Raw genomic sequence first — 72,089 nt, forward strand, 5'->3', positions numbered from 1 at the left:
TCAGTTATCTGTAATAAGAGATTTCTCTAACTCCCATGCTTGTCATTTGCTAAGCACTAAGCCTTGCTTTTAAGACACACAAAAATCAGCATGTGGAGTGTTTTGGACAGAGCATAGTCTTATGGGGCAGCTGGATAGAAGTTCAAATTTCCAACCCATGACTCTCAACCTTCTCTTCATTTTTTTAATAATTAGATTTCTTTATTTATTAAGGTATCACATATTTGTCCTCATCACCCCATTCCCATCCCCCACCCCTCCCCACGCATGCCCCCACACCCCTGTTGTCCTTGACCATTGGTTAGGCTCATATGTATGCACACAAGTCCTTTGGTTGATCTCTCCCCTTTATCCCCACCCTCCCCTATACTCCCTCTGAGGTCTGACAGTTTGATCCATACCTTCATGTCTCTGGGTCTGTTCTTGTTGACTACCCTTCTCTTCATTTGGTTAATACATACTTTACATACCTCTTACAAAGACTAATTTTTCCAGCTTTATTGAGATGGTTATACAATACCGTAATTTTAAAGTATACATTGTGATGATTGGTACACATATATATATACTATAAAATGATTATAAAAATAAGGTTAATTAACTAACTTAATTATAAACTCCTTTGGATGCCAATTAAGAATTTGTCTTTACATGTGTGACGTTAGCACTCATCACTGTATGTGTCTGCCACATAATGATAATAAAGGTTTGTTGAATGAATAAAAAAAATAAGGTTAATTAACACATGCATCACCTTACTTAGCTTTTTCCCCTGTGGTAAGAACTCCTTTTTTTAAAATCATCATTGAGGATGTTGTAATTATTTATTTAATTATATCTTTATTAATTTCAGAGTGGGAGGGAGAGACAGAAACATCGATGATAATGAGAGACAATCATAGATCCACTGGTTTCTGCACACCCCCTACTGGGGATTGAGCCCACAACCCAGGCATGTGCCCTTGACTAGAAACAAGCCTTAGGTCTGAAGGCTGACACTCCTATCCACAAGTCCAAACCAGCTAGGACTGAGGATGTTTTTATTGATTTTAGGGAGCAAAGGGCGGGGAGAGATCAATTGCCTACTGTACCCAACCCAAAACCTGTATATGTGCCTTGACCAGGAACCTGCATATAGGATGACGTTCTAACCAACTGAGCCACACTGACCAGGACAAGATTTTCTATCTTGTAACATTTATTTATTTATTTAGGTATTATATGTGTACATATTTTATCATTGCCCCCCCACCCACCACTATTGTAACTTTTAAGCATACAATACAATATTGTTAATGTAGGCACCATGCTGTATTCATCTTATAACTGAAAATTTATATCCTTTGACCAACATCTCCCCATTTTTCTTACCAAACCCCAGGCAACCACCATTTTATTTTCTGTTTCTATGAGTGAGTTCTGCTTTTTAAATTCCACATACAAGTGAGATTATAGAGTATTAGGAAGATAAAATAGTTTTGAAAAACATGTAATATTTTGCTTGGTTGAGTAATTACTAATCAAATATCTAGCAGCTCTTAATATCATAACCCTTTATATCCTCAGTGCTTCATATAAGGCATTGAATAAGTATTTTCAGATGATGAAGTACTTAATGACAAAATACGGCCAAGCAGATTGAGTAAAGTAAAAGGATTACTATTGTTGGTTAGGATTCCTATTGGATCCTATTGGTCCAAGATCTAGACATTGTGGAGGAGTTATCCAAAATGTTCTATTCGGGTGGTTTGATGGCCATAAACACAACAGGTTGCTATGTTAGTATAAAAAGCATGGAACCCAGCCGGTGTGGTTCAGTGGTTGAGTATCTACTTATGAACCAGGAGGTCACTATTCAATTCCCAGTCAGTTGGCATATTCCTGGGTTTTGGGCTTCATCCCAAGAGGGGGGCATGCAGAAGGCAGCTGATCAATGATTCCCTCTCATCATTGATGTTTCTATCTCTCCCTCTCCCTTCCTCTCTGAAATCAATTTAAAAAATATATTTAAAAACCATGGAATTTTGAATATCAAAATGAACATTTGAGTCCCAAGTTTGTCATTTTATTGGATATGTGGTATTGGATAAGACCTTTATTCTTTTTATTTTTTTATTTTCATTAATTTCAGAGAAGAAGGAAGAGTGAGAGAGACAGAAACACCAATGATGAGAGGGGATCACTGATCAGCCGCCTCCTGCATGCCCCCCATTGGGAATCAAGCTCTCCACCCAGGCAAGGGGCTCTTGACCAGAATCAAACCCATGATCTTGCGGTCTGTAGACCAATGCTCTATCCACTGAGCCAAAACAGCTAGGGCCTTTAAAAAAAATATATATGTTATTGTTTTCTTACAGGGAAGAGGGGAGAGGGATAGAGAGGTAGAAACATCCCTGAGAAAGAAACATCAATCAGCTGCCTCCTGCACACTCCCCATTGGGTATGTGCCTTCCTTGACTGGAATCAAACCTGGGACCCTTGAGCCCGTAGGCCAACAGTCTAACCACTGAGCCAAACCAGTTAGGGCAAGTCATTTATTCTTGAATCTGTTATCTTATTTGTAATATGAGAAAAAAAATATTTGGTACCTATCTGCATAAATTGGGTTGTTAAGAAATAAATGAGAACTTGTAAGGTAAAATTACAAAGAATCTTACAAAATTTTAAATTACTACTACTTTGGTTTTCTTCTTTTCTCAGTTAATCTTCCTCAAATGAATGAACAATTCAAAGGTTGCCCAAAACCAATCCTTCCCTTGCCGACCAAATTGCCATCATTTAATAGAGTACGTCGCGAAACTTTGCAGAACTGGTGCCAACAACTGAATTTGAGTACCGATGGTAAGGTGAGTACATTGGTGAGAATTTCTGCTGCTCAGAGCAAATATTCAAAGTCTTGCTAACTTTGCTTTTTCTCTCCTTAATTTCCTTAGAAAATAGAGGTTTATCTGAGGCTCAGGGAACATGCTTATTTTGAAAAAAAGCGAGTGAATGGGAAGCATGGATGCAGTGTAAATGTGAGTTCTGACTGTGAATTGTTCCTCCTCTCCCAGCATCTCTTCATATGTTGTACCTCTAACATAGGGGTGAGGAATGTCCAGCCATCTAAGGCACACGAAATCATTTCATCTGGCCATGGCAAGACAACTGCAGGTTGTCTAGAAGCTTGTTTCATAGCAACATGAATTTATATTAAGTGAATTATATTAAGCAAATGATGTTACAAATATTCAAATGGTCACTGGTAAAAAAAAAAAAAAGGTTCCTCAACCTTGCTTGCTCTAAAGCAAGATTTCTCAACCAAGATTATTGACATTTTGAGCCAAATAAGTTCTATTTGTTTGGAGGCTGTCCTGTGTATTTTAGGATGTTTAGCAGACTAAACATCCCTGGCCTCTGTCCACTTGATGTTAGTAGCAATGCTTCCTCCCTCACAGTTTTAGCAATCAGTGATTTCTTCCATTTGAGAAACACTACTCTAAAGGAACTAAACCTTTTCCATGCTGACCTACTTGGTTAAATGTATAAAGAATGATAAAATTGACATAGAAGTCATTATGGTAGTAGCATTTCACAGAATACTCATCATGAATCCCATTTGCAGAGTGATGCTGAAACACCAGAAGAGGACACATTGCAGTCATGTTCGGGGAAATTGACCAAGAGAGCAAGGAGTAAGAAAAGTCCTCAGATGAGTAAAAGAGAGGAAGAGACTCAAGCAGTTGAAATGATCAGTACAATTGAAGTGGCCAATACAGTTGAAGTGGCCAGTACAGTTGAAGTGGCCAGTACTGTTGAAGTGGCCAATGCAGTTGAAGTGACCAATACAGTTGAAGTGACAACTTCAGCTCGTGAGGCCATGTTGGCAGCATGGTCAAGAATTGCTGCAAGAGGCTCGCTGTCTAAGGCTGCAAATTCATATAAAATTCCTATTTCTGTGGAGAATTTTCTGCTGCAAACATCTGGTAAGATCAACTTTAAATAGTAAGCGCCATACAAGAGGAAGAAGGTTAACTTTCAATAGTCCAATACTGAAAGGTGGTAGAAGGAAAAGAGTTAAAATATCTGTAGATTGGGTATTAGATTCATAGAAAACTTATCTTTTGATTGATAGTCAAGTTTTTCTGGATGAATTTCTAAGCCAGGTGATAAAGTGTTGACCCTTTCTGATCACAAAGCAAAAGTACAAGGTAGAGGGGGGGAAAAGCATAATCTGATAATGCGGTCAGCCACAGCCTGAGGTCTTCTATTTTTTAAACATATTTTTATTGATTTCAGTGAGGAAAGGAAAGGGAGAGAAACATCAATGATGAGAGAGAATCATTGATCCATTGCTTCCTGCATGCCCCCCACTGGGGATCCCAGGCATGTGCCCTTGGCCAGAATCAGACCCAGGACCCTTCAACTCAGGTCCATGCTCTGTCCACTGAGCCAAACCAGCTAGGGCCAACCTAAGGTCTTTTTCTCTCCTTCTCCTCAAGGCTTTCTTCATAGCATAATGTGGTGATTTGAACAGCCTTGGTTCAGATTTTTTTTTTTTTATAAGATATTTTTATTTATTTCAGAAGTGAAGGAAGGGAAAGAGAGAGAAACATCAGTGATGAGTGAAAATCATTGGTCCGCTGCCTTTTGCATGGGCCCACCCTGGGGGATCAAGCCCAAAACCTGGGCATGTGTCCTGACTGAATCAAACCTATCACCTCCTGGTTCTTAGGTCAATGCTCAACCACTGAGCTATGCCAGTTAGACAAGATTTTTTTTTTTTTTTTGTAAGAGAACAATTATTGGGTAAATTACAGAGGTAGAAAAATAATTTCTAGAAGAATTGGGCTTTAGAAACAAGTTAGAGGTAAAGGAAGGGCCTTTGGAGCTTGGGAGTGAGGGAGCTAATGGTAATATGCCTGGGGGGAGATGGGGGAGACAGAGCGGAAAGGTAAAGAAAAAGACACAGGCATGATCCCAGGAGGGAGAGCGCCCAGGCCAGATTCTTGTTTTATGACTTTTTTGGTATGTCGCTTTGGCAAGTTAGCACAAGCCCTGGTATCAACTATTGTATTTCATAGAATGATTGTGAGACTTATGAGATATAACTTGGCACATTAAAAAGCAGGCAATAAGAAAAGTTTGGGGTCTCTGTCCTCTTAAGAAATCTTGAGAATAACTTAGCCCTGCCTTTCTCTCTCCTTGATAGTTTTGTTTTCTTCTCTAGCTGAACCTACCTCAGGTCAGCTAAAATCCCTCTATTCTTTTTTGCTTGAGTTCTTTTTCTCTCCACATCGTTTCCAAAAGTGTTCTGGCTCCTCTTATCCAGGGCTGACTTGAAAGACATGTTGCTCATTACACAAGAAACCCAACCAAAAGGAAGCCAGACAGAAACTGAAATTGACCTACTGTCTGCTCTCCAAGTCACACTCCCTCCTATGAAAAGAAATGAGCATCATTTTGCTAATTTCCAAAAGCACTGCCCATTAACATAGCTGTCTCTGAAGGACTGCTTACCCAGCAATGACACCTTTCTAATTTTCATTAATGTGCCACATGACCTAGTAGCATTGCACACTTATTCATCCTTTTAGTATCTCCCTATTTAAAAAAAATATATATATTATTGATTTTTTACAGAGAGGAAGAGAGAGGGATAGAGAGCTAGAAACATCAGTGAGAGAGAATCATCAATCAGCTGCCTCTTGCACACCCCCCACTGGGGATGTGCCCGCAACCAAGGTACATGCCCTTGACCAGAATCAAACCTGGGAACTTTCAGTCCACAGGCTCTATCCACTGAGCCAAACCAGTTTTGACATTATCTATTTTCAAAATACATATATACATATATACATATATTATTGATTTCAGAAAGGAAGGGAGAGGGAGAGATAGAAACATCTGCAGGCCGATGCTCTATCCACTGAGCCAAACCAGCTAGGGCAGTAGTACCTCTCTATTTAGCAGTTATTAAACATCTACTATGATCCAAGAGTGTCCCTAATCACTGGGTATATAGTGCTAAACATAATCTCTATTATTTTACAGTCTGACTAAGGAGTTTTTTATGAATATTTGAGCTCATGGTGACTGCTTTTTTTCTCAATTTCAAACACTTGATATCTTACCTTGTTTTGTCTTAAATATTCCTCTCCCCAATTAGATTGTTCCTTAGGCTCTCAACAGAGATCTTTTTGCCTGTTTTTTTTGTTTTGTTTTGTTTTGTTTTTAAGTATATTTTATTGATTTTGTACAGAAGAGGAAGGGAGAGAGATATAGAGCTAGAAACATCGATGAGAGAGAGCCATCCATCAACTACCTCTTGCACACCCCCTACTGGGGATATGCCTGCAACCAAGGTACATGCCCTTGACCGGAATCGAACCCGGGTCCCTTCAGTCCCCAAGCCGACGCTCTATCCATTGAGCCAAACCAGTTTCGGCTTGCCTGTTTTTTTTATATTTGAAGCAGTAGAATGACGTAGTAAGACAAATGGGTTGTAAATCAATACCTGGATCCATGGCTTGGTTCTGAGAAAATTATAATATTTAACACTGCAAGCTTCAGTTACTTCATTTTAAATAAGAAAAGTGAATAGAAGATAAATATAAATGTTCTTAATAAATTTATGAATACATGCAGACCACGTAGCAAGCATTTAAAAATGTAACTGTTATCCCTCATGCTATATAATCTGTGACGTTAGAGTATAATGTCTTTTGGTCTACATTTTTTTTCGTGCTTCTCATTCAATTGATCCATCAACAGAAAATAAGAGCCAAGTCAAGAGCGAATTGCTGAGAGGTTGGATTGGGGTGCCATTACTTGCTCTTCACTGTTTACATTTGCTTCTCTTTCCTCCCCAGGTGTCAGGTGGTGTGTGGTCCATGGCAAACAACTCCTGGCAGACAAGAAGGGCTGGGTTCGCCTGCAGTTCCATGCAGGTCAGACCTGGGTGCCTGACACCCCCACGAAGATGGTTTCTCTCTTACTTTTACCGGCCTGTTCTTTCCCATCCCCAGACCTAGAGGATAACATGTTATGCCCTGATTGTGTTAAGAGGTAACTCTTAAATATTTTTTTCTGTATATCTAACTGGTATGAGAAAGCAAATGGTCAAACATACTGTTTTCTTAATTTGCCTAATAGATCAGGCGAACCTAGGAAGGAAAAAGAACTTGATAGTGGATTAGAACTCAGATAAGTGTGGCTTCTTAGCAATCTTAAAGTATGTGACAAGTTAGAATATAAATTTCCTCAAGTTTAAAGATCTATTTTAAGAAATAAAGTTCTTAATATGTCAGGTATTTAGCCGAAACCGGTTTGGCTCAGTGGATAGAGCGTCGGTCTGCGGACTGAAAGGTCCCAGGTTCAATTCCGGTCAAGGGCATGTACCTTGGTTGCGGGCACATCCCCGGTAGGGGGTGTGCAAGAGGCAGCTGATCGATGATTCTCTCTCATCTATGTTTCTAACTCTCTATCCCTCTCTCTTCCTCTGTAAAAAATCAATAAAATATATATTTTTAAAAATATGTCAGCTATTTAGCTGGGGTTAAAAAAATTAGTCAGGCAAAACCCATGTAGCATGGGGGAAAAGGGAGACTTGTATAATACTTTAAACAATAGAAAATTTAAATTAAAAAAGAGAGAGAGATGCTGCGGAATAAATGGAGTAACTTAGGGAAACTTCAGAAAGGATTACATGCACTGAGGAAGATCTTATCAGTTGGGAAATAATAATTTGGGCATTTGATAGTGGAAACAGCCCATACAAATAACTGGAAGCAAAAGAACATGACATACTTAGAAATAGCAGATAGGTCAATATGATTGAAGCTATTTTGACAAATAAGTCTGGAAAGGGAGGGGTAGACCACTGATGGGTTTCTTTCTGTAATGATGGCCTCAGTATCTAGTGGGTTATAATTTCTCAGTCACTTTGGGACATGCAGTCCTTTGAGAATATTATGATAATTATAAAACCACTGTTCAGGAAAATATGCATTAGGCATACACAAGCACTGGTTTAGATTTTCTATAGTCTATAGAACTGTTTTTTGGTTGTTTATATTTTTAGACTATAGAACTCTTAATGTTCACCCATTAGTAACAGCTTTTAGTGATAGTTTGGGTGGAGGCGATGTAAGATGGGTGTCAAGGGAAGCCAAGGCTTTTTTAAGGACGTGGATTGTAATCTTGCAACAAAAACTAGGTTGGAGGGTGAGCAAGAGATGAATAATTCTGAAAAGATAACAATTTATAAATTTGGCAAAAAATTTAAAGAGGAATGGGATAAATTTAAGAGATAAAGGAGTTAAAAGGAAGGGTGCTAGCTTACTCAGTTCAGTGGTGAAGAATATGACATTTGGGACACGCTTGACATAGGCCTAGAGGCCTGAGATCAGGATGATTTTATAGAGAAACATTTTGGGGAGCCATTAGCATTTAAATTATACATAAGAGTATGAAGGAATTAAAGGGGACATAGGAAAGAACCTTAAAGAGAATCAGTATTTTGATGGTAGGTGAATAATAGAGATTGTAGAAGGACTGTTATAGGTTGGGAAACAAATTAAAAAAAAAAAAAAAAAAGCAATGGGCAGAGTTTCTGAAGAATATGGTCGGCAGTGAGATGGCCATCTAAGATTATGAATAATGCAGTGCTGGTTTTTTGTTTGCTTGCTTTTTTAATTGATGTCAGAGGAAGGGAGGGAAAGAGAGAGAGAGAGAGAGAAACATTGATTGGTTGCCTCCTGCACATGCCCGGACCTGGGATGGAACTGCAACCTGGATATGTTCCCCTACTGGGAATCAAACCCTTTGGTGCATGGGACAATGTTCCAACCAATTGTGCCACATAGGCCACAGCCACAGTACTGTTGAGAATGTCAGTTTAGGATATAATTGGTGCCTTTTTCTGAGAGTAGGTTAAGAGGGTCAGTATATATATGCAGAAATGTGATATGACAAGTTAGAGCATGTGGCATACTGATAATCTGTACCACCTGAGTGAGGAGATAGCAGTTAGCTGAAATAATAAGATCAACTGTGCTTCCTAACTTTTTTTTTTTTTTTAATATATTTTATTGATTTTGTACAGAGAGGAAGGGAGAGAGATAGTTAGAAACATCGATGAGAGAGAGTCATCGATCAGCTGCCTCTTGCACACCCCCTACTGGGGATATGCCCGCAACCAAGGTACATGCCCTTGACAGGAATCGAACCCGGGACCCTTCAGTCCCCAAGCCAATGCTCTATCCATTGAGCCAAACCGGTCCCGGCCGCTTCCTTCCTTTCTTCCTACATTTCTTCTTTCCTTTCTTTTTTGTATTTTCTAATGTGAAAATCATGAGCATGTGCAAACAGAGAGGGGATGTGAAAGAAACTGGGGAAGGAAGGGACAGTATAAAGATAAAGAAAATGGAACCAATTGTAGTATACAGAATGTGAGGCTTGATATTAAATGGTCAATCTTGTTTCTTTAAGACAGAATTCTTTCATCTACCATTTTTAGGTGAAGATGCAGGTGCTAACTACTTAGGAACTCCAGAAGTAGATTCCTTATTTTATTGCTCATTTCCAAGGAATTGGTATGGAATGGTTATCTTATTCTAAGTTTTTGAAAATTCTTTTCTCACTTGTTTTCTAGGAATAAAAAGATGATGGAGAAATTAGGTAAAATGAGGAGAAGGTAACCTGCTTTGAACACTCCCAATACAGAAGACATGCTGGAGAGCTCACAACTAAGTTAACTTGTGTCCCATTGATTGTGTGCTCTGCCTTGGACACCCTCAGCATTCCTGATGCCTTGAGAATGGATGTGAATGTTTGGATTCTGTATTGGAGGTTTACCAAAAAATGACTGTCACTGCTGCTTCAGGTGTTCAGCTATGTAAAATATAGTTTTGTTTTAATTAATAGAATTTTAAAGCAGTTTTAAGGTGTTTGGAAAAATTGAGCAGAAAGAGTTCCCAAATTCTGTTGTGTCACCTTCCCCCACCCAATTTCCCAACTACTATTCAACACCCTGCACCAGAAGGGTAATTTTTTAAAAATAAATCTTTATTGTTCATATTATTACAAATGTTCCTCATTTTTTCCCCCTCCATTGCTCCCCTCCACCAGGTTCCCATCCCACCCTCTGCCCTTTCCCCACCCCCCACTGTCCTCATCCATAGGTGCACAGTTTTTGTTTAGTCTCTTCCCACACCCCCCCTCCCCTTTTTCCCCGAGAATAGTCAGTCCACTCCCCTTCCATACCTCTGATTCTATTATATTCACCAGTTAATATTGTTCATCAGGTTTTTTAATCCCCTTGGCTTTTAGTTTCACTTGTTGGTAGTTATGTATTTGTTGATCATAATTTTTATCTTTATCTTCTTCCTCTTCCTAAAGAACCCCTTTTAGCAATTCATATAATTCTGGTTTGGTGGTGATGAACTCCTTTAGCTTTTTTTTATTTGGGAAGCTCTTTATCTGGCCTTTGATTCTGAGTGATAGCTTTGCTGGGTAGAGTATTTTTGGCTGTAGGTTCTTGCTATTCATCACCTTGAATATTTCTTGCCATTCCCATCTGGCCTGCATGGTTTCTGTTGAGAAATCAGCTGACAATTGTATGGGTGCTCCTTTATAGGTAACTACCTGCTTTGCTCTTGCTGCTTTTAATATTCTCTCTTTGTCTTTTGCTCTTGGGATTTTAATTATGATTTGTCTTGGTGTGGTCCTCTTTGGGTTCCTTTTTTTGGGGTTCTGTGCACTTCCTGGACTTGTAAGTCTATTTCTTTCCCCAGGTGGGGGAAGTTTTCTGTCACTATTTCTTCCAGTATTCTTTTGATATCTTGCTCTCTCTCATCTTCTGGGACCCCCATTATTCTGATGTTGGTTCTTTTGAAATTGTCCCAGAGGTTTCTTACACTATCTTCAACTTTCTGGATTCTCATATCTTCTTGCTTCTGTGGAGGAGTGTCCTCTGGCTTTTTGTGTTCCAAATCTTTGACTTGATTCTTGCGATCTTCCATTCTGTTTTTAGGACTCTGTATAATATTTTTTTTTTTATTTCAGACAATGTATTCTTTATTTCTAGTTGATCCCTTTTCATATCCTCATAGGTCTCATTTATTTTATCGGCTTTTTCTAGGAAATTCTTGAAAAACCTTTTAAGCGTGGTTTTGAACTCTATATCCACTCGCTTCTTTTCCTCCATTTCTTTTGTTTGTGATCTGTTTCCTTGTCTCGGCATTTTCACAGCTTGCCTGAGTTGATAGGGTGGCTTTGTGTGCTAAGGTGTCCTATATGGTTCAGTGAGTCAGTCTCCCAGTTACCTGAGGTGGACAGTCTTGGTGTAGCCCTTTGTGGGTTGTGTGTGCAGTCTTGTTGTTAAGTCTTTTTTTAAAAAAATATATTTTATTGATTTTACACAGAGAGCAATTGAGAGGGATAGAGAGTTAGAAATGTCGATGAGAGAGAAACATCGACCAGCTGCCTCTTGCACAACCCCCACTGGGGATGTGCCCGAAACCAATGTACATGCCCTTGACCGGAATCCAACCTGGGACCTTTCGGTCCCCAGGCCGACGCTCTTCCACTGAGCCAAACCAGCTTCGGCTTGTTGTTAAGTCTTAATTGTTGTTGGTATCACTGGGAAGCGTTGATCTCCAAGCCAATTGGCTATGAGGGTCAGAAGTGTCTCAGCTAGAAGGGTTTCTGTATTCCACTTGAATGGGGAGGAGTTTCGGGGTGGCACAGACAAGCTTTGTTGAATCCCACACAATTGGTTGCAGGTGTGCACACCTCTTTGGTATAGGCACAGACAAGCTTTAGATGCCCTAGGAGAGTCCCATTCACTGCGAAAGAGAAAGCTAGCCACTAGAAGGGCTTCTGTGCTCCACTTGAATGGGGCAGAGTCTCAGGTGGTGCAGACAAGCTTTATTCAGCTCCTCCCTATGAGGGTCTGTTTTCTGAGTCCCACAGTAATGGCCTCTGGCTTCACCTCAGAATGATCTCTACCCACTGCCTGACAGTCTGGCCTCTCCCTGTCTGGGGCCGTCTATCAGCGCAATAGGGTGGTTCTGTTTTCCTCCTGAACAAGAAAGCCAGCCACGCATTAGCTATCCTCCCACTCCGCGCGCAGGGAGTAAGCCGGTAGTGAACTCAGCCCGCCCTCTCTGTGCTCCGCAAGCAAGCCGGCAGCGACGTCGGGCGGCCGCCTTTTCGCGCGCACAGTTCTCTACCTTCACAGTTCCTGAGGTTCAGCGAGCCTTCTCTCTCCTTCCCAGATGGTAGAGCCTCCTCTCAGCCAGGCGTCTGGTGCTTCAGGGCGATGTTTCCCCTTTTTTTCAGTTCTAAATTCAAATTTGTTGTGGTAGGCTGCATTTGGGTGTCTACCCTGTGCCTCCATCTTGGTTTCTCCCCCACAGAATGGTAAATTTTTTGAACTTATATTGACCCATCATTATCAATGAAAGCCCATAATTGACATTTGGGTTCACTCTTTGTGTTTTATATTCTATGAGTTTTGACAGATGTATAGAGATGTACACACTTTTTTTTTTTTTTTTAAATATATATATTTTATTGATTTTTTACAGAGAGGAAGAGAGAGGGATAGAGAGCTAGAAACATTGATGAGAGAGATATATCGGTCAGCTGCCTCCTGCACATCCCCTACTAGGGATGTGCCCGCAACCATGCTACATGCCCTTGACCGGAATCGAACCTGGGACCTTTCAGTCCCCAGGCCGACGCTCTGTCCACTGAGCCAAACTGGTTTTGGCGAGATGTACACACTATTATAAAATCATACAAAAATAGTTTCACTGCCCTAAAAATTCTGTACTCCTATTTGACTTTTCTGTTCCCTATCCCTGACCACCTGATATTTTTACTGTATCCATACCTTTGCCTTTTCCAAAATGTCATACAGTTGGAATCATACAGTAGCCTTTTCATAGTCAATTCTTTCACAACAATATGCATTTAAGGTTTCTCCGTGTCTTTTCACAGCTTGATAGCCCACTCCTTTTTGGCACTAAATATTCAATTGTTTGGGTGTACCATGTGTTTATCCATTCACATATTGAAGGTCATCTTGGTTGCTTCCAAATTTTGGTTATTATGGATAAAACTGCTGTGAACATTTGTGTTCAGGTTTTTGTGGACATACATATTCAACTTATTTGGGTAAATACCAAGGAGCATGATTTTTAGATCTTATGTTAAGAGGATTTATGTGGGATCCCTTAACACGACCCTCGTGGTTCCCCTGCAGGTTTAGCTTCATGAGAAACTGCCAAACTTTCTTTCAAAATAGCTGTACCGTTCTGAATTGCCACCAATGATGAATTAGAGTTAGTGATTTGGATTTTAGCCATTCTAATAGGTGTGTAATGGTGTCTTATTGTTATAATTTGCAGTTTGCTAATTATATATTATGTGGTCCAGCTTTTAATATGCTTTGTCATCTGTATATCTTTGGTGAAGTGTCAATTCAGGTCTTTTGCCCACTTGTTTTTAACCTGGCTATTCACTTATTTTATTTTTTATTTTTGAAGATTAGTAATCTTTTATAATACATTAAAAAATTTTTTTTTCTTTGATTGCTTTGAGAGAGAGACTAAGGAAGAGAAATTAAAACATCAATTCGTTGTTACACTACACTCATTTATGCATTCATTGGTTGATTATTATATGTGCCCTGACCAGGGGTCAAACTCAAGACCTTGTCATATCTGGACAACACTGTAACCAACTGAACTGTTCGGCCAGGCTTATTAAGTTTTAAGAGTTCTTTTTATATTTTAGATGACATTCCTTTATCAGATAAATCTTTTGCAAATATTTTCCCCAGTTTTTGGTTTGTCCTCATTCTGTTGATTAATTAGTATGTTTAGATCATTGATATTTAAAATGATTAATAGAGATGCATTGAGATATTTTTCATTCCCCCATTTTTAGTTTTTTTTGTTTTGTTTTTGTCTTTTGTTCCCTTCTCTGGTTCTAATTAAAACATTTTATTAGATATTAATAAATTGGATAACCATTAATAGAATTTAAAAAGACATCTGGGTGCAGATAAAGCATTTAATAAAATACAATGTTATCATGATGGAAACATTCAACACAAAAATATATCCTGGCTGGTTTGGCTCAATGGATAGAAAGCATTAGCCTGCATCCTGAAAGGTCTTGGGTTCAATTCTAGTCAATGGCACATGTTTAGGTTGCATGCTCAATTCTCTTCCTCTCTGAAATCCATATTATATATTTATATATATGTGTGTGTTCTATATGAAATCCATATTTATATATACTTAGAATGGAGCCCTGCCTGGGTTGGAGCATTGTCCATTAAACCAAAAGGTTGTGGGTCCAATTCCCAGTCATGGCACATACTTAGGTTGCAGGTTTCGTCTGGGGCACATAACAGGAGGCAATCAATCGACGTTTCTTATTTTTTCTTTGTCAAAGTCCACAGATATCCTCTGGTGAGAATTAAAAAAAAAAAAAAAAAAAGACTAGAATGTAACAACTTCAAGGTGATAACCAGATTACATGTGAAAAGTCCGCAATTAATATACTAAGTGGTGAAAGGTTGAAATTTTTCCCCTAAAGTCAGGGACAAGGCAAGGATGCCCCCACTTTTTTTTTTTTTTTTTTTTTTTTTTCAGAGAGGGAGAGAGAGAGAGAAACATAAATAATGAAAGAACTATTGATCGCTGGCCCTCTACACACCCCCTACTGGGGATTGATCCCACAACCCCGGCATGTGTCCTTGATCTGAATCAAACCCTAGAATCCTTTGGTCCCAGGCTGACACTTTATCCATTGAGACAAACCAGCTAGGGCAGGATGCCCATTTTTACCACTTCAATTCAAGATGGTACTGGAAGTTCTTGCCAGAGAAGTTAGGCAAGAAAAGGGTAATCTAAATAGGAACTGCAGAAATAAAACTGTCTATACACAGATGACATTATCTATAGAAAATTATAGATGACACTATAGTAATTATTTAAAAAACTTTTGGAACTAATTAACAAATACAGCAAATTTGAAAAATATATAAATCAACAAAGTTGCAACAATCTGAAAAAATTAAAATGATTTCATTTCAAATAGCATCAAAAGTATCATTAAAAACATATTAAAATACTGAAGAACAGCAAAGCATTTCTGAAAGAAATTATCCCTTAGTTCATAAGAAGTATGGTAAACATTAATTTTGATGTAGAAATGCCCTTCTATTTTTTTATATTGCTACTTTATCATTTTATTAAAAAAATTTTGACCCTAGTCAGTTTTGTTCAGTGAATAGAGCATTGGACAATAGACTGAAGGGTTCCAGGTTTGAATTTGGTCAAGGGAACATACCTCAGTTGCAGGCTCCATACCCAACCCCTGATCTGGGATGTGCAGGAAGCAATAAATCAATGTGTCTCTCACATCAATATATTTCTCTATCTCTTCTACTCTCTAAAAATCCATGGGAAAATATATTTGAGTGAGAATTAACAAAATAAACAAGCAAAAAATTTTGCACCATAGAAAAATGGAAAGAATAGCAACAATTTATGATTATCATTTTTCCCACGTTGAGAAATCTTTTTCATTTGTTTTTTATTGGTTATCCTACTATGTAGAGTATTCTTTGCCCCTAAGTGCTTTAGCATGCAGCCTCTAAGAATAAGGATAGTCTACATCAGTGATTCCCAAAGTGGTCTATATCGACCCCCAGGGGTCTATGACAACCTGCAAGGGGTCTACGTCAGTGAAAAAAAATTTGGGGTCCATGAAATGAAAATGGGGGTCCACGATAGTCGATCTCAACATACACTGATAGTACCTATTTACTTACATCATATTATCTTATAATATAAAAACATATAAATTATTTATAAAAGTACCTATGAAGTAAAAAATTTATTATATATGTTTATAAAATTGTGTAAGTTGTAGGATAAAAGCCTGCACATAATGATATACCAGTATCATCTTGTTACAAGCATACGTGCAGTAAACATTCTTGCCAATTTTTGTCTCAAAGCTTCGCGAACTTGCACCGACTTGTTCAATTCGTCACTCTATAAATATGAATGTGAGAAAAATACGTTCATTCGTTTCCTGAATCTTGAATAGGAAAGTGCTGAGAAAATATTTAAAAATATATAAACTGGTAGTTTATCATACAAATTATAGTGAATCAGTGTTATTTTGTTTGAGAATGCCGGAGAAAAGTAGGTATATCATTTTTTATTAAATTTTAACACTAAACTTCACTACAGTTAGAAATTTACAAAAAAATCAATATCAGGTAAGTAGGGGGTCTACCCAAAACCGAAAAACATGGCAAGGGGTCTATGGCACAAACAAGTTTGGGAACCTCTGTCTACATAATCAATGTCATTGTCAAACCTAAGAAATAAATAATATAATAGCATCTAATATCTAACTCACATTCAAATATGACTTATTGTCCCCAAAACATGTTTTATACTTTCAAAAATCCAGGATTCTTAGTTTCAGACATTTGATTGTAATATTTCTCCAATTTGTTTTAATCAAAGATCTTTTATTTTTCATAGAGCTTTTTTTTTTATAATACTGTATTTGAAAGGTCACTTTTCTTGTTCATTATACTACACTCTAGATTGTTTCCTGTGGTGTGCTTTGACTAATTCTCTTTATTTCCTGTAAACTCAAAAATAAGACTAAAAACTTGATTAGATTTAGATAAAAACATTTTTAGAAAAATACTTCATACATGAGATTGAGGATTTCATATTTCATTGCATGAGAAGGTACATAATTCAGATGGTCTCATTATAATAAAAACTAGAGGCCCATTGCATGAAGAGATTCATGCAATAGGCCTTCCTTCCCTTGGCTTCCAGCACTGGTTTTCCTCTGTCACCTGGAACCCAGGCCTTTGCTCCGACTGGAATCTGCCACATTTGCTGCTGACTGGCCAGAGTCTGCTGTCTTCATGTTCACTGCAGAGTCTTCGTCTTATTTGTGCCCATAGTGCCGCTCCTATAGATCTCTTTGCCCCCCTTCCCTGCCCAGTCACTTTACACCTGGAGCAGCGGGGCAGCCACCATCTTTATCCTAATTTGTATATTCCCATCTAATTGGCTGGTGGGTGTAGCGAAGTGATGGTTAATTTGCATGTTTCTCTTTTTAAAAAATATTTTATTGATTTTTCATAGAGAGTAAGGGAGAGGGATAGAGAGAAACATCGATCAGCTGCCTACTGCACATCCCCCACTGGGGATGTGCCTGCAACCAAGGTACATGCCCTTGACTGGAATGGAACCCGGGACCCTTCAGTCCACAGGCCGACACTCTATCCACTGAGCCAAACCGGCTTCGGCATGCATGTTTCCCTTTTATTAGTGTAGATGTCATGACTTAATTACAGTGATAAACACTTTATTTCTTCAAGGTCTGAGATGCAGTTTTCACTTTGAAATTTGTAATTACTTCGTAGGATGATACTTTGACATCATCTGATTATTTTGCCCCTTCCCGACAACTCTTTACTTTTTTTTTTTTTTTTTTTTTTTTTACTGATTTTTAGAGAGAGCAAGGGAGAGAAAGAGAAACATCCATGTGAAAGTACATCAATTAGCTACCTCCAGCATGCCCCTTACTAGGGATTGAGCTCCAAACCTGGGCATGTGCCCTGACCCGAAGTGGAACCTTGACCTGGTTCATAGGTCGATGCTCAACCACTGAGCCATGCCAGCAGAGCTTGTCACTTTTTCTTTTTGTTTTGTTTTTTGTTTTGTTTTAAATATATTTTATTGATTTTTATACAGAGAGAAAGGGAGAGAGATAGAGAGTTAGAAACATCGATGAGAGAGAGTCATCGATCACCTGCCTCTTGCACTGGGGATATACCCACAACCAAGGTACATGCCCTTGACCGGAATCGAACCCGGGACCCTTCAGTCCCCAAGCCGACGCTCTATCCATTGAGCCAAACCGGTCCCGGCAGAACTTGTCACTTTTATTACTTACACTACAAACTCTATAAGCGTGAGAATATGAGTATTTGTGACCTGCAGTATATTTTGTAGAATTAAAGTGAGGCTACCCTGAACTCAGGCTATTGATGGCTGACAGCACAGTTGCCCAGTCATTGGTGTTTTATAGGGAGCCCTCCATTGGTGGGGAGACTAGAACTGAAAGATCAAATAGCACTTGAAAGCCTCCCCAAGAGAGTGCTTAGCTGGGCTCTCAGAGCAAAATAGACTTAGGGCAAAGTGTCCTGAGGTCTGGCTTTAAAAGAGTCAGGAATTAATAGTGTGGTCTCAGAGTTGTAATACTAATTCATACTGAGCTTGCAGTAATCCAGGAGAGTATACAATTTGATGAAAACACTCCTTACCTTCTGCTATTTATCATCTCTTATACAAAGACAAATTAGTGGCTATGTGGCCAAAATTATAAGCTATATAACGTTACTTGAAAGTTATTTAGATTAAAAAAAATAGGCTTTCCTAAAAGACTACAGACACTTTCTTGTTAGCAAGATGTACTTTTTGAAATTCTAAATGATGGGATTTAGGGCTTATATCTATTTTTATTTTATTTTTTTATTTAAATCTTCACCTGAGGATATTTTTCCATTTTATTTTTAGAGAGAATGGGAAAGGGAAAGTCAGAGAGCAATATCCATGTGATAAAAACACATTGATTGGTTGCCTCATACACATGCCCCAATCAAGGCTCAGGCCAGGAAGGAGCCTGAAACCAAGGTATGGTGCTCTTGACTGGAATCGAACCCGGGATCCTTGGGTCTGCAGGGCGATGATCTATCCACAGAGCCAAACTGGCTAGGGATATACCTATTTTTAAATATTGTCTTAGACAATGGTATTTAAGGTCATGAAATGTAGAGATGACTACTGATTGCATATAAATAAATGTGTTACTGGGACATCTCAAGGACTTTTCCCATTGGCACTATTGAAGATTAGGATCTATGCCTGTCCTTAGCCTCTCTGAATTTTACTTTATTTTTTATTGATTTTAGAAAGGAAGAAAGGGAGGGAGGGAGGGAGGGAGGGAGAGAGAGAGAGAGAGAGAGAGAGAGAGAGAGAGAGAGAGAGAGAGAGAGAACATCAATGATGAGAGAGAATCATTGATCAGGTACCTCCTGCATGCCCCCTACTGGGGATTGATCCTGCAACCTGCAACCTGCAACCCGGGCATATGCCCTGACTGGGATTTGAACCTTGACCTCCTGGTTCATAGGTTGGTGCTCAACCATTGAGACATGCCAGCCAGGCTGGTCTTTCTGAATTTAATTTTATTATTATTATTATTATTATTATTATTATTATTATTTTAATATGTTTTATTGATTTTTTACAGAGAGGAAAGGAGAGAGATAGAGAGTTAGAAACATCGATCAGCTGCCTCCTGCACACCTCCTACTGGGGATGTGCCCACAACCAAGGTACATGCCCTTGACTGGAATCAAATCCGGGATCTTTCAGTCCGCAGGCTGACACTCTATCCACTGAGCCAAACCGGTTTTGACCTCTCTGAATTTTAAAGGCATACTGAAAAGGATAATAATGTTGGTACTCATTTGATACCATTTTTATTCTATACCCCTGTGTTCCTTCTTCGCTTCCCATTTCTTTATTTTTACAGTAGACCCTTTAGCATTTCTTGCAATCCTGGTTTGGTGGAGATAAATTCCTTTAGTCTTTTTTTTGTTTGTGAAGCTCCTGATTACATCTTTAATTTTGATTGATAGCCTTGCCGGGTACAGTATTCTTGGATTCAGACCCTTGCTTTGCATGACTTTGTATATTTCATCCCATTCCTTTCTGGCTTGATGAGTTTCTGTTGAGAAATCAGTTGCTAGTCTGATGGGGGTTCCTTTATATGTAACTTTCTGTCTTTCTCTTACTTTGTCGTTGGTGTTTGCCAATTTAATTATAATGTGCCTTGGCGTCAGTCTTCTAGGATTCATTTTGCTTGGGATTCTGCGAGCATCTTGGATTTGTGTGGGTTTTTCTTCTCTATCTTAGGAAAGTTTTCTGTCATTATTTCTTGAAATACTTTTTCCATGTCTTCCTCAGTTTCCTTTCCTTCTGGAACCCCTATTATTCTAATATTGTTTTGTTTTGTATTGTCCCAAAGTTCCCTTAGACTCTCCTTCTGCTTTTTAAATTTTTTTTTTTCCAGAAGCTGCTCTAATTGGGTATTTTTTTCCATCTTATCTTCTAGCTCACTGATGCGGTCCTCTGCTTCTTCTAGTCTATTTTAATGCTTTCTATTGAGTTCTTCATAGTAGCGATGTCATTTTTCATTTCTTCTTGGTTCATCTTCATTTCCTCTTGGTTCTTCAATTCCTCTTGGTTCTTCATTTTCTCTTGTTTCTTATTCATATAATCAAATTTCTCTTCCATTCTTTTTAGCCATCCTATGATTATTACTCTGAATTCTTGCTTTGGTAGGTTGCTTGCCTCTAACTCGTTTACTTCCTTTTCTGGTGATGCCTGCTTTTCTTTCATGTGCGGGCTATTTCTTTGTCTCCCCATGGTCTCTCTTTTCAGGATGTCTGGTTATGTGGTGTTCCTTCTCCTTTCCGTGGGTGGTTGAAGAACTCCTTTGAATCCACATATTTGCACCGATTGGGGTGTCACAGATGCTCGATGGTCTCTGCTGTGGGTTTTCCAGGCCTCAGAGAAGATCCTCCTTTCCTGGTAAGATGGCGCAGCCCTCCCTCTGAGCCTGTAGCTCCGGGAGAGGTCTCCGCCGCCGGAGTGCTGGCTGCTTGGTCAGGAAATCCTGTCCAGTGGACCCTTCCTTACCTTCCTTTAGAGTTCCGCTGCCCCTTAGCTGCCAATCAATATTCCCTGAGTGACTCAGACGCTGCTTTTATCTGTTCTGGGACCAGGGTCAGAACAAGTCCATCTGTTCGGTTGCCATCTTGTCTCCTCCAATCAGAATAATAATGTTGGAATTAAACAGAGCAGTGGGCAAATCTGGTTTCCCTATTTGACAGCTGTGAGTTCTTCAACAGTAAAACAGTGAGGTTTCTTACCAGGCTGGTGGTTGTTTTGTGAGAGCATGCCTGTAAAACTCCTTGCAGAAAAAAGATCTTTAATAAAAAGTAGCTATTATTTTTAGTAGACAGGAGAAAGTGTGGAAAAGGAAGGAGAATCTATACAATTATCAGGCAGGACCCTTGGGAGATTATGAAAAGTTTACCTTTTGTAGAAATTTTCTCCAAAGTGTCTCGATTGTCAAATAAAGAATCTTGAGCTTTCTTCCTTATTTAACTCACCTGCTTAAAATCTGTCTTCCTCTTCCACTGTCTTAATAGGAAGTTCATGTCTGTTCATGAACTGTTACTTTATTTTCAAATTTATTTTTCAGATTCCCAGTGTAAATTTCTAATCCTGAATGGCAGTAGAGAGGTCTTTTTCATTTTAAAAAAATATATATCTTTTATTGATTTCAGAGAGAAAAGGGGAGGGAGAGAGAGAGATAGAAATATTGGTGATGAGAGATAATCATTAATTGTCTACCTCCTGCACACCTCACACTGGTGATTGAGTCCACAATCTACATGTGCCCTGACCGGGAATCCAGCTCATGATCTCCTGGTTCATGGGTCGATGTTCAATCATTGAGCCACACCAGCGAGTGAGAAGGTCTTGTTTTTGTTCACTTCTAGACTTCAGTTCCAGTTGTCTTCCCACCTTGACCTGTCATCTCCATGTACTTTTCTCTGCCAACCCCATCCCCTCTAATAGAAAGACCAAACAACAAAGGACTCCCCATGTAAGTTGAGAGTTGCTTCTCTTGTCTGAATTCTTATTGTAAATACTGCATTTTATTATAATCTAAGTTTGCATTAGGGTATCACTTGTGTTTCCTCAAGGCAGTGATTGTACTGTTATAGTTCTTGGAGTCCCACCAAGATGCTAATGTCTGTAATTTATGTTCTTTAGACAATTCTGTAAAAGGAGTCTGCAGTTTCAATGACAACTTCAATAATAATGTTGATAATGCATCCAAAGAATTAGGACTTATCCAAAAACCACATAAGCCTGTAGTTCTTTCAGGTATTTCTGCCTCAAATACTATTTTTCCAAGTAATTATTTCACTGTAAATTATTCTATTTCAGGAACACCCCCCTATTGGGAAAGCTGCTATTTGAATTTTTGACATTGTATTTTCTCAGTATTATTAAAGTTTCAGTCTACAGTCAAATTCAGGATGCATAAAAGCAATGATGCCATACAGGTCCATGTTTAAATATCCAGGAGTTCAGAGAAACACCTGAACTTGCTGCCTTTTACAACCACTTCAAAACTACAACTAAAAGAGAAAATGGACATCATCCAGAATCACAGGAAGGCTAGCTGAGTAGAAATTCTACAACTAGAAGGAAAGAGAAAAGCACACTGAGACTCAGAGGAGATGCGGAAGTAAAGTGCAGAGGTACAGAGGTGTGTGAGGAAAGGGTTGGCAACTGAGGATGAGGTTGTCTTTTTCATTTGGAAGGGAGACACAAGTTCCTGACTGCTCTCAACTCCAGTTCCAGGCAAGACTGCAGGGACCCAGACTCATACGAGGGTAAACTAGACTGTCTGGCATCGGGTAGAAACACGAGAGCGGCTTTTTCTCAGAGTTGCTTGCAGTGATTACCACAGGACACTGAGACCTGGGAGCCTCTTAGGGCAAGACTAAAAGTCAGCCACTGCTGTTTGCTCCACCCTGCTGATTCCCTAAGACCTCGCCCCACCCAATTTACAACCCCAATTCAACTGTGTGCAGAGGTTTTTGCATATGAATGGTCTTGCCCTTTGCAATCTAAAATTACCTAACAAACTATAGCTGGGTCAGAGAGCCTCAGAACTTCCAAAATAAGGCCCAAGGCTCCATAGAAGCTTGCATTGCTTCACAGCTGGGCCTCATCTGGGCACCTCCAAACCCCAAACAAAGAAGAGGAATCTGCAGATCTCTCTGTAGCTCCTGCTGCGTGGCCTCAGGCAGAAGCTAAATTAGCACCTCCTTGGAGACCCAAGGGCTGGTGTACCCAGTAGTCAGAGTAGGACCATCCACATTACAACTCCTCAGATCCATGAGGGACACACTCAGGGGGCAGACTCAGTGAGCACTAAAGCCCCACTGATGTAAGTCATGCCCCATTACGGTGTCTCCAGCACAGAAGTTCTCCCATCATAGACACAACTGATCCTCACAGCCAGCTGGCCTGGAGGCCAATTCCTCCCAGTGATACCAATAATAATCAAGGCTTAACTACAACAAGACTGTGCACACAGCCCACAAAGAGTGTCCAACTCAGGTAATTGGGGAGGCTGAGCCACTGGGCCCTATAGGACACCTAGCACACAAAGCCAATCTATTAACATAGGGAAACAACCAAAATGGGGAGAAAAAGAAACAGGTCATAGATGAAAGAAATGGAAGAAAGCAAACTACTAGATATAGAATTCAAAACCACTGTTATAAGGTTTTTCAAGAATTTTCTAGAAAAGGCCTATAAATTTAGTGAGACCCTTGAGGATATGAAAAGGGACCAACTAGAAATTAAGCATACACTGACTGAAATAAAGAACAATATACAGAGATCTAATAGCAGACTAGAGGATCTGAAAAATCAAGTCAGCACTGGCTGGTTTGGCTCAGTAGATAGAGCATCGGCCTGCAGACGAAAGGGTCCCAGATTTTACTCTGTTCAAGGGCATGTACCTCAGTTGCAGGCTCCTCCCCGGCCCTGCTCAGAGCTCATGCTGGAGGCAACCAATGGACATATTTCTCTCACACGATGTTTCCCTCTGTCTTTCCCTCTCTCTTCCACTCTCCCTAAAAATCAATGGAAAAAAAACATATTGTCTGGCAAGGATTAATAGTAAAAATAAAAATAATGAAATAAAAGGCCTAATAGAAAAAAAAAGAATCAAGTCAAAGATTTGAAATACAAAGAAGCAAAAACAAAACAAAACAAAACAAAACAAAACAAAAAAACCCACAAAACAAAACAAAACAAAACAAAAAACCCAACTGGAAAAACAAGAAGAATAATCGAAAAATATGAAGAAAATGTAAGAAGCCTCTGGGCCAACTTCAAGCATACTAACATCTGAATTATGGGAGTGCCAGAAAAAGAGAGAAAGCAAGATATTGAAAACCTATTTGAAGGAATAATGACAGAAAACTTCCCCTACCTGGTAAAAGAAATAGACTTACAAGTCCAGGAAGTGCACAGAACACCAAACAAAAGGAATGCAAAGAGGACCACACTGACATATCATAATTAAAACGCCAAGAGCAAAAGACAAAGAGAGAATATTAAAAGCAGCAAGAGAAAAACAATTAGTTACCTACAAGGGCATACCCATATGAATGTCAGTTGATTTCTCAACAGAAACTATGTAGGCCAGATGGAAGTGGCAAGAAATATTCAAAGTGATGAATAGCAAGAACCTACAACCAAGATTACTCTGTCCAGCAAAGCTATCATTCAGAATTGAAGGGCAGATAAAGAGCTTCACAGACAAGAAAAAGCTAAAGGAGTTCATCACTGCCAAACCAGTATTATATGAAATGCTGAAGGGTATTCTGTAAGAAGAGAAAGAAGAAGAAAAGTTAAAGATAAAAATTACGAACAACAAATAACATATCTATCTACAAGTGAATCTAAAAATCAAGTGAATAAAAAATCTAATGAACAGTATTAACTGGTGAATATAATAGAATCAGGGGCATAGAAAGGGAGTGGACTGACAATTCTTGGGGGGAAGAGGGTGTGGAGGGTGCAGGAAGAGACTGGACAAAAATTGTACACCTATGGATGGGGACAGTGAGGGAGGGATAAGGGCAGAGGATGGGGTGAAAACCAGGTAGAGGGGGAAAAAGAGAAACAACTGTAATATTCTGAACAATAAAAATCTATTTAAAAAATAAAAAAGATACTATATCAATCAATCAATCAATAAATAAATATCCAAAAGTTCTACAGATAGCATAGCCCCATAAAGTAAACATATCCTGTGAGCAGGACTATAGGCCTGATATACAGAGAACAAAGAATGCAAGAAAAGAGCTCTGTTAACCTCAAAATGGACTCATGAAAGGATTAATCATCAGTGATAAATGTTCATGGTCCCCAAAGAGCTGAATGTGTTGTGCTATTTTGAGCAAATTCCATCCATCACTGTTGACCCATAATAGCTATCCATTTATTATACTGACTGGTAAGGAGCTGCCCCCAACGAGGTCAGTTTTATGACTTGCTTGGCTTCATATTTGCCACAGTGGCTGTCACACCATTCTATATCTAAGCATCCTTCCCTTCACTGTAATTGCCATCACACAAGCATGCACACTCTCCTTTTCATTCTAAAGAGAAAGACAGAGGGATGGTTTTTCCTGGCTTTCCTGCCAAATTTGACTGAGCGACTAAAATATAGACATTCAGGTCTAATCAATTATTGAACATTGATTAAATACTACTTTATAAAAGCACTCAGGCCCCTGGGGGAATATAAAGATGCATAAGAACTGCTTCCCATCTTCCCGAAACTTACATTCCAGTTGTTCTGATAATACACAGCCTTTTGAAAAATTCACTTTGAGCCATTGGTCAAGTTTTCTTCACCTTTTTGTTTTCCTACCTAAGAAAGTGACTGGAAAATAGTAGGTGAGCTAATTGTTTACTGAATAATGGTAATTAAATAAGAATATTAAGCATCAGTTTTAGGCAATAATGAAGAACTCTCAAAGGACATGATATAGCTAACTTTAAATGAACTGTGTAGATCCATCTGGTGTGGCCCAGTGGTTGAACATCAACCCAGGAACCAAGAGGTCACTGGTTTGATTCCTGGTCAGGGCAAATGCCTGAGTTGCAAACTAAATCTTCAGTAAGGGATGTGCAGGAGGCAGCCTATCAATGATGTTTCTCCTGGATGTTCCTATCTCTCTATCCCTCTCTCTTCTCTTTCTAAAATCAATAAAAACATAATTTAAAAATTATATGAAATGAACTATGTAGAGAATAATACAGGAAGTATGTTTCTCAAATTGGGTCTATAAGTTTGCTTCAAGAATATTTTATTTTGTACATATATGACAACCATACACTTGAGGAATTTAGATCTGCCTTCATGTTTGTATGTATTTAAGCAAAAGTATACCTGAAATTAAAATAATTTAAAGGAATATTAGGAATCCTCAGAAATATTATTCTTTTTTTTTTTTAATAAATTTTTATTGTTCATATTATTACAAGTGTTCCTTTCCCCCCCTTCCCACCCCACCCTCTGCCCTTTCCCCACTCCCCATTGTCCTCATCCATAGGTGCACAGTTTATGTTCAGTCTCTTCCCACATTCCCCTCTCCCCTTTTCCCCAAGAATCATCAGTTCACTCCCCTTCCATACCTCTGATTCTATTATATTCAACAGTTAATATTGTTCATCAGATTTTTTTTTTTAATTTCCTTGGTTTTTAGATTCACTTGTTGATAGTTACGTATTTGTTGTTCATAATTTTTATCTTTATTTACTTTCTCTTCTGAAAGAACCCCCTTCAGCAATTCATATAATTCTGGTTTGGTGGTGATGAACTCCTTTAGCTTTTTTTTATTAGTGAAGCTCTTTATCTGACCTTCGATTCTGAGTGATAGCTTTGCTGGGTAGAGTATTTTTGGCTGTAGGTTCTTGCTATTCATCACCTTGAATATTTCTTGCCATTCCCGTCTGGCCTGCATGGTTTCTGTTGAGAAATCAGCTGACAATCGTATAGGTGCTCCTTTATAGGTAACCACCTGCTTAGCTCTTGCTGCTTTTAATATTCTCTCTTTGTCCTTTGCTCTTGGAATCTTAATTATGATTTGTCTTGGTGTGGTCCTCTTTGGATTCCTCTTATTTGGAGTTCTGTGTGCTTCCTGGACTTGTAAGTCCAATTCTTTCCCCAGGTGGGGGAAGTTTTCTGTCACTATTTCTTTCAGTATGTTTTCGATATCTTGCTCTCTCTCATCTTCTGGGACCCCCATGATTCTGATGTTGGATCGTTTGAAGTTGTCCCAGAGGTTTCTTACATTATCTTCAATTTTCTGGATTCTCTTGCCTTCTAGCTTCTGCAGAGGAGTGTCTTCTGGCTCTTTATGTTCCAAATCTTTGACTTGATTCTTGCGATCTTCTATTCTGTTTTTAGGACTCTGTAGAATATTTTTTATTTCAGACAATGTATTCTTTATTTCTTGTTGATCCCTTAGCATTTCTTGTTGATCCCTTTTCATATCCTCATAGGTCTCATTTATTTTATCGGCCTTTTCTAGGAGTCTCTTGAAAAACCCCATAAGTGTGGTTTTGAACTCTATATCCAGTCGCTTTTTGTCCTCCATTTCTTTCGTTTGTGATCTATTTGGTTTAGGCATTTTCGCAGGCAGCTTTTCTGATGGGGCGGAGTTTCAGGGTGGAGCCTACAGCCTTGGCTTCCGTCAGCCCCGCCCTATGCAACTCCTGAGACTCAGGGTCTTTCAGTACTTGTTGCAAGCGCCTCTGAGAGAAAGGTGCCCTCGATTTTCGCCTGCTGCCAAACAGTGTAAGCTCTCCCGCAATGGGCCCGAAACTGGGGTTCAGTTCAGTTGGAAGTGGAGTTGGAGGTGGCGTTCAGAGCAGTCTGGAGCCTGTCTCCTTCCTGCCAGGGCAATCCCGCGGCACAGCCGGCCGGCCCTTCTCTGCGCGCTGTGTGCGCGCCTCTGGGACCTCCTTATGCCGCTTCCCCGAGTACCGCCTTACAGCCCAGCTCCCTCTGGATGAGCCTGGGTCCCCGGGGTCTGGCCTTGGGCTTTTACAGCTCCTCCGCGCTTCCTTCTGGTTTTCTCCTTGCTTCTCGTTGTAGAATTTCCAGTCAGTTGACTTTCCTGTAGTTCTGGGTAATGTCCATTTTATATTTTAGTTGTATTTTATTGAAATTGTTGCGTGCGGCTGCGGCTAGGTGCCTACCCGAGCAGCCATCTTGGATTCTAGTCAGAAATATTATTCTTTTAATAGACAATTATTCAATGCCATTTATAGATTTCACTTAAGTTCTTTTTCAAACAAACTACAAAAAAAAATTTTTTTTAATAATATATTTTATTGATTTTTTACAGAGAGGAAGGGAGAGAGATAGAGAGTTAGAAACATCGATGAGAGAGAGTCATCGATCAGCTACCTCTTGCACACCCCCTACTGGGGATGTGCCCGCAACCAAGGTACATGCCCTTGACCGGAATTGAACCCGGAACCTTTTAGTCCCCAAGCCGACGCTCTCCATTGAGCCAAACCGGTTTCGGCAAACTGCAAAAATTTTTTAAAAATCATGACAGAATAAGGGAACTCTAAATATTTACTGGGTATTGGATGATATGAAGAAATTATTTTCTCTTAATAATTTTTATTTTTTGAGAAAGAAAGAAAGAAACATTGATTTGCTTTCCCACTTATTTCTGCATCCATTGATTGATTCATATATATATATATATATATATATATATATATATATATATATATATATATTAATTTTTTACAGAGAGGAAGAGAGTTAGAAACATCGATGAGAGAGAAACATCGGCCAGCTGCCTCCTGCACACCCCTTTAGGGGATGTTTCTGCAACAAATGTACATGCCCATTGGTGGAGGGGGGAAGAAATGAGGAACCTTTGTAATAATATGAACAATAAAGATTGATTTTAAAAAAAAAATGTACATGCCCTTGACCGGAATCAAACCTGGGACCTTTCATTTGGCAGGCCGACGATCTATCCACTGAGCCAAACCGGTTTTGGCTGATTGATTCTTTTTTTTTTAAAGATGATTTCATTTATTTATTTATTAATTTATTTATTTACTTACTTATTTATTTATTTTCATTGATTGATTCTTATAAGTGTCCTGACTTGGGATTGAAACCGAAAACTTGGAGGATTGGGACAATACTCTAACCATTCATAGCTTCCTAGCCAGGGTTCCTCCTTTTTCTTCTTCCCCTTCTCCTTCACCCTCTTCCTCTCTCTTCATCTTCTTCTCCTTCTTCTCCTCCTTCTTCTCCTCCTCCTCCTTCTCTTTTTCTTTCCTATAGATTAGGGGTGTCGAACTCAATCAGAGAAGGGGCCAAAATCTAAAATCCAGCCTAAATCGCGGGCCGAATGGTTTACTGAACAGTCATAAACTGACAATGTCATAAACTGACAGCGGAGTGCAGTGATGACAGCGCGGTGCGGGCCACATTGCAAGGCCTGGCGGGCTGGATTTGGCCCGCGGGCCTTGTGTTTGATACATGTGCTATAGATGATAGATAGATAGATAGGTGATAGATAGATTTCAGAGAGGAGAGAGAAAGATCAAATGATGAGACAGAATCATTGATTGGCTGCCTCCTGCATGCCCTACACTGGGGATTAAGCCTGAAACCTGGGCATGTGCCCTTGACCAGAATCGAAACCCAGGACCTTTCAGTCTGCTGGCTGATGTTCTCTATTCTTTGAGCCAAACCAGCGAAGGCTCTTTAGGACTCCTTTTAAATAATTCTTATCTTTTAAAAATATATGCTGATACTCAGCTGGTGTTGCTCAGTAATTGAGCATCAACCTATGAACCAGGAGGTCATAGTTTGATTCCTGTCAGGGAACAGGACTGTGTTTCAGGCTTGATCCTCAGTGGGGGCCCATGCAGGAGGGAGCTGATCAATGATTCTCTCTCATCATATATGTTTCTATCTATTCCTCTTCCTTCCTCCCTGAAATCAATAAAATACATTTAAGATATATAGATTAAAAAAATAAATATATATACTGAAATAGCTAATAAATGAGATGATAGGACGTCAGAGATTTTTTTTTTTCAAAATAATGTAGGGGGTGAGTTGCTAATATGTAACACATGGATTGTGGTGGCAAGAATATTGACTCCATAAAGAAGTCCACATTCTAATCCCCAGATTAGATGGAATTAAGGTTGCTAATCAGTTGACCTTAAAATAAGGAGTTTATTCTAAATTTATCACAAGGACCCAATGTAATCACAAAGGTCCTAATATGAGGACAAGGAAGGCAGAGGCAGAGTGATGTACATGAGGAAGACTTGACTGGTCATTGCCAGCTTAAAGATGAAAGAGAACCACAAACCACTAAGTTACACATAATGTAAGAATCATATAACACTATAGTATATTTCCACTTACTGCATCCATTCTTTGTAGTATTATTGCCAAGTATTTTAAAACCACAAAAGTTATCATCCCCCAAATAGGGTATTGTAATATTTGTATTGAACAATCTGTTGTCTTTTTAAAATGAGCATTTCCAGTGCTCTTAATTTTTTCCTATAGAACTAATTTTTTATCTGGTGTTATTGCCCTTCAGTCTGAAAATTTTCCTTTAGCATTTCTTGTAAGACAGGTCTTCTTGTAATTAACTATCTCAGTTTTGTGCTCTTTTTGGCTATTTTTAATTTTCCAAATATTTACTGAGGACAAAATATGAGCAAGGCACTAAATAATTATCTAATGTATCCTATATAATAAAACTCTAATATGCAAATCAACCAAACTGGTGGAACAACCCATGGCTATGACACGCACTGACCACCAGGGGGCAGACGCTTAATGCAGGAGCTGCCCTTGACTTAGGGTGGCACCAGGCCACCAGCCAAGGTGGGTGCCAGCTGAGGTCCCACTGATGGCCTCACCTGCCTGTAGCCCCAGAGGATGATACAGCAATTATATGCATGGACTCTGGCTTGCACATTTTGTGGCTAGCCCTGATTCTGACACTTATAACTATGTGACAAAGTCAATTACTTAACTTCTCTCTGCTTCAGTTTTTTCCACCCATAAGATGGGCAAAATGGTACCCTGCTTCAGAGGGATCATGTTATGTACTATTTTTTATAATCAGGGCAAAAACATGTAGCTGCCCATACAACAGCAAGATGCCTTTCACCTGTATGAAAAGTATGGTCATTGGTGCATGCAGTGTCCCAGATTGTGAGAAGAATGCCTGATTGCCAGTTTGGGCCTGACATCTGCCAAGAGGTCCCAGACTGCAAGAGGATGCAGCCAGGCTGAGGGACCCCTTCCCCAATGCATGAATATTGTGCACGGGGCCTCTAGTTATTATTATTTTTTAAAATAAATCTTTATTGTTCATATTATTACAAATTTCCTCCCTCCACCCCCTCCCCCCAATCGCTCCCCTCCACCAGGTTCCCACCCCACCCTTTGCCCTTTCCCCACCCCCATTGTCCTCATCCATAGGTGCACAGTTTTTGTTCAGTCTCTTCCCACATCCCCCACTCCCCTTTTCCCTGAGAATCGTCAGATCACTCACCTTCCATACCTCTGATTTTATTATATTCAACAGTTAATATTGTTCATCAGGTTTTTTAATTCCCTTGGCTTTTAGTTTCACTTGTTGATAGTTACATATTTGTTGATCATAATTTTTATCTTTATCTTCTTCCTCTTCCTAAAGAACCCCCTTCAGCAATTCATATAATTCTGGTTTGGGGGTGATGAACTCCTTTAGCTTTTTTTTATTTGTGAAGCTCTTTATCTGGCCTTTGATTCTGAGTGATAGCTTTGTTGGGTAGAGTATTTTTGGTTGTAGGTTCTTGCTATTCATCACCTTGAATATTTCTTGCCATTCCTGTCTAGCCTGCATGGTTTCTGTTGAGAAATCTGCTGACAATCGTATGGGTGCTCCTTTATAGGTAACTAATTGTTTTTCTCTTGCTGCTTTTAATATTCTCTCTTTGTCTTTTGCTCTTGGAATTTTAATTATGATGTATCTTGGTATGGTCCTCTTTGGGTTCCTTTTGTTTGGGGTTCTGTGTGCTTCCTGGACTTGTAAGTCTATTTCTTTCACCATGTGGGGGAAGTTTTCTGTCACTATTTCTTCCAATAGATTTTTGGTATCTTGCTCTCTCTCTTCTTCTGGGATCCCCATAATTCTGATGTTGGTTCATTTGAAATTGTCCCAGAGGTTTCTTACACTATCTTCAGCTTTCTGGATTCTCTTATTTTCTTGCTTCTGCGGAAGAGTGTCTTCTGGGTCTTTGTGTTCCAAATATTTGACTGATTTTTGCAATCTTCCATTCTGTTTTTAGAACTATGTATAATATTTTTTATTTCAGACAATGTATTCTTTATTTCTAGTTGCTCCCTTTTCATATCCTCATAGGTCTCATTTATTTTATCGGCCTTTTCTAGGAAATTCTTGAAAAACCTTACAAGCGTAGTTTTGAACTCTATATCCATTCACTTTTATCCTCCATTTCTTTTGTTTGTGATCTATTTCCTTGTCTTGGCATTTTCACTGCTTCCCTGAGTTGGTAGGGTGGCTTTGTGTGCTAAGGTGTCCTATATGGTTCAGTAGTTCAGCCTCCCAGTTACCTGAGGTGGACAGTCTTGGTGTAGCCCTTTGTAGGCTGTGTGTGCAATCTTGTTGTTAAGTCTTAATTGTTGTTGGTATCATTGGGAAGCATTGATCTCTAAGCCAACTGGCTATGAGGATCAGAAGTGTCTGGCTAGGAGGCTTTCTGTATTCCGCTTGGATGGGGTCAAGTCTCAGAGTGGCACAGACAAGCTTTGGTGAATCCCACAAGATTGGTTGCAAACTGGTGCACTTCTTTGGAATTGGCATAGACAAGCTTTGGATTTCTGTCTGTCCCTCCCTAGGAGAGTCCTATTCGTGTTGAATGAGAAAGCTAGCCACTGGAAGGGCTTCTCTGCTCCACTTGGATGGGGTAGAGTCTCAGGGTGGTTCAGACGAGCTTTGGTCAGCCCCTCCCTATGAGGGTCTGGCTTCTGAGTCCCGCAGTAATGGCCGCTGGCTTCACACACCTTTGAGAGTTCTCTACCCACTGCCTGACAGTCTGGCCTCTCCCTGTCTGGGACCATCTATCAGAGCTATAGGGTGGTTCTGTTTTCCTCCCGAACAAGAAAGCTAGCCTTGCATTAGCTGTCCTCCCTCTCCACGCGCAGGGAGTAAGCCAGTAGTGAACTTGGCCCGCCCTCTCTGTGCTCCGCAAGCAAGCCAGCAGCGAAGTCTGGCAGCCGCCTTTTTGCATGTGCAGTTCACCACACCTTCACAGTTCATGAGGTTCAGAGTGCCTTCTCTCTCCTTCCCAGATGGTAGAGCCTCCTCTCCGCCAGCCGTCTGGCACTTCAGGGCGATGTTTCCCCTGTTTTCCAGTTCTAAATTCAAAATTGTTGTGGTAGGCTGCATTCAGGTGTCTACCCTATGCCGCCATCTTGGTTTCTCTCCAGACCTCTAGTTCTTAATAAAGGAAGTGATTGTTTTCAAACTTTTGGATTTCTATTTTAAATACTTTGCCTTTAGTATAGACTGAACAATAGGTATTAGTAGCAACTCAGGATCAGCAAATACTAAACGCAATCTAAGAAATGGAAATTCAAGTAATTCCATGGTAAAGAAATGTAAGTAACAATACATCTCACTAAGTTATCATTATCTTTATACATAGACTGTAATTTAGAATTGTAACAATTGTTTTAACAAAGTTATTTTCAAAAGGAAGCAGTAAGTCACTACTGGTTTAAAGCTAAAATGGCAGGTGATTGGTTCAATGTTTTCACAATTTAAAAATTCTTCAAACAGGCTTATGTAAATAAAAGATAAGCAGAAATTTTCAATTATGTGTGTGAGAGAAATTGAGACAGAAAGCATCTTCTCCAACATGAATGGGTCAAAATATTTTTCAAGTAAGTTATGTTTTGTGTTTTCTTCTGTGTTTTTTGTTTGTTTGTTTGTTTGTTTTATAAATAGATTTTTACAACCCTGACCTGTGTGGCTCAGTTGAATGAGCATGGTTCTATGCACCAAAAGGTTGCTGGTTTGGTTCCCTGAGTAGGCACATGCCCGGCATGTTTTGGCCTTGATTCCCATTAGGGGGCATGCAGGAGGCAGCTGATGGATGTTTCTTACATCAGTGATTCTCTTTCTCTGCCTCTCTCTCAAATAAATTAAAAAAATAGACTTTTACAAATGTTTGGCTTTATCCCCTCATAGTCTTTGTAGAAAATGAACAGGCTTATAGCAATAACTCACTTTAGGGTAATATAATTAGTCTTTATTTTATTTTTTTTTATATATTTTTATTGATTTCAGTGAAGAAGGGAGAGAGAGAGAGAGAAACATCAATGATGAGAGAGAATCATTGATCTGCTGCCTCCTGCACACCCCCTACTGGGGATGGAGCCCACAACCTGGGCATGCGCCCTTGATCAGAATCGAACCCAGGACCCCTCAGTCCATAGGCTGATGCTCCACCCACTGAACCAAACTGGTTGGGGTCTAATTAGTTTTTATTAAGACATAAAGCCAAACCTGAACTATCTGCTATTTTATCTTGTCAGATATACTCCAGTTTGAGGTAAAATGCAAAAGGTTTATTATTTTATTTTTTTAAAAGAGAAATTGACTTTCTTTTTTTATTTAAAAAAATATATTTTATTGATTTTTTATAGAGAGGAAGGGAGAAGGATAGAGAGTTAGAAACATCAATGAGAGAGAAACATCGATCAGCTGCGTCCTACACACCCCGCACTGGGAATGTGCCCACAACTAAGGTACGTGCCCTTGACTGGAATCGAACCTGGGACCCTTTATTTCACAAGCTGACGCTCTATCCACTGAGCCAAACCGATTTTGGCTGCAAAGGTTTATAATGCCAACATTTTATATATCATTCCAAGAATGCTGGCTGCTTGCCACTAGAAAGAATTTTAGGAATGTGAAGTGACTGGTTTAAATTTATGGCTAATAAAATTATAACCTAAATCTATTGGTGTCCAATAATTATAGACACATACTTATTTACTTACAACAAATAAGTCTGTATTTCTTCTTCTTCTTCTTCTTCTTCTTCTTCTTCTTCTTCTTCTTATTATTATTATTATTATTTGTTAAGCCTCACCTGAGGATATTTTTTCCACTCATTTTTATGGAAAATGAAAGGAAGGGGAGAGAGAGAAAAACATCAATGTGAGAGAGACACATAGATTGGTTGCCTCCTGCACACGCCTTCAATAAGGATGAAACCCTGAAAAGGGATGAAGCCTGCAACTGAGACTCTTCAGTCTGTGGACTTATGCTTTAACCACTGAGCTAAACCAGCTAAGGCCAAAGTTTGTATTTCTAGAAGGATCTTTGAAATTTCTTTCCAAAAAAAAGAAAGAAAAAAAGAAAGAAATTTCTTTCCTCCTCATTTTTATGATTACCTAACTATCCATTCCATTATTCTTTTTGTAGAAGATACGTTGAAATTCTGATTTAATTTATGTATAAAGACTAATCCTGTGTATTCAAATGGGTGTGTCCTCTGACATGGGGATACATTATGTCACATAGTGATTGAAAATAGAACTAACCCAGAAAGTGATTTTGACATAAGACCTAATTTTCCCCCCAGAGGTTATTTCAGTTTGGGGCTTTGGGATGACTTAAATAGCCCAGAGCAGAGGAGGGTGGAGGTTGGAAGTTGGTGCAGGGGAAGTTTATAATTCTGCAGTATCCAGGCAGATAAGTTGTTAGTAGGAACACCTGAGATACCACACCATGCTTATCAATCAAGAGATGTTTAATGAGCATCTCCTTTTTGCCTGATGCTATTAGGAAATATAAAAATACCTGTAAGACAAATAGAGTATCTACAGTTTTGCTGGAGAAACAATATAATTGTTAAGAACAATTAAATACTAAATTTTGTAGTAATATACTAATCATAGGTTCAATAAAGAGAGACTGTGTAGATTAGAATAATTAATAAGGCTGTACCAAAGGAAATGTGGAATAAACTGGAGGCTTATTAACCTTGGTTCTTCTATGTTAGATAGGATGACTATAAAGCAAAAACAAACAACAAAAAAGATTGATTTGGAGGAAATGACTTATAATGATCTACATAGGGTCAGCTTAAGCCTACTAGGAATCTCTCTATATAAAACCCTATTATGCAAATAGGCCAAATGACAGAACAACCGAACAATGGAACAACACGTCACTATGAAGTGTGCTGACCACCAGGGGGCATGCACAGAATATGGCGGGCATGACTACAGGCAGCAGAGTACAGAACATGGCGGGTATAAACCATGGAGGGATGGTGGAGCAGATGAACGGGGCACTAGACCAAGGTGGGGTGCCAGTTGCTGTCATCAGGGCAAACATCTGGTGGTTATTGAAATTTCTTTGCTCCCATGTGCAGTGGTCCCGCTGGGCACACGCACCTCCTGCTGGAGCTGCCCCACTCACACTCACTGCTGGTGCCTGGTGCAGGTCCTGATCACTTGGCCATCAAGTGGGGCTGGCACTATCAGCGTATGGGAGCGGTGGTGGGAACGGGGCTGCCAGCAGACAGGGGACTGGGGGCCACAGTGGGAGGAGGGGCCAGGCAGGGGCACAAAGGATGGGCTGAGACCCACCCCTGTGCCCACCACAGCCTCACAGCCCACAGTTCCCATCAAGGTGCACAAATTCATGTACTGGGTCCCTAGTAGATCAATAAAGTTATAGATAAATGTCGAGATCTGATTTCTATTTTATTGAGATAAAAGAAGAGGTGTTCAACAGACTAAATTCTGATGTGCATTAGTTATTAGCTATTACATCAGTTTCCTTCCTTCCCTCCTTCCTTCCTTCCTTCCTTCCTTCCTTCCTTCCTTCCTTCCTTCCTTCCTTCCTTTCTTCCTTCCTTCCTTCCTTCCCTCCTTCCTTTCTTCCTTTCTTTCTTTTTTTAAAAAAATCTATTTTATTGATTTTTACAGAGAGGAAAGGAGAGGGATAGAGAGTTAGAAACATCGATGAGAGCCGAAACCGGTTTGGCTCAGTAGATAGAGCGTCAGCCTGCGGACTGAAGGGTCCCAGGTTCGATTCCGGTCAAGGGCATGTGCCTTGGTTGAGGGCAAATCCCCATTGAGGGGTGTGCAAGAGGCAGCTGATCGATCTTTCTCTCTCATCGATGTTTCTAACTCTCTATCCCTCTTTCTTCCTCTCTGTGAAAAATCAATAAATATATTAAAAAAAGAAAGAAAGAAAAAAAAAAACATCGATGAGAGAGAAACATCGATTCAGCTGCCTTTTCCACACTCCCTACTGGGGATGTGCCCCCTACCAAGGTACATGCCCTTGACCGGAATTGAATCTGGCCAGTGTGTCTCAGTGGTTGAACATTGACCTATCACTCAGTAGGTCATAGTTTGATTCCCAGTCAGGGCACATTGCAGGTTCAGTACCCAGTGTGGCATGCAGGAGGCAACTGATTAATGGTTCTTTCTTATCCTTGATATTTTTATTTCTCTCTCCCTCTTCCTTCCTCTCTGAAATCTATACAAATATTTTTTTTTTAAAAAATACTTAAGGTCAGGAAGTGACCTGCTGGCCCAGAGCTGTCTGTCTGGAGCATCAGGAAAGGACTAAAACTTAGATTGTAGGAAAAATAGAAGCAATGTTTTAAAGATCTGTATTGCAGGTGCTTCGTAACTTTGCAATACATGAGTCTGAAATAGAAAGCAACTTAGTTCTCGAAAGATCTTGGAATCATGTGCAGTTACTTGGGCAAGTTGGTCAGGACCCTGTCATGAGACATGTGGAAGGGAAAAACCAAGTCACATTAGTTTCTCTAGCAACAAATAAGATGTGAAAATAAGGAGTCAATGAAGCATGCCAAATGTGTGACATTAGTCAAAAGACAACATGGCACAGAATTTCAGTATTCCAACCAGAACTCAGAGGATGTGGCATATCAATATGTGAAAAAGGGCTCTCAAATTTATGTGGAAAGGAAATTAGACTATGATGAATACATGGATAAGAATAATGTGAGGAGACACGCAATAATAATCATAGCTTATAACATTATATTTCTGAGTGACCAGACAAAAGAGAAGGTATAGAGCAGACCATTCTTCTTTGGCCAGTGTTTGGTATAGTCTCATTTCCAAATCATGTATAGTCTTAATAGTTTCTAAGGACAACAATTAAAATATGCTTTTATATAAAAATATGTTTAAAAAACAGCACATATTGGAGAATCCAAGATGGCTGCTCGGGTAGACAACTAGTCGCAGCCGCACGCAACAATTTCAATAAAATACAACTAAAATATAAAATGGACATTACCCAGAACTACAGGAAAGTCGACTGACTGGAAATTCTACAACAAGAAGCAAAGAGAAAACCAGAAGGAAGCGCGGAGGAGCTGTAAAAGCCCAAGGTACGGAGACACGTGGCACGTGCGGAGAGGACGGAGCCGGAGAGGAGGGAGGCTGAGTGCCTGGCTGGCGTTCCCAAGCGGGAAGGAGAGAAAAGCTCCGACTGTGCTGGGCCCAGCTCCATCTGCTCTGAACCCCAATTCTAGGCCAGACCCTGGGGACCCAGGCTCATCCATAGGGAGCTGGGCTGTAAGGCGGAACCCCGGGGAAGCGGCGAAAGGAGGTCCTGGAGGCGCGCACATTGCGTGCAGAGAAGGGCTGGCCGGCTGTGCCGCAGGATTGCCCCGGTGAGAAGGAGACAGGGGCTCCAGACTGCTCTGAACACCACCTCCAATCCCACTACCAACTGAACTGAACCCCAATACCGGACTCATTGGGGGAGAGCATAAACAGTTTGGCAGCAGGTGAAAATCGAGGGCACCTTTCTTTCAGAGGCCCTTGCAACAAATACTGAAGGACCCTGAGTCTCAGGAGTGGCGTAGGGCGGGGCTGACGGAAGCCAAGGCTGTAGGCTCCACCCTGAAACCCCGCCCCATCAGGAAAGCTGCCTGCGAAAATGCCTAAACCAAATAGATCACAAACGAAAGAAATGGAGGACAAAAAGCGACTGGATATAGAGTTCAAAACCACATTTATAAGGTTTTTCAAGAGTTTCCTAGAAAAGGCCGATTAAATAAATGAGACCTATGAGGATATGAAAAGGGATCAACAAGAAATAAAGAATACATTGTCTGAAATAAAAAATATTATACAGAGTCCTAAAAACAGAATAGAAGATCGCAAGAATCAAGTCAAAGATTTGGAACATAAAGAGCCAGAAGACACTCCTCTGCAGAAGCTAGAAGGCAAGAGAATCCAGAAAATTGAAGATGATGTAAGAAACCTCTGGGACAACTTCAAACGATCCAACATCAGAATTATGGGGGTCCCAGAAGATGAGAGAGAGCAAGATATCGAAAACATACTGAAAGAAATAGTGACAGAAAACTTCCCCCACCTGGGGAAAGAATTGGACTTACAAGTCCAGGAAGCACACAGAACTCCAAATAAGAGGAATCCAAAGAGGACCACACCAAGACAAATCATAATTAAGATTCCAAGAGCAAAAGACAAAGAGAGAATATTAAAAGCAGCAAGAGCTAAGCAGGTAGTTACCTATAAAGGAGCACCTATACGATTGTCAGCTGATTTCTCAACAGAAACCATGCAGGCCAGACGGGAATGGCAAGAAATATTCAAGGTGATGAATAGTAAGAACCTACAGCCAAAGATAATTTATCCAGCAAAGCTATCACTCAGATTCGAAGGTCAGATAAAGAGCTTCACTAATAAAAAAAAGCTAAAGGAGTTCATCACCACCAAACCAGAATTATATGAATTGCTGAAGGGGGTTCTTTCAGAAGAGAAAGTAAATAAAGATAAAAATTATGAACAACAAATACGTAACTATCAACAAGTGAATCTAAAAACCAAGGAAACTAAAAAAAAAAAAATCTGAGGAACAATATTAACTGTTGAATATAATAGAATCAGAGGTATGGAAGGGGAGTGAACTGATGATTCTTGGGGAAAAGGGGCGAGGGGGATGTGGGAAGAGACTGAACATAAATTGTGCACCTATGGATGAGGACAATGGGGGGTGGGGAAAGGGCAGAGGGTGGGGTGAGAAGGGGGGGGAAAGGAACATTTGTAATAATATGAACAATAAAAATTTATAAAAAAAAATAAATAAAAAATAAAAAATAAATAAAAATAAATAAATAAAAAACAGCACATATTTATTAACTAAGTTTCTCTGGGTCAAGAGTCTAGTCATAAACTAATTTAATTCTCTGCTCAGGGTTTCAAAAGCCTACAATACAATAAAAATGTTCACCAGACTGCATTCTTACCTGGAGGCTCAAGTAGGAAATAATGTTTCCACACTCATTTCTCCTGTCAGCAGAATTCTGATCTTGCAGTTGTGTGACTGAAGATTCCAGCTTTTTATTAATTATCGACTGGAGGCTGTCTTTGGTTTTAGAGGACACTCATAATTCCCTGCTGCATACAGAAACCTTTCCATAAGCAGTTACCATACAGAAGTTGAAGTGTGCTTCTTCAAGACCAGCAGGCCTTGGCCTGGGTCTGATAAGAAACATAAATACATATTATACATATACTAGAGTCCTGGAGCATGAAATTCCTGAACAGGGAGGGGGATGTCCCTCAGCCCAGCCTGCACCCTCTTCAATCTGGGACCACTCGGGGGATGTCTGACTGCTAGTTTAGGGATCATGCCTAAAAGGGCAGTGGGGCATCTTTCTCACAATCTGGGACTGCTGGCTCTTTTTTAAAAATTTCTTTATTGATTAAGGTATCACATATTTGTCCTCAACCTCCCCATTCCAGTCCCCCACCCCTCCCCACTCATGTCCCCACCCCCCTATTGTCCTTGACCACTGGTTAGGCTCATATGTGTGCACACAAGTCCTTTGGTTGATCTCTCCCTTTTATCCCCACTGTCCCTTTGAAGTCCAACAGTCTGATCTATGGCTCCTTATCTCTATGTCTGTTCTTGTTCTTCAGTCTATGTTGTTCACCATTTCTCCTAGATGAGTGAGATCATGTCCTACTGGAAATATACTTACAAAAATTGAAAATGAGACAAGCAATAATGGTTATGCTGAACGGGACTGCTGGCTCTTAACCATTCACCTGCCTGCCAGCCTGATCGCCCTCTAACCACTCCCCTGCTGGACTGATTGATGCCTAATTGCTACCCTACTAGCCCCTGCTGCCCTGATATTGCCCTCAACTTCCCTCTCCTGCCAGTCTGGTCAACCCCCAACTGCCCTCCCTTGCTGGCCTGTTTGTTCCCAACTCTCCTCCCCTACTAGCCTGTTTGACCCCAACTGTCCTCCCCTGCTGGTCTGTTCACCCACAACTGTCCTCCTCTGCCAGTCATCTTGTGGTAGCCTCTAGTGATGAAGTGAGGCAGCCATCTTGAGATGATGTGGGGCAGCCATATTGTGACAATGTGGGGGTGGCCATCTTGTGATGATGTGAGGATGTTGCACTAGGGTGAAAGGGTCACCTAAGGCTTTTATTAGCATAGATAATGTTTTAGAATATATATATATATATATATATATATATATATATATATATATATGCCATAGGTCTTCTAAGAAAAAGCTAGCTAGCTAGCTAAATAGCTAGAGTAACCAACCTATCATCAGATATCCTATCACCTTTGGCATATTTTTTTGTTTGTCAATTCTCACCTAAGGATATTTTTTCATTCCATTTCATTCTCTCTCTCTCTTCCTCTCTCTCTTCTCTCTCTCTCTCTCTCTCTCTCTCTCTCTCTCTCTCTCTCTCTCTCTCTCTCTCTCTCTCTCCATATATATATATTAGAGACATAGAAGGGAGAGACAGAAACAGAGAAACATTGATGTGAGAGAGAGAGAGAGACATCGATTGGTTGCCTCCTGTATGTACTACAACCATACTGGGGAGCCTGCAACCAAGGTATGTGCCATTGACCAGAAATGAACCCGGGATTCTTCAGTCCAGGAGCTGATGCTCTATCCACTGAGCCAAACTGGCTAGGGCCTTTGGCATATTCTTTTGGTTAAAACCAAGTCACAGATTCTTTCTGCATTTAAGAAGAGATTAACTCATTAGGTATCACTTTAGAATGAGTCCACCATCAAATATTAGATATTATATTTCTATTGTACCATATTTATTGTACTTGTTAAGAGCTTGGTGATGAATAATCTCTTCTAACTATATCTCAGCTTTGAGAGACAATTCTTTATATGAGTGTCACATTTCTGCACATCTGAGCAGGAGGCATTGGCATCTTTGTTTTGCTTGCCCAGATGTTTGTAGAGCTAATGTCTCCCTCCAGAGCAGATAAAAGATTTGTTTCCTGATCTGGGTGCTAAAGATAATTTTTTTCTTCCCAGAAAACATTAGGCTGATTTGGTAGCATTCTTCCTATAAAATTATGGATTTCCTAAACTTGAAATTTCTTAGCTGTAGCACAAATCCACTGAGTGTCCAGCATCTACCTATGCTCACAACGTCATCCCCAGATAAGACTTCAGAAGCAGTGGGAACCAATTTGAACATGAAGGTCATGTTGTGCCCTGTATACTAAAACCCTTTGTCTCTGACCCAGGGAGTCTCATGCCTCCTGCCAGCATATATGCAACTGTGGGCAAGCTAATACATTAGGTTAAAAGCAGAGCAATTCTCAGATTCTTTATAATTCTTGACATTCAATTTTCTTCTATGTAATTTAAGATATTAGATTGCAGTTATTTCTAAGATTTCTTTCATGTTTAATCTCCCATAGTCTAATACTCTAATTGGCTCTGTCATTTTTGTCATTGTCACAGTTGAATGCAAGCATTTTTGTACTTGAAGGATATTTAACTAAACACTCCACAATAGTGTGGAGGTAGTAAAAATTATTTAAAACCACCCTTTGCAGATAAGTAAATTAAATTTATTTTAATTTGTTGGTATAGCTAATGTGATGCATTACCCATTTGGGAAACAAACATTGGTTTGACTATGAGTCAGGTGCTCACCTCTTTTAGCTCATGAAATTGTTACAGTTCTTTTTTACTTTTTATAGCAACATTATAAAGTTCTATCTTTTGCATTTCTTTAAGTCATGTTTAAATATGTCACTGAAAATAATCCCACATATAATCTTTTGTTCAAACTTTTACATTTTCTTTCTTTTTTTTACTTAATATATATATATATTTTACTTAATATATTTTTATTGATTTCAGAGAGAAAGGGGGAGGGAGAGAGAAATAGAAACATCAATAATGAGAATCATTGATTAGCTACTTCCTGAATACCCGTCCACCCACTGGGGATCAAGCCCTCAACCTGGGCACGTGCCGTTGACTGGAATCGAACCCTGTACCCTTCAGTCCATAGGCCTACACTCTATCCACTGAACTAAACTGGCTAGGCTCCTCTTATATTTTCAAACATTAAATTGTCTGCTGTTGTTAGTTAGCATTACTTAATTATTATTTTTTAAGTTATTTTTTATTTTTATTTTTTTATATATATTTTATTGATTTTTTACAGAGCGGAAGGGAGAGAGATAGAGAGCTAGAAACGTCGATGAGAGAGAAACATCGACCAGCTGCCTCATGCAGCTGCAACCAATGTACATGCCCCTGACCGGTATCGAACCTGGGACTTTTCAGTCTGCAGGCCGACGCTCTACCACTGAGCTAAGCCGGTTTTGGCAGCATTATTTAATTATTATTATTTATTTTTTGCGTATTATGAAACAATGAAGTGCTTTGGCAACAGATGGAATTGAAATGAACTCCTGGGTTGGGAGCCTAAGCAGGTATCCTGAAACAGACTTGCATTGGCAGGTAAAATGCAGGCATGAGACAAGTAGGTTTTCTATGGAGCAAAGGAAAATGACAAGAAACCATCATGGTCTTGCTATTATCTTTAGCTACAATTAAAAGTAATAAACCCAAAAGTTAACTTTAAAAAAAATATATTTTATTGATTTTTCACAGAGAGGAAGAGAGAGGGATAGAGAGTTAGAAACATTGATGAAAGAGAAACACACATCAGCTGCCTCCTGCACACTGGAAGACGTGCCCGCAACCAAGGTACATGCCCTAGACCAGAATCGAACTTAGACCCTTCAGTGTGCAGGCTGATGCTCTATCCACTGAGCCAAACCGGTTTTGGCCCAAAAGTTAAGTTTTGTTGCATATGCAAAATTTATGGAGACTTCAAAAATAGCTAATAAGCATCTTTTACAGAAAATTATATTTGGCCTAATACTTTATTTATTTATTTTTATTTATTTATTTATTTTTTTAAAATAAATTTTTATTGTTCATATTACAAGTGTCCCTTTCCCCCCCCTTCCCACCCTACCCTCTGCCCTTTCCCCACTCCCCATTGTCCTCATCCATAGGTGCACAGTTTATGTTCAGTCTCTTCCCACATTCCCCTCTCCCCTTTTCCCCAAGAATCATTAGTTCACTCCCCTTCCATACCTCTGATTCTATTATATTCACCAGTTAATATTGTTCATCAGATTTTTTTTAATTTCCTTGGTTTTTAGCTTCATTTGTTGATAGCTACGTATTTGTTGTTCATAATTTTTATCTTTATTTACTTTCTCTTCTGAGAGAACTCCCTTCAGCAATTCATATAATTCTGGTTTGGTGGTGATGAACTCCTTTAGCTTTTTTTTTATTAGTGAAGCTCCTTATCTGACCTTCGATTCTGAGTGATAGCTTTGCTGGGTAGAGTATTTTTGGCTGTAGGTTCTTGCTATTCATCACCTTGAATATTTCTTGCCATTCCCGTCTGGCCTGCATGGTTTCTGTTGAGAAATCAGCTGACAATCGTATAGGTGCTCCTTTATAGGTAACTACCTGCTTAGCTCTTGCTGCTTTTAATATTCTCTCTTTGTCCTTTGCTCTTGGAATCTTAATTATGATTTGTCTTGGTGTGGTCCTCTTTGGATTCCTCTTATTTGGAGTTCTGTGTGCGTCCTGGACTTGTAAGTCCAATTCTTTCCCCAGGTGGGGGAAGTTTTCTGTCACTATTTCTTTCAGTATGTTTTCGATATCTTGCTCTCTCTCATCTTCTGGGACCCCCATAATTCTGATGTTGGATCGTTTGAAGTTGTCCCAGAGGTTTCTTACATTATCTTCAATTTTCTGGATTCTCTTGCCTTCTAGCTTCTGCAGAGGAGTGTCTTCTGGCTCTTTATGTTCCAAATCTTTGACTTGATTCTTGCGATCTTCTATTCTGTTTTTAGGACTCTGTATAATATTTTTTTATTTCAGACAATGTATTCTTTATTTCTTGTTGATCCCTTTTCATGTCCTCATAGGTCTCATTTATTTTATCAGCCTTTTCTAGGAAACTCTTGAAAAACCTTATAAATGTGGTTTTGAACTCTATATCCAGTCGCTTTTTGTCCTCCATTTCTTTCGTTTGTGATCTATTTGGTTTAGGCATTTTTGCAGGCAGCTTTCCTGATGGGGCGGGGTTTCAGGGTGGAGTCTACAGCTTTGGCTTCCGTCAGCCCCGCCCTATGCGACTCCTGAGACTCAGGGTCCTTCAGTACTTGTTGCAAGCACCTCTGAGAGAAAGGTGCCCTCGATTTTCGCCTGCTGCCAAATTGTCTATGCTCTCCCCCAATGAGTCCGGTATTGGGGTTCAGTTCAGTTGGAAGTGGAGTTGGAGGTGGTGTTCAGAGCAGTCTGGAGCCCCTGTCTCCTTCCCACCAGGGCAGTTGGCTGTCCCTTCTCTGCGCGTAGTGTGCGCGCCTCTGGGACCTCCTTTCGCCGCTTCCCCAGGGTTCCGCCTTACAGCCCAGCTCCCTCTGGATGAGCCTGGGTCCCCGGGGTCTGGCCTAGAACCGGGATTCAGAGCAGTTGGGGGCCCAGCACAGTCGGAGCTTTTCTCTCCTTCCCGCTTGGGAACGCCAGCCAGGCACTCAGCCTCCCTCCTCTCCGGCTCCGTCCTCTCCTCGCGCGCCGGGGGTCTCCGTACCGTGGGCTTTTACAGCTCCTCCGCGCTTCCTTCTGGTTTTCTCCTTGATTCTCGTTGTAGAATTTCCAGTCAGTCAACTTTCCTGTAGTTCTGGGTAATGTCCATTTTATATTTTAGTTGTATTTTATTGAAATTGTTGCCTGCGGCTGAGGCTAGGTGCCTACCCGAGCAGCCATCTTGGATTCTCCTGGCCTAATACTTTAAATAAAAACCCCAAATAAAGTCTAACATCTACACTAATAAAAGAGAAACATGCAAATTAACCATCCCTCCACTATGCCCACCAGCCAATCAGGAGTGTGTATGCAAATTAACCCAACAAAGATGGTGACAGCCATGGAGCTGGAGCATGCAGGAGGGATGGGGGCCTGGGTCATCAGGGGGGGGCATGGCCAGCCTGAAAATGGCCCTCAGCTTCTTATCTAGGCTGGCCACACCCCCATGGGGTGAGGGTCCCCACTGGGAAGCTTGGCCAGCCTACAAACAGCCATCAGCCCCTCATCCAGCTTTGACAGGCACCCCAGCAGAGACCCCCACCCTGAAGGGGGTGTGGCCAGCCTGCAAACAGCCATCAGCCCTTTATCCAGGCTGGCCACGCCCCCAACAGCAAGGACCCTCACCCCATGGGGGCATGGCCAGCCTACAAAACACCACAGGCCCCTAGCCCAGGTCGCCCCAAAGGGAACCCCCACCCTGATCCAGGACACCCTTCAGGGCAAACCAGCCGGCTCCCACCCGTGCACTAGGCTTCTATCTATACTAATAAAAAGGTAATATGCTAATTAGACTGGGAGACCTTTTGAATGTTCTTCTGGACAAAGCCATGGTGACAGGGACGAGGTAGAGGTGGTTAGAGGCCAAGAAGGGAGGGCAGTTGTGAGTGATCAGGCCAATGGGGAAGGCATTGGGGGTGATCAGGCTGGTGGGGGGGCCAAATGGTGTGAGCAGATCAGCAGGGAAGCAGTTGGTGGTGAGCAGGCCATCAGTGGGGGTCAGTTGGAAGTGATCAGGACAGCAGGGGCCAGTTTGGAGTGAGCAGGCCAGCAGGGTGCAGTTGGAGGTGAGAAGGCCAGCAGGCAGAGTGGTTAGGGGCAATCAGGCAGGCAGGCAAGTGAGCACTTAGGAGCCAGGAGTCCCGGATTGCTAGAGGGATTCCAACTGCCAGTTGAAGCACGATCCTTGTAAACTGGCAGTAGGACATCCTTTAAGGGGGCTCCAAATTGGAGAGGGTGCAGGCCAGGCTGAGGGACACCACTCCCGTGCACAAATTTCATGCATCAGCCAGTAGTCTTATAAATAAAGAAGTAATATGCAAATTTACCATCATGCGCTCACACAAGATAGCCGCCCCCATGTGGGCAAAAGTTGGCCACCCCTATGTGGTCACAAGATGGCCAGAAGGGGAGGGAATTAAATTTTACTAATAATGTATCATGAATCTAAAATGTTCAAGGCACCACGGGAGGATAAGAGGTTGAGTCAGCTGTCATTCCTGCCTTCAGGCTTATTAAGTTTTGTGTAAAGAAGGAAGACACAGGACAAACCATCAGAGGAGCTGGGAACCTTCTAACTTACCCTAACATGTGGAAATTATTGCACAAAGGTCATTTAAAAAATTAATAAATCTTTATTGTTCAAATTGTTATAATTGTTTCTCCTTTTCCCCCCCATAGCTCCTCTCCACCCCGTTCCCACTCTACTTCCCTCCCTTGCCCCCCCCCCGTCCCCCTCCCCCCCCCCCCCCCCCCGCTGTCCTCATCCATAGGTGCATGATTTTTGTCTAGTCTCTTCCCGTACCCCCCCCACAGACACCCCTTTACCCCTGAGAATTATCAATCCCTTCCCATTCTATGACCCTGATTCTATTATATTCACCAGTTTATTCTGTTCCTCAGATTTTTAATTCACTTGAATTTTAGATTCACTTGTTGATAGATATGTATTTGTTGTTCATAATTTTTATCTTTAACTTTTTTCTTCTTTTTCCTCTTTTTTTTTTTTTTTTTTTAAAAAATACATTTTAAGTCTTGATTGTTGTTGGTGTCACTGGGAGGAATTAACCTCCAGGCCAATTGGCTGTGAGGACCCCCTGTGTCGATAACAGGAATTGCTGTGCTGGAGATACATTTATGGGGTAGGACTTGTTCCAGTAGGTCTTTGGTGCTCACTGAATTTGTCTCTTGAATGTGTCCCTTATGAGAGTAGTTGAAATCTGGTGTTGTCTCACACTGACCACTAAATACACTAGTTTCTGGATCTCCCTCCAATGGGTTACAGTCAGCTACTGTCTGAGGCCACCCAGCAGGAGCTACAACAAGAACTGCAGTTTTCTCCTCTTTGCTTGGGATTTGGTGGTTTTGGAGCAGTCTGACTGGAGCTGCAGTCTATTTGGTTAAGCTGCCACAGGGCAGGCCATTTATATGCAAAAGCTGCTGTGTGGAGCCTGGTAGGAAATGATTTGTCATTAACCATGTAGAATGTGTGGGGTGGGGTGTCAGGGAAGGGTGGGCATTCAGGGCATCACTAGGCTAGGGCATGGCAAACAGCAATGGCTGCCAGCCAGCCTTCTCTGCCTTTCCACATTTCCAAGTCCCCGTGTCCCATGCTCCAGTGCAGAAAACAATGATTGCTGCGTGCACCTCTGCAAATAAAGTCACCCTCACTTTCCAACCTGATGGCTGACAGTCCAGCTTCTCCCCATAGTCATCTGGGTCCCCTGCGTGTCCCCAGAAACTGGATTTCAGAGTGATCAGGAGCTTGTTTCCCTTCGGGTTGAAAAAAGCCACACACCCTGTTGCCTGCCACCAGCCCGATTTGTGTGTCTCCGTACCTCAGCTTTTCAGTGTTTGTGCTCCTTTCTCTTTCCTTCTAGTTTAAGGTGACCAGATCGTTCCTCTTTTGGCTGGACAGTTACGATTTCTAACAATTTTCCCCATGTCCCGCGGCATTTTCAAAAAGTCCCGATTTTTGGAAAGATTGAAAAGATCCCGTGGGACTTGGGGAAAAATTGTTAGAAATTAGGACTATCCTGCCAAAAGCGGAACGATCTGGTCACCTTATTCTAGTTGTAAATCTTCCACTCAGCCAGATTTCCCATGGTTCTGGGTGATAGATGTTTTGTCTTTTAGTTGTAATTTTAAAAATGTTGTGCGAGGCGGCAGTTTAGCTGTTTTCCTTTGCCACCATCTTGGTTTCTCCTCACAAAAGTCATTGAAAACCACCCAAAGATCAGCTGAATAGAAGTTGTCCTCTAAGGTTATAAAGAAGGAGGCACGTTGACACAGGCTGATACCATCATGCCTCCTTGGGTAGCCTTCCCCAGACTCATACTGCTTTGGGCAGATGCTGTAGTTTCTGTGTCATATATGACTGGAGTGGTGGATCAGGCTGTCACACTACCCTTCATCTTTTCTTTTCTTTTTAAAATATATTTTATTGATTTTTTACAGAGAGGAAGAGAGAGAGATAAAGAGCTAGAAACGTCAATGAGAGAGAAACATCGACCAGCTGCCTCTTGCACACTCCCTATTGGGGATGTGCCCGCAACCAACGTACATGCCCCTGACCGGAATCGAACCTGGGACCTTTCAGTCCGCAGGCTGATGCTCTATTCACTGAGCCAAACCAGTTTCAGCTACCCTGCATCTTTTCAATAGCTTATAAAATCTCACCCATGTGCTGGGGTCGAAGGGCGTGTCCTTCATTCAATTGCTCAAATGAACTCGTAATGACTGATGGCTACCATGTCTCCTTTGAGAAGGACAAACATTATAGGATGAATGGGATAATTTCTAGAGGGAATTTGTCTTAAACCATATAGAATGCAGCCCTGTCTGACACTGGCACCTATTGTTACCATATTGAGTTCAAAGGGTGGTTTAATGGTTATAAAAATAATATATTTTTGGAGATAAAGCCAGCTCTACCTAAGATCACCAGTGTTTCTACACCATGTAAGATCTTCACCTCCACTCCCACAACTCCAGCATTGACACTGAACCTTAAGACAGAAATCAATTCATCTTCTGCAGTGCAGACATCAGAAACACAGCCTATCAGACCACAGGAAACAAGTACGACCAGCTCATCACTGAACTCTTCTTGCCCACAGATGGGAATAGCACTGTGACCCAGCCTTCAGATTGTGGTTGGAAATACAATGAAACTCACATGAGCTTGAAACAAATACACAGAGGAACACCAGTAAGTTATACATTGGACTCTCCAGTGCTGCCATGATATTGCTCACCATTTTGGCTGCCATACTTGCCAAAAAATATTTATGTGGGAAAAGAAAGGTGTTTCATATAAGCAAAGAGTTTCTGACTGGAACTTCACAAAATGGAACTCCAGTGCACTACCAACCACATGAGAATCTCTGCTTTTTAAAAAAAAATTTTATTGAGTTTTTACAGAGAGGAAGAGAGAGCAATATAGAGCTAGAAACATCGATGAGAGAGATAGATCAGCTGCCTCCTGCACACCCCCCATTGGAGATGTGCCTGCAACCAAGGTACATGCCCTTGACTGGAATCCAACCTGGGACCTTTCAGTAGGCAGGCCGATGCTCTATCCACTGTGCCAAACCAGTTTCGGCGAGAACCTCTACTTTGAGAACAATCTTTACAATGTTTATCAAGACCCAGCAGCCCTCTAAGACTTTAAGTCCTTGACCACAGAAATCACTGACCATATCACCATGTCAGTTCTTTTAAGCTCTAGGATGATTTTTCTGTCCATATTTTATGACATTCCAATCTGTCTATGATGTTGGTTAGAGTATCTAGCTCATCAGTGTGAAGTCAACCTCATTGGCAATTAGTATTACATTTTTATATTAAAATTGGCTCAATTTTTCTGGTCATAGTAGAGCCTTTCCCTGAATATGAGTTGAACACTTTAGAATGATATATTCTATACAGATCTTATGAATCCTGTATCCATCAAGAATTCTCGTTGGGTAGACATGAAATGAACCAATACCTTGGTCACTAAAGCTGTCACAAAGAGAGGAATAGGACTTAAAACCAGAAAGTTCGATTTCATACTTAAATGAATTCACTTGGAAGAATTTCATGATTAACTCTTGTTTTGTTTTGTGTGTGTGTGTGTGTTTTTTTTAAATTTGGCAATCAAAGCATTACATTTCTTAAGTTCCCCCTAAGGTCTCAAATTATGGAGGAATACAGATTTTTATTTCCTTCATGAGGAAATAAAGTCAGTGTGATTTCACCATTAAAAAAGAAGAAGAAGAAGAAGGAAGACACAATCTTAAATAGGCTTTTAAGAAGAAGGCCATTGCAGAGATGCTTTGTGAAAATCCTCTCCTGGGCTGCAGCCTGGCTGGTCCCCATTTTATTTGTTCCATTTTATTAACTTCAGGTGGTTTTTTAAAGAGCCAGATCAATCACAGTTTCCATTGGAATGACTTCTGTGACCCGCTGGTGCTGCCTGCCCAGTCTTCTGTGACCTGATGTGCTGAGATTTCTGTTTCAGCAATTAGCTCATTTAATTGAAGTATGTGTATCCACATCTTACTTCCTCTTGTTCTAATGAGGTGATACTTGGTGGGCTCCCAGATGGGGGAGCTAAAAAACACTATGCCATGATTACAACCTTGGGGCAATTAGCTCTAACCCCATTCTAAAGAGGGGTGTGTGTGTGGAATTGGAATTAATGACCAATTATGCTTATGTGATAAAACAATCATAAAAATTCCAACAGATTTCTACCTATTTGTCATTGATCAAAACTGTACATGTGACCACCTCTAGCTGCAAGGCAGGGTAGTGTAAAAACAGATATTTACACGAATAAAAGAGAAACATGCAAATTGACCGTACCTCTGCTACGCCCACAAACCACACCCACCAGTCAATCAGGAGCAAGTATGTAAATTAATCCAACCAAGACGGCTGTGGCTATGAAGCGAGCAGGAGGCTTGGGTTTCCGCAGTGATGAAGGAAGTCAAGCTTCCACCCACTCCCCCCTGGCCTGCAAAGTTTTAATTATAGAAGATAAATAAATCCCAGATACCAGGGCCTCCACTTGGGTCACCAAGGGGTGTGGCCAGCCTGCAAACTACCACAGGCCCTTCACCTAGGCCACCCCATATTCCAAGAGAACCCCACCCTGATCTGGGACACCCTTCAGGGCAAACCAGCTGGCTCCCACTGGTGCACCAGGCCTTTATCCTATCTAATAAAAGAGTAATATGCAAATTGACCATCACTCCAACACATAGGATGGCTGCCCCCATGTGGTCAAAGATTCTGCCCCCATGTGGACACAAGATGGCCACCACAAGATGGCCAGCAGGGGAGAGGAGTTGGGAGGGAACAGGCCTGCAAAGAAGGGCAGTTGGGGGTGATCAAGTCTGCAGGGGAGGGCAGTTTTGGGGGGACCCAGGCCCGCAGGGGAGGGCAATTAGGGGTGACCAGGTCAGCAAAGGAGGAAAGTTGGGGGTGACCAGGCCTGCAGGGAAGGGCAGTTTGGGGAGGGGGGGACACCCAGGCCTGCAGGGGAGAGCAGTTGGGGGGGACCAGGCCTGCAGGGGAGGGCAGTTAGGGGCAATCAAGCTGGCAGGGGTGTGGTTTAGGGGTGATAAGGCTGACAAACAGCAATGGTTAGGGGTAATCAAGAAGGCAAGCAGACAAGTAGTCAGGAGCCAGCAGTCCTGAATTGTGAGAGGGATGTCTGACTACTTGTTTAAGCCCAATCCTACTGGGATCAGGCCTAAACAGACAGTCAGACATTCCTCGAAGGGTCCCAGATTGGAGAGGGTGCAGGCTGGTCTGAGGTACAGTCCTCCTCTCACCCCCCATGCATGAATTTCATGCACTGGATCTCTAATATATATATAATCTGGCCACTCAGTTTATATTCTATATAATGAAAGGCTAATATGCAAATTGTCCCCTCTACCAGGAGTTTGACCAGCATGCAGGCAGGCCAAACACTCATGTCCCCTCCCCCTGGCCAGGCTTGCTGGACCCCACCCATGCAAGCACCGGGGCTCTAATATATATTTACTGAGTGGACAGATTATTATGCGTTCAGAGATTTTAATAATCTGGCCACTCAGTATGTATAGGTATATACATACTGGTGGCCCGGTGCATGACATTCTTGCACAGAGGCTGGTTCCCTCAGCCCAGCCTGTACTCTCTCCAATTGGGGACCCCTTTGGGGATGTCCGACTGCCAGTTTAGGCCTGATTCCTGTGCTGGCTCACAGGACTGTGGGGCTTGTGGCTTGTCCCTCCCCTGGACCAGAGGCGCAGGTGCAGCTGCTGGTCCCCATTCCTCTCTCCCCAGTGTTGAGTGTCTGAGCCATTATGGCATGATGGCATGAGGATGTGATGACTATTTGCTCTTTATTATATAGGATTTTAACTTGTCATGCTCTATCTTCAAGTGGATATTATATCAGTGGATATCACATCTTATATAGAAACTTCACTGTAACAAAATTTAATTTTTCCCAGGCAATCTTTGTGCTATTGTTGTCATGTATTTTATTTTATTTTATTTATTTATTTATTTATTTATTTATTTATTTATTTATTTATTTATTTTTAAATATATTTTTTATTGATTTTTCACAGAGAGGAGAAACATCGACCAGCTGACTCTTGCACACCCCCCACCAGGGATGTGCCCACAACCAATGCACATGCCCTTGACTGGAATCGAACCTGGGACCCTTCAGTCCGCAGACCGACGCTCTACCACTGAGCCAAACCGGTTTCGGCATATTTTAATTTTACAAATGTTATAAAACTGATATTACATTATTATTTGTTTAAATAGTTAATTATATTTAAATATATTTAAATAATAAGAAACTCTTATTATATTTTTTGCTATGCATTTACTGTCTTTGATGTTTTTCATTTCTCGGCATAGATCTGGCAAAATTTTATTTCTGCTTGCAAGACTTTCTTTTAACATTTCTTACACTAAAAATCTGCTGGTGATTTTAAAAATTCAATCTTTTATGTATGTAAAATATATTTTAACTATTTTTAAAAATACTTTCACTCAGTCTAGAATTATAAATTGAGAGGATTTCCCCCCGCCTTGTGAGTACTTTAATGATGTTGCTGTACTATCTTCTCCCTTACCATTTATGATGAGAAATCTTTTGTAATCCTTATGTTTATTCCTGTGTATAGCGTGTCTCTTTTCTTATGACTACTTAAAAGATTTTTCTTTTCATCATTGGTGTTGAGCAATGCGATTTTTATGTGTCTTGATGTAGCTTTCTTTAGGTCCTGCGCTTGCTATTCACTGAGCTTTTTTGATCTGTGGTTTATATTTCCTACTATCTTTTGCTAAATTTGGAATTTTTGCATCATTATTTCTTCAGATGATTATATATATGTAAGCTCAGTTCTCTAGAGGGGGCTGGGGAGGAAGAGGAGTGAACCAAACCGTAGGGTCTGGACCTCTGCAGGCGATTGAGTGTGGGGACGGCCAGCAGGGCCATCCCTGCAGTGGCCAGTTCGTTCCTGGGCTGGGGGCTCTCATGCATCTGATCCGTGCTTCCCATCAGTGTGGTGCCTGTTGGGGCTGTGCATAGCTTAAGGGGAAGGCATGGCCTGGGGAGTCAAAGCCTTGATCCAGAGTAGTAACCAGATGTGGGCATTGGAAATGCGGCCAGTTCACCCCAGTGTTGCATCCCCAGAGCAGTCATGGTGCCTTCTTCCATCACGGTCCCCTAAGCTCGCAGCGATGGAGGTGTGCTGTCATGGGTTTGGGTGAACGGAACATGGAAAACCCATGGGTGATAGCAGGTGCTAGGTGCTGGCTGGGGAGGCTGTGTGTGGGTTTGCATGAAGCACTCAAAGTCATAGCTTTGGAAGTCTCTTTCTTAGTTTCTCACAGAGCTCCATGGTGAGAAAAGGCAACAAAGTTACCCATCCAGGGCTTGTTTCTTTAGTTAAATCATATTTGTTCTTTTTCAAAAGAAGTTTTTAAATATTATTATTGATTTGAGAGAGGGAGGGAGAGATGGGCTGCCTCCTCCACACCCCGTACTGGGGATTGAGCCTGAAACCTGCACATGTGCCCTGACTAGAATCAAACCAGCAACCTTTTGGTGCAAGGGATGATAATCAACAGAGCCACCCACCACAGGGGTGTCACCTGATTTTTATTATTTTTATTTTAATTAATTAATTAATTAATTAATTTTGTCACCTGATTTTTAAAGTGCGTTACACCTCTTTAGTCTTTGTTTCCCTGCCTCCTGCAATAAATCTTGGCAAAAATTCTTTATTATAAGGATAAAAAGTATTTCATTGAGAAACTACAATGTGCCAGACATTAGGTTGGATATTTTATAGACTATTTTCTTTTAAAAATATTTTTATTGATTTCAGAAAGGAAGGGAGAAGGATAGAGAGGTAGAAACATCAATGAGGAGAGAGAGCATTATTGATAGGCTGCCTCCTGCATACCCCACACTGGGAGCCAACAACCCAGGCATATGTCCTGTCTGGAAATCGAACCCTGACCTACTGTTTTATAGGTCGATGCTCAACCACTGAGCAACACTGGCCAGGCTAGACTATTTTCTTTAATGTACAAAATACTTCAATATAAGAATTATTACAGACAAATTCCATTTAGCACAGGATAATGCCACTTGACAAGGAAAAGCTAACTGAATCTAGACTCGACAGGATCTGAACAGCAAAGGGCCACAGGAATGTTTTCCTCAGTATCATATATTGGTAATCATCATTTACTTCCTTTCAAATCAGAAGTTGTGACATATCTCCAAGGCATAATTTCTACAGACTACCGTATAATTGTTGGCCACTCTCTCTAAGGCTATTTAAAATGAACTTCAAATCATAGGACCTCCACCAACCCTCTGATTGACTGCTAAATTTTACCATTAGTTAGCATCAGCACTTTTTTGAAGGTGCTTCAATGCCATAAAATGGGCATTTTAAAATTTACTGTGAAACTCTGCCTTAGTGTCTTGCAGAAGCACCAACACTCACCAATTTGCTTACTGTTCATCAGCCATTAAGAGTTCACACTGCTCAACACTGCTCAACAAAACATAAAATGGCAGAAAGAAATATCATGTCAGAGTAAGTAAATAAATTGGCTTGGAGCATATGATATTGCTTACTCTGTGTGCTTGTTGATGGGTCATGAGAATATATATATATTAATTTTACTGCTCAGTGGAGTAGTAAATACATTCTTCTCTTTAAAGCCGTTTCTGAGAAAAAAGTCTGTAACAAACCAGTACTGTAGAGGACAGAGCTAAACAAGAAATGTTGTGCTTACAGGAGATAGCACTGAGTCAGAGATGAGAACTGGCCCAGGGCCACTCTCTTAGGAATCAGAGGCAGGATTTGAACCCAAATCTGCCTTGTTCTGCAGCAGATTTTTTCCCCTCACTACAACAACTTCTCCGCTATAGCAATTTGCACATTGTAATCATTACTTAAAAAACAAAAACAAAAACACCTTCCTTTTTGAAGTTAATAGAGAAAATATCAGATGTCAAAATGTTTATGTTAACCAAAAGATGCATTTTTAATATCTGACCATTCTATTTGTTAAAATGTATGTTAGTATAATCATCATTACCACACATAGAATCCATTAAAGAGACTGTCTTGAGCTAGTCCAGGAAGTAGAAACATAACCAAGATGTGCAAAAGAGAGTCTGAGCAAGCCTAGTAAAAGACTGTTGTATTTTGTGATATTTGACAGCTGAATTGTCAGTTACATCTTTCAGTTGTGGTACATTGAAGCAGCATAACCTACAGGATGTAACCAAATTTGGTCTTCAATTATTTTATTAATATGTCTTCAATTACTTCATTACCTTTATTCATTAAAGCTTCTCCTTTCCCTTCCCCTAAATGAAGTTTTGGTTGCACTAAAGTATTTCTGATTTTTCATGAGTGAACATGTCTACTTCCATTTAATAGCAAAATTTCAACCTTGATTTAAAAATCAAAGGTTCTCCCCTCTCTTCCTAACGTTTGTTTCTGGCAGGAAAGCTTACAGTCAAGAGGTACATGGTTGGCTTATCTTCTCATATAATGCTTCTACCTGCCCATTACCCAGCTCTCTAACGGGGGTTTTAAACTCTTGGGCACTGATGTAGGGTGAGAGAAGAGAGGTAAAGGAGACAGAGGAGTTTTTATTTGATTAACGCTATCAGGGGTACCATTTTAAGTGTTTAGGGTGAAAAGTTAAATATTTCCTCAAAAAAATTTAAAAACAAACAAAACACAGCTTTATTGATATATAATTTCCACACCAACTGCTGACCAGCAGAAAGAAACAAACTGCAGGTACATGAAACAATAAGGATGAATCTCAGAAATGTTATACTGAGTGAAAAAAGTAAGATATAAATGGGTACATCTGTATGATTGAATTTATATGACATTCTAGAACAGGCAAAACTAATCTCCAGTGATAGAAATCACATCAGTGGTTGCCTTGCACAGAGATGGAAGTCAATTGATGGCAAAAGGGACATGGATTTTTGGGAGGAGTGAGCTGTTTTATATCCTGATTGTGATGGTGGTCACACAGGCCAAAACTCATGTCAAAACTCACAGAACTGTAGAGCAAAATATGAGAATTTTACTGTATGTAAAATATACTTTAATAAAATTATTTTTAATTAAAATATATCAATATTTTATTTATCTTTATTATTGAATAATATTTCATTGTATGGACATATCACCTTTGTTTATATGTTCTTACATTAGTGGACATTTGGATTATTTCCACTTTCGGCGATTATGAATGATGCTACTACTGTGAACATCTGTGTGCAAGTTTTTGTATGGAATTAGCTTTTTATTTCCCTTGGGCATATAGCTGGGACTAGTATTGCTCATTCATATAATAACATTATGTTTAACATACTGAGAAACTGCTAATCTGTCAAAATGGCTGTTCCTTTTTTTTTTTTTTTACATTTCTACTAACAATGTATAAGGTGTCCAATTTCTCAACATTTTTACCAATATTTGTTATTGTCTTTTTATATTTTAGCCATCCTAAATAGGTGGCTAAAGTGTTGACTTTTATTTCCCTAATGACTAATAATGACGAAGCTCAACCAACTGAGGCACATTTGCCAAACAATGAATGACATATGTTAATTGCTTGCTTGGTACTTAAAAGCATTGAACACATTCAATAATTTTTCTTTTTCTTTTTTTTAAAATCCTCACTCAAGGATATTTTCCATTGATTTTTAGAGAGAGTGGAAGGGAAGGGGAGAGACAGATAAAGAAAAACATTGATGTGAGAGAAACACCTTTATTGGTTGCCTTCCGGATGCTCTCTGAAGGGACATGCCTTGACTCGAATCAAACCAGACTGTTCAGTCCAGAGGTCAGCACTATCCACTGAACCAAACCAGCTAGGGCCAATAATTTGTTCTTGACTTTTTTGGTAAATTTATGTTGCCAAAGTTTTATCAAGAGAAATATTTAAGCCAGGCCCAGAGCAGCCGGGTCAGGAGCAGCCAGGCCCGGAGCAGCAGCATCCAGGCCGGGAGTGGCCAGGCCCGGAGCAGCTGGGCCCAGAGTAGCCGAGTCGGGAGCAGCCAGGCCCAGATCAGCAGCAACCCAGCCCAGAGCAGCCAGGTCAGGAGTGGTCAGGCCCGTAGCGGCTGGGCCTTGAGCAGCCGGGCCCAGAGAAGCCAGGTTGGGAGCAGCCAGGCCCAGAGCAGCAGCATCCAGGCCAGGAGCGGCCAGGCTCGGAGCGGCCGTGCCCGGAGCAGCAGCAACCAAGCCTGGAACATCCAGGTCGGAAGCGGCCAGGCCCGGAGCAGCCAGGCCTGGAATAGCTCGCTCCTCGCCTGCCCACACCCTAGGGCTGCCTTTCAGACATGGCTGGAAACTTTTGGGGGAACTTGAGGGTCTGCTGAATCAAGTGATGAAGGCTTAGATCTGGATGTGTTGAGTTAGTATAGCACTGGGGTATTGATCTGTGAGTGCCTTGTGTGGGGTCTGGATGAGGTTGGTTGATCTATTTGGAAATGTCTTTTGTGTGAAGTGTATCATTGGGCATGTGGAGGTATTATTGATTAGAGAAAATGCTAAGTAACTGATTTGCTATCTGAAAAATTTAAAGTTCTGAAAGTTTAAGGTCTCTTGCCAAAAAGAGGTTTTATTTTTATTTTATTTTTTTTATATATATATTTTATTGATTTTTTACAGAGAGGAAGAGAGAGGGATAGAGAGTTAGAAACATCAGTGAGAGAGAATCATCAATCAGCTGCCTCTTGCACACCCCCTACTGGGGATGTGCCCGCAACCAAGGTACATGCCCTTGACCGGAATCGAACCTGGGACCACTGAGCCAAACCGGTTTCGGCTCAGCTGCCTCATTTTATTGCATTGCAAATGATGTTAATTTTGTGCTTAATTATGCTTAATATAATATATATGCAGCCCAGTATTTATCAGTTGGACATAAAAATGCTACTGTTTCTTCCCATCTTCATTCTGCTTATCATTTGTTGATTTTTGAAAGCAGCCAGAGTTGTTCCATGTGAATTGAAACAATTGCAACGCTGTACAATAAATGTTTTTTCTCACAAAGATCATGTTTTATCAACTGTGGATTTTTGCTTTTAAAGAGTTGGTATACATTCTCATGCAAACTTTTAACGTACTCTTTGCTATTTTTTTTAAATCAGAAGAAATTTCTCTTTAGACTAACAACAAAAAAGTTTACATTACCCGGAATTTTTCAAAAGCAGGCATCTTTCATCCACTGAAACAGGAACTTTCATCTCTCCAAATGGACTATTACAGTCTGTTGGGTATGTTGATTTATGTTTACATAAAAGACCATGTTAATATAACTCGATATTTGTGGCTTAGATTCTTGTAATTTCAACTATTACACATGACTTAAAAGATGAAAAGAAAATCGTTTGGGGTATTTATTTATTTTAAAAGTATTACTTCATTTAGCTTGATGATAAAAGTTGAATTTATTTCAAAAATGTTCTTGTAAATTCTTTTCAGTACAAGATCAAAACTACAATTAAAGCCAAAGTATAAGTATTGAAAAATATTGTAACGTGTAATTTCCCCCCAAGAATTTTAATATTCATGAAAATAGTTTTGTTGCCTATCAATACTTATTAAAAATCAATAAAATTTCTGAAAGCAGTTTCTTATGTAAAATTTAGGTCATTGTAGAATTTGAGTTATGTTATAATAATAATAACTATGCTTATTACACAAGTATTCTGTCTCAAGGGCTTTACATACATTATATTTATCCCATTCATTCCTCAAAACATCCATTTAAAATAGGATCAGAAAGTAGAGGATTTTGCTGAAACCAGTTTGGCTCAGTGGATAGAGCGTCGGCCTGCAGACTGAAAGGTCCCGGGTTCGATTCCGGTCAAGGGCATGTAACCTTGGTTGCGGGCACATTCCCAGTGGGGCGTGTGCAAGAGGCAGCTGATCGATGATTCTCTCTCATCGATGTTTCTAACTCTCTATCCCTCTCTCTTCCTCTCTGTAAAAAAATCAATAAAATATATTAAAAAAAAATAAAGTAGAGGATTTTGTTCTAATTTAGTAAATGGAAAGTGCAGGATCAGAAACCGTGTTTGCCAGTGCAAAAAACCCTTGCCCTGTCTGTTTCCATTGATACTGTGTATCTTCCTTCACCCATGTTGGCGCCAGGGGGACCCAGGAGACAGAGCCAAATGAAATCTCCAGCCAAGAGCCTGCTACTAGGAGCATTGGTCCCACCCTAAATCCTCGCTCCTTTCTTCTCAGTATACTTAACACATTTACAAAGGAATTTTTTAGCTAATGTTGTCTCTTCCATAGAAGTCTCTTTCTTTGTTCTAGCCAATTCTAAATATTAGAGAGCTCTTCCTTTAACAATGAGAACTATTAAGTGCCACAAATTATTTTTCTTTCTATTTTCCCTTCTGATTCTCTGTCTCCTTGGCCCATACAGACTGCCTGGAATATAGAAACTGCTCAATAAATGGTCACTATTACTACTTTCCAGGTTCTGGGGCTCCTCTCTGAAGGGATTTTTAATAATAACAATAAAAAGTACAACTAATACTTGGTGCACACTATGTGCTAAGATTTCTTACAAGTATGTTAATTGTATGTGCTCTGTTATTATATATATTTATGAAGCCAGAGGAAAGTGATATTAACCCAGAAATCAATGGCATTTTTATACACCAATAATGATCTCTCAAACAGAGAAACTAAAACAATACCATTGCAACCAAAAATTAAGATACTTAGGAATAAACTAAACCAAGAAGGTACAATAATTGTACCCAGAAAGCTATAGAACATTGAAAAAAGAGAGAGAAAAAATACATAAATAAAAGGAAGAATATACCATGTTCATGGAATCATAGAATCAACACCATTAAAAATGTCCAAACTACCCAAAGCAATATATAGAATCAATATAATCCTTATTAAAATATCTATGGCATATTTCACAAATCTAGAACAAATATTCCAAAAATATGTATGAAATAAAAAAGACCTTGAATAGCCACAGCAATTTTTTTTAGGCTTTTTTTTATTTTTTATTTTTTTTATTAAATTATTATCTGTGTACATATTTTAACATTGCCCCCCCTCCCATACAGACCCTCCCTCCCCAGAGTTTTGTGTCCATTGGTTGTACTTATATGCATGTATACAAGTCTTTCGGTTGATCTCTTATCTCCCCCAGATCTCCCGGCTGTAATTTGACAGTCTGCTTGTTGCTTAACTGTCTTTATATCTATCTTTTGGTTTGTCAGTTTATGTTTTTTAATATCCATAAATGAGTGAGGCCATGTGGTATTTCTCTTTCATTGACTGGCTTATTTCACTCAGCATGATGTTCTCTAGTTCTATCCACATTGCTGCAAATGATGAGAATTCCTTCTTTTTTATGGCAGCATAGTATTCCATTGTGTAGATGTACCATGGTTTTTTGATCCAATCATCTGCTGACGGGCACCTAGGCTGTTTCCAGATTCTAGCTATTGTAGATTGTGCTGCTATGAACATAGGGGTGCATATATCCTTTCTGATTGGTGTTTCTAGTTTCTTGGGATATATTCCTAGGAGTGGGATTACTGGGTCAAATGGGAGTTCCATTTTCAGTTTTTTGAGGAAACTCCACACTGTTCTCCACAGTGGTTGCACCAGTTTGCATACCCACCAGCAGTGCACGAGGGTTCCATTTTCTCCACAACCTCGCCAACACTTGTCGTTTGTTGATTTGTTGATGTTGGCCATTCTGACAGGTGTGAGATGGTACCGCATTGTTGTTTTGATTTGCATCTCTTGGATAATTAGTGACTTTGAGCATGTTTTCATGTGCCTTTTGGCCTTCCTTCTGTCTTCTTTTGAAAATATTCTATTTAGGTCCATTGCCCATTTTTTAATTGGATCATTCATCTTCCTTTTATTTAGTTGTATAAGCTGTCTGTAAATATTGGAGATTAAACCTTTATCAGTGGTATTATTTGCAAATATGTTCTCCCACACCATGGGCTTTCTTGTTGTTTTGATGATGGTTTCTTTTGCTGTAAAAAAGCTTTTGATTTTGATGTAGTCCCATTTGTTTATTTTCTCTTTAGCTTCCATTGCCCTAGGGGCAGTATCAGTGAAGAAGTTCTTTTGGCATATGTCTGAGATTTTGCTGCCTGTGGATGCTTCTAGTATTTTTATGGTTTCCCGTCTGATGTTTAAGTCCTGTATCCATTTTGAGTTTATTTTTGTGAATGGTGTAAGTTGGTGATCTAGTTTCATTCTTTTGCATGTGTCTGTCCAATTTTCCCAACACCATTTATTGAAGAGACTGTCTTGACTCCATTGTATATTTGTGCCTCCTTTGTCAAATATTAATTGAGCATAGTAATTTGGGTTGATATCTGGGTTCTCGATTCGATTCAATTGATCTATATGTCTGTTTTTGTGCCAGTACTAGGCTGTTTTGAGAACAGTGGCTTTGTAATACAGTTTGAAGTCTGGTATTGAGATCCCTCCTACTTTACTCTTCTTTCTCAGGATTGCTGTGGCTATTCGGGGTCTTTTATTGTTCCAAATGAACTTTTGGAGAGTTCTTTCTAGGTCAGTGAAATATGCCATTGGTATTTTAAGGGGGAGTGCATTGAACCTATAGATTGCTTTAGGAAGTATGGACATTTTGATGATGTTGATTCTACCAGTCCATGAACATGGTATGTTCTTCCATCTGTTTACATCTTCCTCTATCTCTGTTTTCAGTGTCCTGTAGTTTTCCGTGTATAGGTCCTTTACTTCCTTAGTTACGTTTATTCCTAGGTATCTTAATTTTTTTGGTGCGAGGGTAAATGGAATTGCTTTTTAGTCTCTGTTTCTATAAATTAACTGTTTGTGTATAGAAATGCCATAGATTTCTTGGCATTAATTTTGTATCCTGCTACATTGCCAAATTCATTTATTAAGCCAATTAGTTTTTTAATGGAGTCTTTTGGGTTTTTTATATACAATATCATGTCATCTGCAAATAAGGATAACTTTACTTCTTCTTATCCAATTTGGATGCCTTTTATTTCCTCCTCTTGTCTAATTGCAATGGCTAGTACTTCCAGTACTATGTCAAAGAGGAGTGGCTATAGTGGGCATCCCTGTCTTGTTCCTGTTCTTAGAGGGAATGGTTTTAGTTTTTGCCCATTGAGTATGATGTTGGCTGTGGGTTTATCATATATAGATAGCTTTTATTATGTTGAGGTATGATCCTTGTACTCCCACCTTGTTGAGAGTTTTTATCAGGAAAGGGTGTTGGATTTTATCAAATGCTTTTTCTGCATCAATTGATATGACTATATGATTTTTATCTTTCAGCTTGTTTATGTGATGTATCACATTTATTGATTTGCGGATATTGTACCAACCTTGCATTCCTGGAATAAATCCTACTTGGTCATGGTGTATGATCTTTGTGATGCTCTGCTGGAGCCGATTTGCTAGAATTTTGGCATCTATGTTCATGAGGGATATTGGCCAGTAATTCTCTTTCATTGAGTTGTCTTTATCTGGTTTTGGTATTAGGGTGATGCTGGCTTCATAGAAGGAATTTGGAAGTGTTCCTTCCTCTTGGATTTTTTGGAATAGTCTGAGGAGGATAGGTTTTAGTTCTTCCTCGAATGTTTGGTAAAACTCTCCTGTGAAGCCATCTGGCCCTGGGCTTTTGTTTGCTGGAAGCTTTTTGATGACTGTTTCAATTTCTTCCCAAGTCACTGCTCTATTGAGATTTTTAGATTCTTCCTGATTGAGTTTTGGAAGGTTGTATTTTTCTAGGAATATGTCCATTTCCTCCAGGTTGTTCAGTTTGTTGGAATAGAGTTGTTCATAGTATTTTGTGACAATCCTTTGTATTTCGGCGGGGTCTTTTGTTATTTCACCTCTTTCGTTTCTGATTTTGTTTATTTGGATCCTCTCTCTTTGTTTCGTGGTTAGCCTGGCTTGAGGTTCATCTATCTTGTTTATTCTTTCAAAGAACCAGCTCTTGGTTTTGTTGATCTTATGTATTGTTTCTTTGGTCTCTATGTCGTTTATCTGTGCTCTGATTTTTGTTATTTCCTTCCTTCTGCTTACACTGGGCTTTTCTTGTTGCTCTTTTTCTAACTCTTTGAGTTGTAGAGTTAGATAATTTGTTACCATTTTTTCTAGTTTTTTTGCAATAGGCTTGTAGGGATATGAACTTCCCTCTCAAAACTGCTTTTGCTGTGTCCCATAGATTTTGGATAGTTGTGTTTTCATTGTCATTTGTTTTCAGGATGTTTTTAATTTCTTCCTTGATTTCTTTGGTAACCCAGTATTTGTTTAATAGCATGCTGTTTAGTCTCCATGTGTTTGATTTCTTTGGATTTTTTTCATTGTAGTTAATTTTCAGTTTTATGCCACTATGATCTGAGAAGATGCTTGATATGATTTGTACCTTCTTGAATTTGAAGAGACTTTGCCTATGTCCCAAAATGTGCTCTATCTTTGAGAATGTCCCATGTGTGCTTGAGAAGAATGTATATTCTGTGACTTTGGGGTAGAATGTTCTGAAGATGTCGATTAATTCCATCTGGTCTAGCGAGTCATTTAGGATTGATATTTCTTTGCTGATTTTTTGTTTAGATGATTTGTCAAAGGGTGACAATGGTGTATTAAAATCTCCTACTGTGATTGTATTGCTATTAATCTCTCCCTTAATGTCCTCCAGCAGTTTTTTTATATATTGGGGTGCTCCCGTATTGGGTGCATACATATTTACCAGGGTTATTTCTTCTTGTTGGATTGCTCCCTTTAGTATTATGAAGTGGCCTTCATTATCTATTGTTATGTCCTTCACTCTGAGATCTAATTTGTCAGATATAAGTATTGCTACCCCAGCTTTTTTTTCATTTCCATTTGCCTGGAAAAACTTTTTCCATCCCTTCACCCTCAGTCTGTGTGCATCTCTTTTTCTGAGGTGGGTTTCTTGTAGACAACAGATGTATGGGTCTTGTTTTCTTATCCAATCTGTTACCCTATGTCTTTTGATTGGAGCATTTAGTCCATTTACATTTAAAGTTATTATTGATAGATACTTATTTGATGCCATTTTTATTCTATACCCCTGTGTTCCTTCTTTGCTTTCTATTTCTTTGTTTTTACAGTAGACCCTTTAGCATTTCTTGCATTTCTGGTTTGGTGGAGATAAATTCCCTTAGTCTGTTTTTGTCTGTGAAGCTCCTGATTTCACCTTCACTTTTGATTGATAGCCTTTCTGGGTACAGTATTCTTGGATTCAGACCCTTTCTTTGCATGACTTTGTATATTTCATCCCATTCCCTTCTGGCCTGGTAAGTTTCTGTGGAGAAATCAGTTGCGAGTCTGATGGGGGTTCCTTTATATGTAACTTTCTGTCTCTCTCTGGCTGCTTTTAAAATTCTTTTTTTGTCGTTGGTGTTTGCCAGCTTAATTATAATATGCCTAGGGGTCGGTTTTCTGGGGTTCATTTTGCTTGGGACTCTGTGAGCATCTTGGATTTGTATGGGTTTTTTCTTCTCTATCTCAGGAAAGTTTTCTGTCATTATTTCTTGAAATACATTTTCCATGTCTTCCTCAATTCCCTTTCCTTCTGGAACCCCTATTTTTCTAATATTGTTTTGTTTTGTATTGTCCTAAAGTTCCCTTAGACTTTCCTCCTGCTTTTTAATTTTTTTTCCAGAAGCTGTTCTAATTGGGTATTTTTTTCCATCTTGTCTTCTAGCTCGCTGATGCGGTCCTCTGCTTCTTCTAATCTACTTTTGATGCTTTCTATTGAGTTCTTTACAGTAGTGATGTCATTTTTCATTTCTTCTTGGTTCTTCTTCATTTCCTCTTGATTCTTACTCATATTGTCAAATTTGTCTTCCATTCTTTTTAGCCATCGTATGATCATTACTCTGAATTCTTGCTCTGGTAGGTTGCTTGCCTCTATCTCGTTTACTTCCTTTTCTGGTGAAGCCTGCTTTTCTTTCATATGCGGGCTATTTTTTGGTCTCCCCTTGATCTAGGATGTCTGGTTGTGTAGTTCTCTCTCTCCTTTTCGCTGAGCAGTGGGGCACTCCTGTGAGGCCAGGTGTTCGCGCCACCTGGGATCCACGTTCTGGGGGTCACAGCTGCTTGGTGGTCCCTGCCGCTGTGTGGATGCTCTAAAATATTTCATACAAGGATATTGGCTGGGGGAAAGCATAAAAATCAGTATTTTAAGGAATTTTCTTCCTATTCATAAACAGCAAACATTAAGACCCCCATCTTCTTTGATGTTCCTGCTCTGAATCCCATCTCTTCTCACTCTCTCAAGAATTTAGTTCTTTCAGTAATCTCTTCTTTCTTCTGATTAATCAACTTCTCCTCCCTGCATGATTTCTCCATACAAAAACCTATTACCAATCAACTGTACAAACAAAACCAAATAAAAACACCACTCACCCAAGAATTTCCTCCAACAATTACACCAATATTATTTTCTCCTTCACAGCAAAACAGATTATAAAAACTTTCTACACATATCATTTCTACTTCTTCACCTTTTATTACCTTTTCAATCAACTTTAGTCTCAACAATAGCCTCAAACTCTTTCATTCTAAAATCACCAGTATATCAACTTCGCCAACATCTTACTCCACCACTCAGAAGCACTGACAGCATTGTATACTGTCTCATCCCTGAATTACTCTCCTGTTAGCTTCCCTGACATTATAAGACCCTAGTCTGGCCCCTCCATTTTAGTCTCCTATGTCTGCTTCTCATCTGAATGTTAAAAATTCGCCTGGATCTTTTTTCCTCTCTCAACACATTTTGTTTTGATGATCTCATGTGTTTATATAGCTTTTAAAACCATCTATTTGCTGACAACTCCCAAATTTATGCAACTATTTCACCCTCTAAGTTTCCACAGTTGTATATCCAACTACCTATTAGATATCTCTTAGCAGTTTTACATGCATCTCAACATACCAAAATAAAACTCCAGATTTTTTTCCCAGGGCTTGGTAATTGAATGAAAAAACTAAACTTATAGATGGAGCACCAACAAATCAGGAGAACCAGCCCCCTCGAAAAAAAAATTTTTTTAAGCAAAGAATTTAGTATTTTAAAATAAAACTATAAGTAGTCATCAGGATTAGGATTTGACTAGACATCTTTTCATTTGTTCTTAGTGTTGTTTTTATTTTATATTATGTTTAGAGAGAAGACTCTAATCAACCCCATGTCTTCCCTAATTTTATAGTAAATGCATTAGCATTGTTATCCATTCAGTTTCAAAGCCAGAAACCTGGATATTAACCTTGATAAATTCCTTCATTTCCCACAATCAATCCAGAAGCAAGTCCTCATGCATGGCTCCCAAAAATATCTCAACCCATGCACTATTCTTCACCACTGCCATTGTCAGTTCACTTCAATCTCTCAACTGGACTATTTCATACACCCTCCTTACTGCATGTTGCATTCATATTCATTCTCCACTCAACAGGCAGGATGTCCTTTTAAAATTACAAAGTGTTCCCTAACTGGTTTGGCTCAGTGGATAGAGTGCTGGCCTGCAGACTGAAAGGTTCCAGGTTCGATTCCAGTCAAGGGCATGTACCTTGGATGCAGGCACATCTCCAGTGGGAGGTGTGCAGGAGGCAGATGATCGACATTTCTCTCTCATCGATGTTTCTAACTCTCTATCCCTCTCCCTTCTTCTCTGTAAAAAAAAAAAAATCAATAAAATATATTAAAAAATACAAAGTGTATCTCCCATTACTAAACACCTCCTGGTGGTTTTTCATTGCTCTTCAAATGTAATTTTGACTCCATGGCATAGATTTCTAGGCCCTGACTGCTCTGGTCAGTGCGCTTTTCTTTGTCACAAGCTGGGCACCAGATCACATACTAGTTTTGGTTTGATATTTCTCATAATTTGGACCCAGTTTTCTTCAGTGACATCTCAGGGAAACCATCTAATGAGAAACTGCTAGCTAGTTTTCAATCATGTCATCTTGTTTATTTTCACAAATTGTAATTTTTTATTTTCTGTTTGCTTCTTTTGATTCTCTCTTTAATTCAACTGTAAGCTAAATGAGGACAGAGGCCTGACATGGGTTTTTGTTTTTTGTCCTCCCCCCACCTCCCCGCCCCGTATTCTCCTATGCCTGACACATACCTTGTTTCCCCGAAAATAAGACAGTGTCTTATATTAATTTTTTCTACCAAAGTTGCGCTTGGTCTTATTTTCAGGGGATGTCTTATTTTTCCATGTGCTAGGTCTTATTTTCGGAGGATGTCTTATTTTCGGGGAAACACGGTAGTAGGGGCTCAAAGATTAATGGTGAATTGTGGCTTCTACCCCTAAATTGAATTGGACTATATCCAATCCCATGAAAACATATTCATGCTGCTTCTACTCCCTCCCGACTAAAGGAAACAATTCTTAAATTCTGGACACTAGGCTGAGCCATGATTTATTTGCTTTTTATAGAAGGAGCTAATAGATAATCAAGCCTATAGATAGTTTTTCATTACTAACAATGGAATAGATGAGTAAATGAATCATTTGCTCTGATCTTCTGTTTCCTCATTAATACTGTAAAATGAGGACAATATTATTTAAGTTCCTTCCTACTATAAGTTTCAAAACCCCTGAAAGTCTCATCAGACAAATATTTTCATTAAATTTATTAAAGAGACATTGGCTAATAAAATTTTGTAGGTTTCCAGTGTACAATTCAATAATGTACTATCTGTGCATTGCATGGTGTGCCCACAACCCAAAGTCAATATTTTTTCATCACCATATACTTGACCCCTCTCCTGCACCCTGCTCCCCTTTCCTCTGGTAACATACTGTTGTCTGTGTCTATGAGTTTTTGTTGTTTGTCTTGTTTGTTCATTTGTTGCTTTCAGTTTTATATCCCACAAAGTTATATGATTCTTGGCTTTTTCTGTCTGACTTATTTTGCTTTGCATGATATGGGGCAGTATTTCACAAAGGGCAGTATTTCATCTCATGGCTTCATCAAACAAATACTTAAATGAGAGATAGGAGGTTTAGCCACACACACATCTGGACTCAGGAAGTTTTCTGGCAAGTTTAGCCCATGAAGTGTTGTAGAGGAATTACCAGGAATTCATCATAACAATGTCAACTTCTTGTAACTATCCTGTTTGAAAACTAATATTTCATTGCTTATTTTTATATGAAAATATAAAGATTACACGAGATTCATCAGAACTCTATAGTCTATAAGCATCAGTGAGATTAAGAGGTGCTTATAGTTTTCAATATTATCCACATGAATTCTTAGTAAAGTGTCTACTGCAAAGTAAGTTTTTAATAAATAGTAATAAACATAATTTTTCTATACTATTGATATATGCAACAGATTCAGCTGTTCTAAGACACAGGAGATATATTCAACATGCAAATAGGATAGGAAAAGCTAGTATTTTAAATATTCTATCCTAATTCTGTCTGAAGAATAAACATCACAGAAAACTTGGAAAATAATTTAGAAGCACAGACCTGACTGTAAGCTATTCATGTTTTCTATTTTTCTAACTCTGAATATGGCATATTAAGGAAGGTGGGCAAGTTGTCAAAATTCAATAAGACATTTAACAATTTTCATTCATTCTGACCCAGGCTTCTCAGAATTAATATTATAATATCCATGGAATATTTTATTAGGCTTTAGAAAAATCTATTTGATATGTTAAAATTCAATGACACATTAAATGCATGGCATTTAGACTATTAATTTCACCCTCTTTTTAAATGATGAGTATTTACTCTAAATGACCTATCATATTGAATAAAGATTATTGTCTAAGACATTTTTTTAAGACATTTTTTAAAGCTTCTCATCAGTGTCTACTAAATTAGTGATCAAATAATAAACCATAAAAACTATCCATTACAGGCTGGGAAACATACAACCTAAGATGGAGTAAATTTGGTAATCTTTTTGACAAGGGCTAAGTGGATTAAGGACCTTGCTTAATCCATTGAACAAATGTGAGGAAGTGTGATTAAGACCCAGCCCTTTGGCACTATAATCCACCAGACACTGGTGTCTGAGGTTGAGGAAATGGAGTCACAAGAAGCAATTTCACTCCATGGGGGTGTGTGTGGGGGGGTCTGTATTCTGCTGAGCTTTGAACAAGCTGGCACCCAGTCGCTACTTGGGCACAGGCACACAATCAAAAATCTGCTTTTAGGCACAGATGAATCGGCATGAAATCTGTCCTTCGGCCTAGAACCTGGGAATTTTGGCTATATTTACTTAATATGCCATTCCAACAAAGTGATTGAAACTCCAGGAGTGGGCACATTTGATAAGATGCAGAAGGCACAGCAGGAAGAATTCCGACATTGCTGGCAATAGACTCAGAGTTTTAAGAAGAAAAAAATACTTTGTGTAGATAAATTCTGGAAGAATGTATGCCAAAATGTTCATAATGGTTATCTCTTAGAGAAGAAATTATAAAAGTTTTCTCTTTGAAATTATATATTTCTACAATATAATTTTGAATTTTTTAAAAGTATGTGTTATATTATAAGAGAAAATACAAATAATTGGAAAGCAAGGAAAATGCTGTAATCATTTCACCAGCAATCAATCCTCATATCTTTACTTTTTAAATCATTGTAAGGGAAATTTGCCTTTTATCACTTATATCATTCAAGGAACTATTATATCTTTCACAAGATTCCTTTTTTCCTTTATGGAGTAAGCACCCCACAAAATAGATGTGCCTGGGATTTAACATGAGGCTGAATTGTGTGTATAAAATACTTTTAGTTCATCTTCAATAAAATAGAATATTCTTTTAAAAATATACACTTTTATTGATTTCAGACAGGAAGGAAGAGGGAGATAGAGAGATAGAAACATCGATGATGAGAATCATTGATCGGTTGCCTCCTGCACACCTCCCATTGGGGCCGAGCCCGCAACCCAGGGATGTGCTTTTGGCCAGAATCAAACCCAGGACCCTTCAGTCCACAAACCAATGGTCTATCCACTGAGTCAAATCAGCTAGGGCAGAATATTCTTAAACCAACAGTGCTAGGAGAAAAAATGATTTCATTAACAGAAATGTTTAGTCAAGTTACTGGATGGTGCTTTTCACCTGTCATGGCAATTAAAATATCTCTAATAAAAATGTAATTGAGATAAAATATAGTCCTTAATTCAGAGTTCATCAGTGAAGATATAATTTATAGTATTGACTATAACTTATTTAAAAGTCTCTATTTGAAAGCTAATTCCATGATAAATTTTAATCATGTGCATAGGACTAGCTTCAACGCTATATTAATTATATATTTAAACTCTACATACAAGCTCATACATTACAGTACAAACACAACATGTAAAATATAGTCTGAACCAAATTAAAATACACCATTTTCCACAGCAGTTATTTGCTTATGATATACTGTAGTTAATTCAGTCCATGCTTTACATTAAATTACTGCTGTGCTTTCTTAACTATTTTGCTCCCTTATGAGAATGGTAGGGTCTGGTTAACTTTGCGACATGAGTTTCTACTTCTTCAGATTACAAAGTAGACATCTGGAATGCTTTTTCCCATCCAAGGTAAAGACTTTAATAAAAGGGGTGAAGGTGTCTATCAAGTTTCACCTCCTTATCCCAAAATCTACCCCATCATTATAATCCTGGTCTCACCCTCCTATTACATTCT

At 39.7% G+C, this 72,089-nt stretch overlaps 1 protein-coding gene and 1 pseudogene across 4 annotated transcripts in view; both read left to right on the top strand.

Moving 5' to 3' along the window:
• Positions 1-10,069, top strand: part of DPPA2 (developmental pluripotency associated 2) — a 12,597-nt gene extending 2,528 nt beyond the window's left edge. For 2 of the 3 annotated variants that reach the window (XM_084873232.1, XM_084873233.1), the window contains exons 3-7: positions 2,701-2,846; positions 2,934-3,017; positions 3,605-3,965; positions 6,852-7,047; positions 9,635-10,069. In XM_084873232.1, the coding sequence (XP_084729358.1) occupies positions 2,701-2,846; positions 2,934-3,017; positions 3,605-3,965; positions 6,852-7,047; positions 9,635-9,680 (833 nt within the window). In that variant the 3' untranslated portion in view covers positions 9,681-10,069. The remainder of the gene's footprint in view (positions 1-2,700; positions 2,847-2,933; positions 3,018-3,604; positions 3,966-6,851; positions 7,048-9,634) is intronic. The other variant, XM_084873234.1, reaches the window with a different exon arrangement.
• Positions 10,070-36,034: 25,965 nt separating this feature from the next.
• On the top strand, positions 36,035-37,941 carry LOC311617380 (single-stranded DNA-binding protein, mitochondrial-like; annotated as a pseudogene). The gene is made up of 2 exons: positions 36,035-36,132; positions 37,505-37,941. The product of its transcript is annotated as a single-stranded DNA-binding protein, mitochondrial-like (transcript).
• The last annotated feature ends 34,148 nt before the right edge of the window (positions 37,942-72,089 follow it).

This window comes from Pipistrellus hanaki (assembly GCF_964339955.1).
Source record: "Pipistrellus hanaki genome assembly, chromosome: 2".
NCBI lineage: Eukaryota > Metazoa > Chordata > Mammalia > Chiroptera > Vespertilionidae > Pipistrellus > Pipistrellus hanaki.